At 40.5% G+C, this 72,089-nt stretch overlaps 1 long non-coding RNA gene across 1 annotated transcript; it reads left to right on the top strand.

Moving 5' to 3' along the window:
• Positions 1-25,601: 25,601 nt before the first annotated feature.
• LOC140632142 (uncharacterized) lies at positions 25,602-39,537 on the top strand. The gene is made up of 3 exons (XR_012029671.1): positions 25,602-25,722; positions 35,304-35,483; positions 39,386-39,537. It is a non-coding gene; the product is annotated as an uncharacterized lncRNA (long non-coding RNA).
• The last annotated feature ends 32,552 nt before the right edge of the window (positions 39,538-72,089 follow it).

Below are 72,089 nucleotides of genomic sequence, written 5' to 3'. Positions count from 1 at the left end.
TGTATACAATGCACCTATGAGCCAGCATTCTAGCCAGAAAATTTGTCTTTTTCTCCTAGGTAGTATCTTTGAAAAACCAGAACCCAAAGGACTGTTTTGACTTCTATACTCAGAGTTCATTACTATGCACCTCAGCAGGGTATGAGAACAAGAAGATAAAAAAGTATCTTTGGGGTCAGCTGACCAGTAGTTAGGAAGCAGAGACATGAACACAAGATGGATGGCCAGGCTGTTCTCAGAGTGGCACCTGAGTGAGAAAATGCACAGGCCTGATTCCAGGTTCCCTGTGGCACTGAGACCCTTACACTAACTGTTGCAGAGTATCTGCAACACTTCATGGGCCACTCTAATGAGCCAACCACAAAGGCATGTTAGCAGATAAATAACAGTCCTCTTCAGAACTTTCTCTTAGGGATGACTGGGTGGCTCAGGGCGAGATCCTGGAGTTCCCGGATCAAGTCCCACATCGGGCTCCCTGCATGGAGCCTGGTCCTCCCTCTGCCTGTGTCTCTGCCTCTCTCTCTCTCTCCCTCTCTCTCTCCCTCGCTCTCTCTCTCTCTCCCTGTGTGTGTTTGTGTCTCTCATGAATAAATAAATAAAATCTTAAAGAAAAATAAGAACTCTCTCTTAAAGTCACCAGTGCTTCCATTTCCAGTGTCAGCTTTATACAGAAATCTTAACCTTACAGAGAAGGTTCAGGGGAAGTCAACATCGGTCCTTAACTCCTGTGTCTAGGGTACTTGGAATTAACTCTGAACGCATGAGTTTCACTAATATAAAAAGGGATTTAAAACTTTATGCTGAAGTCAATGAGCAGGTAAAGAAGGTTTGTGCACACGGGCATGACATAATCAGACCTGTGCTTTAGAAACAGCTCTGGTAGTGGCTTTCTTGAGAGAATGCCAAATGGTTAAAGTTCATTCTCTTGAAACACTCTTATTTCCTGAGTTTCTCATATCCCTGTGTTTAATTAAGTGCCCCATTGAAAGTACAAGCTGTCTGGTCAGCAGTTTTAGTCTTCTATATAGCATCTGGTTTTATCAGCTGCCCCTATGTAGGCCTGGAATAACCACACAGTCCTACATGACGGGGCCACATACAGTCCCCAAGGAAATAAAAGCTCACGTCAAGACTCTATGACTACATACTGAATTCCCAGGCTTCTGGAGACTTCCCTACCATGTGCCTCTTTTTATTTCCAAAGGAAAGAGCTTGCACCTGTTTTCCTACATTAGCATCAGTCCTCCCAGTAATAGACTTAGAAAGAGGCTCTCACAGCAAATAACGGTCTCCATGTGTGACAAGGAGGGGAAATGTGGTCAGGAAACATATTGCACTTCCAGGGGTTTACCATCAACAATCACAAGGGTGAAAATGAGCTGAAAAAATTTGAAAGAGCCTGTCATTGATATTTCAATGCATGAGTTTTGGTAGATACAAATTCAACAGCTTGCTTGTGAAAACCCCTATCTAGAGGGATATCTCTCTTCGCCATCAAAATAACTAAGAAAAGAAGAATCAAAAAAGAAGAAAGTAAAGAGACAAGGGGGGAAATGAAGCAATTTTCTGATTCTCTATTATGCACCAGATCCTGGGATGGGCACTTTCTCATATGTAATTTACTTATTCCCTACAATAGCCCAGTGAAGTCAATATTCATACCTTACCAATTTTAGATAAATGTGATCATATTAATCAAAATTGAAGAAGCTGAACAGGTTCTGTTGGAATTATGCCTTAGTGTAGTTCTTACTTTAAAATAATCCAGAAAGGTAAAATTCCATTTTCCCTTTTTAGGTCTCATAGAGAAAAAACCCTCTTTGCCTTATTTTTTTTCCTCTTTGCCTTATACTAGTCCAAATGGTATACTCCTTCTATTTAGAAGTTCTTTCTGTTGTCCACCTCAAAATATAATCCACTTAATGGTATTGTTCTGAAAACTAATCCTGAGCCATCTTCTCTTGAACAAGGCAAGGCTCCTCACTCCAGCAGCAGCTCTTCAGCCCCATCAGGCTCTCTGGGGATACAATCTTCTCCACCTCCCATATCTGTCTACCTTTTCTTCCCAGTAAGATGTGTGTTTTGATCTAAGGAGTAGGGACGAAGCAACCAAAGCTGAAGAATGAAACACAGAAGGCTTTCTGATACACCATGCCCTGCCTCACAACACACACACACACACACACACACACACACACACACACACAATTCAGGCATTACCTCCTACTCTCCCTACACATAAACCCTGACTTCAACTGCATTGAGTGCCCTGACAGCACCTCTTCTCATGATGCTCCTGCCAGCTTCACTTTTCCCCCTGCCATCACAACAGCTCACACATGACCTCCCCTGGAAGCCCCCGACCCTAATTCTCCAGGATAGTCGCACACAGTATACTCAGATTGTGTTCTTTCACTGCATTTTTGTCCCTTTGTTCAGTAATTATTTATGTCCATGCTCATGGACAATGAGCTACTAGAGGACAGGATACTTATCATATTTGTCTCCAAATCTTGGGGTGACAGCACTCATGAATATCCTCTCAGTGTCTGAGGGAATGGATGAAAAAAGCCATTGGTAACTCCAGAGAAAAGTATAGGATTATGTACGTGAAACCACATTCCAGAGTCCAGTGCTTTTGGACATTCTCAGAGGAAGGCTTGCAGTTGGTGACCTGGCTGTTGCTAAGGGAACTTCTAGCTCTCTATTATTATTCTCTGGGTAGCAATGGAAAATGGACATAAAATCCATTTTGTGGAACAGCAAACATCAATAGGGACCTTGAGGGTCTGGTACCTCAGACCCATGACATAAATCTGACATTTTACACAACAGTGTCACTGTCACAAACACCCAAGCTGCCCACTTCTGAAACTCACTTTCTATTCCAAATTATTCTCCACAATGAAGGACCTGTAGGTTTGAATTCTAATAAATGGTCCTAAACAGAGAGTGGCCAGTGAGACTTAAAGCACTTAATTTAAGAAGAAATGATGGAGAATTACCCTTTAGACTAATGGCCCTCTAACAACCATGAGAAGGAAGGGTAGTCAGTGCAAGCTGAACAAAGCAGGTGACCAGTAAGTGCTCGTTGTCCTTCTCTGGGCCCCAAGAATTTCTGGATAGTAGAACCCAAACCTGGCTGTTCTAAGGGTGTCAATGCAGTTACCTGAGTGACAGCAAAAGGCATTTTATGGAATCGTAGGAGTTCCAGAAATCTCCAGTGTACTTTCTGGAGAGGAGTGTTTTCATTTCAGAGTAAGTGATCCAATTATTAGAAGAAATGAGACATCAAGGTCATTCACCTTATGGTTTCTGGCTGGTTTTGCCATGAGCACTTCTACAGATAGAAGCAAACTCTTGTTAGAAAGACAAGAATCCCCCCCCCCAAAAGCTGCCCTGTGTGAAGTTTTGATGGGCACTGACATCAGCATTTGAGGTCATTCGGTTGCTCCGAAGTCCTGTGCTTGCCTGTGTGTGTGCTGACTGCGCTCTGACAAGACCATTAGGAAGGGAATGGAGCTAGCTTGGCTTGTTTCTCAGCGTGTATTGTGCCAGGTGTTCCATGTGTTTTTTCCTCACCCAGTGACCCACAGTGTGGAAATACAAGCCCCCAAACCATGTGCACGTTCCCTCTGGCCATTCCACTGGGTCCAGCTCAAAAGTATTTCCCTTCCTTGTGAGCACTCTAAAGGTCTGTTCGTGGTTCTTGTTTTGCAGAGGAAACCACCCTCTGCTCTGGACTTCTCTGTGTGATGACATGCTGACCTGCTCCTGCCCAGGCCTGAGAACTAGACAAAGACCTCTGTGGTCATTCCTAGATCTTTGTAGCCCTGCTGTCTGCCCCTAATGGTGAGAAAGTCCTGTAGGAGGAGATACTTGTGTGGCCACCATCCTAGACTATCCCAGGAGCCAACATTCATCATACTAAAACTTAGATGAATGGTGTCCCTCACTATCTGCAGGGCTGCCATGACAGTTCCATGTTTGGGTCTCAGGGCACATGGTGATGCCTGGTATTTGGACACCACAGAGCAATAGATGTTCTTGTTCCTTCTGAAATATATTCTCCCTTAATTGTGAATAAGAATCAGGAACCAAGGCTCAGTAAAGACAACTCTCCCAGACCAAGGTCTCCCTCTAAAAAGCTCTCGTCTTCATGTACCCATGCACTTTAGAACTATGTCTTCAACCCAATCAATGTTTCCTTATTGACATGTCATGTCACATCACGTCATGTCGTGTCTATACACAGATGAGGAGGAAGGCAGGATGGAGTCCTGGGAGAGGCACATGGATGGATCTCGGGAATCATCAACCCTGTGGATGTTATACAAAGTAATTCACCTCTCATAAGCACATTTGGACATTATAGCTTGTCACTCTTTGGGAGTTTATAGGGTTTACTAGTTGATTTTGTCCTCAGGAGTTAGGAAGCCCCAACTATTTTTTTTAATCTTTCTTTTACTACATTTGAATTATTCTTTTCCCATTTCCTGTGTCCCTCTGTAGGCTTTCTATTTATCTATGTGCAAACACAGCTGCTGGCCCAAATTATCACACAAAAGAAACATTTCATTTCTCATTCTGGGAGCATTAATGGCAATAGCGTGTATGCTTATCTTGTCTGTGTCCCAAGAACATGAGATGCCTCCAACAAGGCAAGTTTTCTTTTTAAATAAAGCAACCTCACACTTGTCATATTCCTCCCTGAAAAAACACTTTATCTTCCCAAGCTCATGTGCCCTCATCCTGTGGAAGACATTTGCAGCTGAGAGAAGAAGCCCACAGCAGGGCCAGCCACTTGAGTCCATGCTTCACACTGGTCCCTTTGTCACCTTTAGTGATTTACAGCCATTCTCTGAACACAAGAAGTGTCTTAAATGGGAAGGCAAAGACTTTACCAAATTTCCTGAGAAATGTGCACAGAAAACTCTCCTATAATAAATTTCCCAATCCAGGGCATAAAACAGTAATATCTATAGGTGGTTTTCTTTTTTCAATATTTTCTATGGTCTAATTTTGTGTGCAGGGTCTGTTAGAGGATAGAGTGGCTATGGGCTACCAGTAAATATCTTTCCCTGTTAGTACAGCAAAACCCACAAGTGATTAGTTATGTAAAATTGGTTGATTATGCAAAAAATAACTAGCTCAACTGTAATATTGCTGTATACTTTTGGGTTCGCATAAATATTTTCAGTTGTTGATCTTCACAACAACCCTATCAGGTTGACAGGGAGTGGGAAGTTAGTATTACATTATGTAAGCAAAGACATCTACAAAGAGGTGAAAGCTATGTCATATGCTAGTAGCTAAGAAAGTTCAGACCTTGTAGAGTTTTCTTAAATAAACTTACAGTGCTTATTCCATGATAGGACACTGTGTCTCAAATTTAAGAGTATACAAATTCAACATTAATGGACCTACAATCATACTTTGACAAGAAGTCTCAATTTAGTCTGTAGGTTTCAAATATAAGAAGGTAGAATTTTCAAAGGGTCTTGGGTGGTATAAGTTTGGGATAGTTATATAGTCTTAACAAACATCAGATTCCTATAAGATCTGTCTTTCTTTGAAGTCATGAATAATCAAAGTAGTTATAAAAGCGAATCTATATTCTCCTCTGTATATCTCAAAAGAGCACAAAGAGGGATCCAGGTAATATTTCACAGCAGTTCCTCTGATGACAATAGGGACCTCTATCTCAGAAATCCCTGAATCCACAGCTACTCTATAGCAGCATCTGAGTAAGGCTCTAACACCCTTCCTTGAACTCAAGGGATGGCTATTTACTTCCCTCTGTTACCACCATTTCTTGTTGTGTTTACTGACATAAACTTTCTGGCTAAATACTTCTGACTTCTTTCCTAAAATCAACCCAAAGGCAACATACAAATAAAAGGAATGAGAATAATAAAGAAGAGAATTTTGCATTCTTTCTGGTGGCCCGTGCATTTATCCTACAGACACAGGTACATCACAGGGACACAAAAACAAGAAAAAAAAATCCTTGCATGTAAATCAAAACATTCCACTTCTTCTTCTTAGCCACTAAGAGTCCTCAGTTTCCTCTTATATAGTTCATGAAATCATCTAATTCAAACAATGCTAGATTGTAGTAGGAAAGAACTGCTTATTGAAACTAAAGTCATTTCATGGTTAATCATTTCATGTTTCATGGGACCTTATCCTTTCTCTATTCTAATACAAACAGCAGCCCTGGTCTGTCCTCAGCACCCAGGAACTTCAGTTCCCTTGTCTTTCTCACCCTCTCAATACCTCTGCTAATGAGTAGAATAAAAACTTCACTGCAAGAGCCAAGACTCTGCTGCCCTGTTGGAGAGACAGGAATGAAGCAAATTTCTGTGTATTGATAGACTTTAGGCTTCTGTGCAAATCCAGATGGAGAGGGGACTTGAGGGCTCAGAGAGGGACAAAGAGTTACTATTCTTAGCAATTTGCAGAAAAGAAAATTGAAATGTCCAAGAAACATACAAAAGATGCCAATTCTCACTGGTAATTAGAGAAATTGTAATTTGAGCCACATGCCATATTATTCCACAACAGCAAATCAGCAAAAATTTAAAAATATGATAATTCCAAGTAATGATGAAGGTGTAGAGACATAGAGACACAGACTACACTCTGGTTGGGAGTGTGACCAGGTGCCACCACTTTAGAAACTATTAAGAAGTATTTAATAAAATTGAAAATGTAGATACCACACCACCTAACAACCCATCCAGCATTCATATTCTACAGATCATCTTAAAATGGTGTCACAAGGAGCTGTATATAAAAATGTTCACAGCATAATAGATAAGTAAATTATAACATATTCACATAATGAAATACCATATAGTTCTGAAAGTCAATGGACAGATCTAGAAAAATCAACATGAATAAATGTCTTAAAAACAGAGTCTGGGTGTCCATCGACAGATGAATGGATAGAGAAGCTGTGGTCTATGTATACAATGGAATGTTACTCAGCCATTAGAAATGACGAATACCCACCATTTGCTTCGATGTGGATGGAACTGGAGGGTATTATGCTGAGTGAAATAAGTCAATCGGAGAAGGATAAACATTATATGGTCTCATTCATTTGGGGAATATAAAAAATAGTGAATAAAGGGGAAAGGAGAAAAAATGAGTGGGAAATATCAGAAAAGGAAACAGAACATGAAAGTCTCCTAACTCTGGGAAATGAACTAGGGGTGGTGGAAGGGGAAGTGGGTGGGGGGTGGGGGTGACTGGGTGACAGGCACTGAGGTGGGCACTTGACAGGATGAGCACTGGGTATTATTCTATATGTTGGCAAATTGAACACCAATAAAAAATAAATTTATTTTAAAAATTAAAAACAGAGTGTTGAGGAAAAAAAGGCAACTTGTAAAAGAATATATATTCAGTATAATGCAATCCACATAATGTTGAAAAACATGAAAATGAATACCACATTTTCTTTATGGATACTTAGGTGGGTAGTAATAGCATAAAGAAATGAGTATGATAACAGCAAATATATACGGGGCACATCGTGGAAGGAGGACCTCCAAACATTGCAACTGATGAGGAGTATACAGGGGGCCTCAACTAATTTTCTGCTTCTTGGATACACAGCACATAGGTGTTTATTATATTTTCCCCTATGTTTTTATATGGATAAAGTTTCTCATGATTTACTATTTTAAAAATCTCAGTGCCTTGACTGTATGTGGGATCTTACCACATTCACCACAGCTTGACTCCTATCACTCAGTAAGGTTCTGGAACTTGGGATGATGCCCCTGCCATGGGTAGGAGAGAGGTTGGAATGGTCACCACCAGAGGACGGCAGGTGAAAAGTTTGTTAAGATGGATGTGTTCCATTGGTGTGCCAAACAGAAAGTCAGCAGGTCCTCTTCGAATGAGGTCATGAGTGGAAAAGGAAAAGAAGATAGGACAAGACGGGACATTATGAGCGTGGTTTAAGCTTAGTTGAAAGCTCTGAAAAGCTCTCTGAAAGCTTAGTTGCACCTCTCATCAAAGGGGAATTCATTCTGGCCTGGAAACTAGTTTTCTGCACAGATGTTTGGTTTTAATGCACCACTTAGGCTGCAACAAGGGAGGCCACACCTAGAAAGCACAGCGGGATCCTCTTGGCTAATGGGTCCTACTCCCCACGTTAGGGGACCACAGAGCAGGAAGGGCTGTGACACTAGTTTCCAAGTCACAATTTAGCAATGCTTATTTCTCCACCACTACCTTTGGCAAAGAGAACTGCAAATTCCCTTTCTGCGGCCTTAGTGGCCCAGAAACAAGGGTACATGTGGGCCCGGGACCAGAGTCTCTTGTTTTTTTGTTTTGTTTTGTTTTGTTTTAAAGATTTTATTTATTTATTTATTCATGAGAGACACACAGAGAGAGGCAGAGACACAGGCAGAGGGAGAAGCAGACTCCCTGCAGGGAGCCCGATGATCCTGGGGCCTCCAGGATCACGCCCTGAGCCGAAGGCAGATGCTCGATTGCTGAGCCCCCCAGGCCTCCCAAGAGTCTCTTGTTTTAAACAAGCTATTCTTCTGCCAACTATGAGGTCCTCATCCAGAAATGAGCTACTAGATCTATAATTCAAGCAAAAACTAGATGAAGAAAAAATTGCGCAGTGGATCATGCCAGTGGAATAGGGTGAAGACAGAGAGGTGGGGAAAGGTTGGGGAATCCACAGAGTACAAGACACCCATCTGGCTAGTGAAACACACGCAAAAGAAAAGTGTGATCATCAAGTGGTACAAGTGGAAAGGAGGGCAACAGATCAGGGGAGGACAAGACAAGGAATCCACATTTTGACTTATGGACAGTGGCAAGTGCGGGATACTTAGCTGTGATTAAAAGGCACTATGATGAGATCATATGGCATTTGTTTTTCTCTGTCATTTAGTATAAGACCCTCTCGGTCCATCCATGTTGTTACAAATGGCAAGATCTCATTTCTTTTATGGCTGAGTAATATTCCTCTGTGTGTGTGTGTGTGTGTGTGTGTGTGTGTGTGTGTGTGTGTGACATCTTCTTTATCCATTCATCTATCAAGGCATATACCTGGGTTGCTTCTTCCCCATCTTGGCTACTGTGGGTAAAGCTGCAGCTAACATACGGGTGCACATATCTCTCCTATTTAGCGTAAAAAAAAAAAACAAAACAAATGAACAAACAAAAACAGACTCTTAAATACAGAGAACAAACTGATGGCTGTCAGAGAGGAGGTAGGGGGATGGGTGAAATAAATAAAGGGGATTAAGAGATACAAACTGTCAATTATAAAATAAATAAGTCATGGGGACGAAAAATACAGCATAGGGAATATAGTCTATAATTTGGTAATAACATTGTAGGGTGGCAGATGGTGACCACACTTACCATGATGAGCGTTGAGTAATGCGTGGAACTGTTGAGTCAATATGTTGTCCACCTGAAACAAATATAACACTGTATGTCAATTTAAAAATAAAAATAAAGCAAAAATAAGAAAGCACTCCAATGAGCCAGAACTTAGCTCCTCCTATGCTACATCTTTTGCTGTGTTTTCCAATGCAATTCATTTTCCTTACTTTGCCTTAACATACCTCATTAAACATCAGCATGGAACAAGTGAGCAGGGCCCAGGAATCTGCAGGGACAGAGTCACTTAACCCCCAGTGAGCAGGTCAAGGAACCAGCTATCAGGGTAGAAAACAGCCACTTCCCTACAGAGGAAAACATCCATCTCCTCAGCCAACGAGTTGGGTAAGCTTTGGGCAAATGACTTCCAACCACAGGCGGTTGTTGATCTGAAATGAAATGAGCCACCAAATCACTGGGGCTTTTCTGATTCTGGCTAATTGGCTAAACTCTCTTTAAAGGCTTTGGAAGACGCCAAGTGAAGAAGCGAGCTGCTGAGAGTTAACCCCTGCTTCACCAAGCCCCACTGCAGTATCCTAGCGAGGCGGACCATTCCCTTTCCTAGGATGACCGAGAAATCCAAGAGAAAACAATGACACAATAAATGTCTTCTAAATATTTATCTGAAGACCTAGTATAAATATTCTCAAGGAGACATTGAAAACCTTCTCATCTTCAGTTTAAAATGAAAAATAAGGTGCTTATTCATTTGAATGCTGAGGAAAGATAGAGAAATCTTCAAATTCTTAACCCCCAGCTTGATAGGACTGGTTTCCCATGGAAAGCCTCTGGCGTTGAACCTCCTTAGTCAAAGACCTTGACACAGGAGAGTAGAGGGTTTGGCACAGACTGCATAGGTGTGCAGCACGGTCTGCTGTGCTCCAATGCCAGAATCCTGGACACATAACCTCCATGTGACTCAGTTTCCTCATCTGCAAAATGGGAAAGTAAGAATCCCGAACTCCTTAGGACTGAAGCAAGTGTCTCCAAACCAACCCCATGATCCAGATCATCGGCGATCTGTAGGTGAGCGCTCAAGGTGAAGACGAGTGGGTTCCATCTCACACCATAAAACAAGCAATTTGATAAACCTAACAGCAGATCTAGCTGCCCTCCCCCCGCCCCCAAGTCCTTCTTTGGCTGTGAGGGTTTGCAGCTCCAGTGACTGCAAGTCCCAAACCTGCAGACCTAAATCCTATGCAGCTCGGGCCTCATGCTACAGTCTTCCCCATTCTTCCGCAATCCGTTCTTACTGTGAGAAACGAAATTCCATCCCAGCCCCACAGTCCCGAGAGTCTACACCCGTGGCTTCCATTAACCTCCACAGAAGTAAAGGGAAATTAAAATAACACATTCTTTGTCTTGTTATTTTCCTACTAGGAAGCTGTTAGAATTTGGACGTTGCCCAGATGCCTCATTTAATGTTTTACTTTCAACCACCTGTCGCCTATTTATTTTTAAGCACTTACTGTTTACCATTATTTGATCTTTGGTAAATTAGCTTGTTTTGCAAGCTCCCATCATCATTATCTCATTTCCTTCGTGATTTAATATTTTTACCTGTCACAATACCTTACTATGCTATTGGTTTTTAAAATATTGTTTTATTTTTCTTATGCATGCTTCCTTTTCTTCTCCTCTGGTGAGAGTGTTGATTGTAACCTGAATCAGAACTTCTAGAATTAGCAGAGAAGCAGGCATTGATTTTTGCTGTTGTTTCAGTTTTATTTGAAAAGTGTTCCCCTGGGCACCTGAGTGGCTCAGTCGGGTAAGCATCTGCCTTCGGCTCAGGTCATGATCTTGGGGTCCTGGGCTCAAATCCCATATCACGCTCCCCACTCAGTGGGGAGTCTGCTTGTTTCTCTGCCTCTCTCCCTTTGCTTTCTCTCTCTCTCTCTCTCTCTCTGAGACTCTCTCAGATAAATAAAATCTTTAAAACAAAAGTGTTCTCCCTTATATGCATTTTGTACTTGTTTGTATTTTGGAATAACTGCAACACAGAAGAAAGCGTCTAGATCGAATTTGTCCTCCTTTATCATCAGTGCGAGAAGCAAACAACTAGCATATGTGTAATGCAAATCTGGGATTTGGGGAACCTGCTCTTTTTCACTTAACTTTAACAATCAATAAAAAAATGTGGGGCACGTGAGGGGGCTCCACGTGGTTGAGCATCTGTCCTTGGCTCAAGGCGTGACCCCAGGGTCCTGGGATCGAGTTCCTCATCGGGCTCCCTGCATGGAGCCTGCTTCTTCCTTTGCCTGTGTCTCTGCCTCTCTCTCCCTGTGTCTCTCATGAATAAATAAATAAATATAATCTTAAAAAGATGTAATTTTGGATTATTTTTCTTTTATATTTTCCTTTTAAAATTTTATCTAATTGTTCCCTTTTATGCCATTTCATAAGTTCAGTACTTTTCATATATTTCCTTAGCATACTCTATGTTGATCTAGCCTTTTCTTTAAATTTTTCTAGTAATTTTTCATATTTAAAAATTTTTCTATTTAAGTAAATTTAATTTTCTTTTGTGTAAATATGCACTGTATTCTTTGAGTAAAACATTTCCCTTTTATTTGTTTTAGCTTATCTTAACTCTTTAATCTTTTAAATCTCATAATCCTCAGAGTTCCTCTCTTGTTTTGTCTTATTTGCTCTTATCCTATTTTGAATTTTAATATATTCTAATTATACATCTGCCTTTACTTGTTATTTCTATGTTATACGTTTCTGCACTTAGGTCATTTTATCCATTTGTATAGCAGTAACTTAAAAGAGATTTAATATTCCTACATACATAAAATATTGAATGCTCAAAAGTATTAGTTCTCCACTCATTCTCTCTAGCCATTTTAGATCTGTGTTACTGTAACTACTTTTTATTTTAAACCTATCAACACATGTATTATTTAACTGTAGTTTTATCACCTTATTTTGTATCATATTCTATATTTATATGGGTTTATACTTAAGAATATCCAAATCCAAATAAGACCTATTGACATATGCAAATATGTCAAATTTTATGAAGAATAAAACGTGGGCTATCAGCTCTGCTCAGATAAACCCTGTTGACAAATATTCACACAGTATGAATATTAGAACACAGTTCAGAAAACTAGAGAATAAAAATTAAAACTATCTTGTGTCCATTTACATCCCTTTTGCAAGAGCTCAACACACTATCCCCTAAAACCATTATTAATAGTAGCTTCCTATCACAGCAGATGTTTATTTGCACAAATGTAGCCATAAAAACAAAGAGAAAATTTCTTACTTGAATTTAATAGGAAAAAATATGCTAATGTGAAATCAAAAGGCTTGCCAAACTTCAAATATTTCTTCACTAAAAGAATATTACTTTATAAAAGCTTCCTTTTTAGTTTAAGAAATAATATTATGAAAAAAAAAAACAAAGAAGCTGAAGTCATTTGTTGATAACATGTTTAAGTTTGAGACAGTAGTGTTTGTGCCCTTTCTATGAAAGATAAGGAAATTAGGTCCCCTAATTTTTCCCCAAGGTCCTCCCAAGTTCCATGCATTACATTATTAATCTTATTTTGTAATTATTTATAACATTACTTCTCTTTTTTTGTTCCCACTTTATCGAGATATAATTCAAATAAAAATTGTATATAAGGTATACAGTGTGATGCTTCGATATCCATACACATTGTGAAATATCAGCACAAACAAATTAACATTTCCATCACTTCAAAGTCACCTTTGTATGTGTGATGAGAGTATTTAGGTCCTACACTCTTCTTACTGCTTGCTCTCCAGGAGCATTCCCACACACAGCTGGCTCTGGACTTCTATTGTCTTTGAGTCAATGCCCCACAGTCATTTTGATTCATCTAATAATTCATTAATGCCCAAGCTTTTGTCTTGATTTCTTTCTTTATTTTTTTAAAGATTTATTTATTTGAGAGAGAGAGAGAGAGCGCACAAGCAAGGGGGAGAGGCAGAGGTAGAGGAAAAGAGAGAGAATGCAAGCAGATTCCCTGCTGTCAAGCATAGTGTCGGACACGGGGCTCAATACCAGAACCCTGACATCATGACCTGCGCTGAAATCCAGACCCAGATGCTTAATGGACTGAACCACCCAGATTCCCTTGATTTCTTTCTTTGAAAATTATCTCTAAGTTTTTTTTACAAAAGATTTTCTTTTCCACTCATCTTTAATTTCTTAGCTGATTAACATTTCAAAAGAGCAGAATGTGGATAGGTCTAGGAACACTCCATGTTCTTGGAAAAGCTGGTCAGTTTTTCTGGTTGTTTTCCTCTATTCCTACAATATGAGACAATAAATGAGTATCTCAGTCATCATTGCCTGGGAGGCAAAACATAACTATGATAGTGAAGTGTTTTCCCCAGGACAACCACATGTCATAGGTTAAATCAACTTCTAGAGTGTTAGCATAATTTCCCAGAAGTCTCTTAAATGTCCGTGTCTCCTCAATTCCTTTGTTTTGTTATAGGAGTCAAGGAGAACTAGCTAGTCTTAGGGTCATCTCGCAAAGAACATTGAGAGTAATGATAGGGACACATCCTAAGGATCATTCTCATCAACAAACCATAACTCTCCTTAGGCAAAGCCTGCTTGCTTAGAATACCACATAACCCTAGGAATTAAACACCAACCTCACCCCTGACGCAGGGTCTCAATGTCACACTAAGCACTACCTGTTTATAAGAATGACAGATTTTTAAGGACAGATTCTTGGGTTCCATTTGCCCACATTCCAAAGGGAGAACTTGATCCCATTCTGGGTCACAGTGAAGCCCTTTAAAATAAGTGTGACAGCAAAAAAATAAAACAAAATCTCCTCTGGTCAATATTTGTTTAATTCGCTTCTCCTACATACAAAGTATTACACTACATACTTGAATGTTATATGTAACCACTAAATAATAAAATTATGTTATTACAATTATATATACTGCTGCAATAGATTCGACATACTAAAAATTAACTGCTTGATATTAGTCTGGGGTTTCAGTGGATGCTTTCTCTTAGACAGTATTGATTTGAAAGCTGAAAAATAAGGCATTGTTAGCAAAGGGTATGGGGATAGTGGAGGCACGTATAGAGGAAGCACTTAGACACAAAGTCCAAGTCACAGATAACTTTGGCCCTCTCAAATACTTGATTGTTAGAGGATCACAGCAAAAAAAAAAAGATTAATTAATTAATTAATTTAGAAGGACTTGGAATAATTCTAGGGAGATAAATGAATAGATTCTCTGGGCTCAGTCACTTATGTTAATAATCTTGCATTGCAAACTTGGAGGACCAGAAAGACACCAAAAGGCCACAAGTGTGGGGCTGACCTGATAGGGAACACCATACCATGCTGCCTGGAACTGAGAGCCTGGAGTGGAAGGGGCAGGAGTAGCCATGGAAACTGTGGTAGGGACACCTAACGCAGGACAAGAGACGATGGTGGCTGGGAGTAAAGGACAGATGAAAAGCAGTGGAGTGATTTGAAGACTGACGTATGGAATCACCAAGATTGGGGACTGACATCCATGAGGACTGAGATGTTAAGACTGATGGTTTCCTGTTGGAATCACCAGAGAAACTAGATGAACAATTAGGTAGATAATTCATTGAGAAGGAGGAAATTCAGCACCAGGAAGGAAATCATCTGTTGGGTTGTGAACTTCCATGCTGGTTAACCACAGATTAATGTCAATCTCATTATCTAAACATCCCACTCATTTCATCTAGTAGACCTTTGGGACTGTTCACTACCATCTGAATCTTCTTTCTCAAATTCCAGGTGATTTTCGGGGTGTAATTAAAACTAAAAACGTAGATTTAGAGATAATTAGTACAGCTTAAGTTCAAGATTCTTAGTAGTAGCAGAGAGGCATATTTAGCTCAGAGTTACACTCCCAGGGAAAAAAATACCCTCCGCTCTTAAAGTAGTAAACTTCTCACCCATAAATCCTGGGATCAAATACTTTAAATCAAAGAAATCTTTTGATCATATTCATTCCATTCATTCCATCACTGCTATTTATTTGTTTGTTTATATTTCAGCTTTATTGAGGTATAACTAACAAGTAAAAATGTAAGCTAAAGTACACTGTGGTGATTTGATGTATATACACAGTCTGAAAAGATTCCTTCCATCTAATTAATTTACGCATCTATATCATCTTACGTATTTATCTTTTTTGTTTTTTGTTGAGAATGTTCTATCTTAGCAGATTTCAATTACACAATATAGTGTTATCAACCATAGTTACCATGTCTTACATTAGAACCTTAGACTTTATTCATCTTATAGTTGAAAGTTTGTACCCTTTTACCAACCTCTTCCGATTATCCCCACCACCCAGTTCCTGGCAATCACCATGAGTTTGCCTCTTATATCTTATCTTGTTTTATTTCATTTTTTTTAATTTATGATAGTCACACAGAGAGAGAGAAAGAGGCAGAGACACATTTTCATTTATGTCTTCTTTGGAAAAATGTGTATTTAGTTCCCCTGCTTGTTTTTTTTTTTTAATTTTGTAAATTTATTTTTTATTGGTGTTCAATTTGCCAACATATAGAATCAGATTGGGGGTTTTGGGTTTGTTTTTTGCTTTTTTTATTAGTTTGCTATTAAGTCACACAAGTCCTTTATATAATTTGGACATTAACTCCTTAACATATATATATATAGTTATATATATAACTATATATATATATGGATGTTCAGACATGCAAAAGAATAAAATTGGATCACTTACACCTTATACAAAAAAAAAAAAACACACCTCAAAATGGATTAAACACTTAACTGTGAGACCTGAAACCAGAAAACTTCTGGAAGAAAACATTATGAAGTAAGCTCCGTAACTTTGGTCTTGGCAATGATCTTTTGGATTTGACAGCAAAAGCGAAGGCAACAAAAGCAAAAATAAACAAGTGAGACTACATCAAACTAACAAGTTTCTGCATTAACAATGGAAACCAGCAACAAAATGAAAAGGCACACTACAGAATGGGAGAAAGCCTTTGCAAATCATATATCTGAAAAGGAGTTAACTTCCACTGTCATTTTAAAGGCTTTCATAATTTAAATTGCTCTAATCTTGGCAAAAGTATTTATTTTTAATTACTTTTAATATATGCTGCACTGCAAAAAGATTCAAAGGTATATATTTTTCTGACGGGAGCCTTCTAACTCTCTCAAACCACGTATCTGTCAAGTTGTGGGATATGTTCTCAACTATTTTTTTTTTTTTTTAGAAAGTGACATTTCTCCATACAATATTGCACATGGGAAGCTGCCAAATATCAAATAAAGAGATTTTGCTATTGCTCACTTTGATGCCATTTAACTCCCTGATCTTTGTAAAGAGTACGTAAGACTCTCTGTAGCCTTTGCTGACCTCTCAGTGGTTATTCATGAACAGGGAGAAGGCAGGGGCAAAAAGTCATACATTCAAGACACTTAAGCTGTTGTCAGGTCAATGAAGGATAAGTAAAATTTTTCCGGGGTGACTGTGGGATTGCAGAGGTGTATTGCTTTAAGAAGACTAATTTATACCATAAATTGGATTAGCACATGCTCAAATTATCAAAATCCAGGTGCGACTCTGTTTCCGTAGAAGTGGTTTGTGTTTCCTAAGATAAAGCATGTTAGCTCAGGCTACCCTAACAAAATACTATAAGTACTTAAAACTATAGAAATTATATTTCTGGCAATTCTGGAGGCTGCAAGTCCAAGATCAGTGTGCCAGTATGGTCAGGTTCTGGTGAGGGTTCTCCCCCTGGCTTGTAGATAGCCACCTTCTTGCTGTGTTCTCACATGGCCATGTGATGTGTGCACATGGAGAGATATTGAGAAAGAGATTTTTCTCTTGCTCTTCTTATAAGGCCACCAATCCTATTGGATTAGAATCGCACCCTATGACCTCACTTAACCCCTAAAAGCCCTATCTCCAAATACAGCCATATTGGGTAGTTAAGACTTTAACATATGAATTTTGGGGACACAAACACACTTAAGGTCATAGGTAATATACAAGGTAATATAATGAAAGGAATTCACATGATGGTGTGAACATCTATAATTATTCAGTATCTTCATGTTCCTTAATGGGGACAACAGATATGGATACTATCCAGTAAGTGGTGTGTTTAATTTGAACGCTAACTACTAAATATTGTTTCTCATAATCATATCATTCCTTAAATGCATTTCTCTGAATTCTTACTAAATCTGAAATTATTTCTTATTGGCAGTAATGACAATGCAAATGAGATATGCAAATAATCATACAATTATAAGCTTTTTGGCTCTCTTATGTTTTTCTACCTGTAATATGTTGGATGTTGAGGGCAACATAAGAATATGGTTACTTTTTTTCAGCATTTTAAAGCTGTCTTCCTGGTTTTGCTTCAAAAGGGGAGAAAGAGGGTTTAAATTTTCCAAAAATTTTGGGTGGGAAATCCCACATAACTTTATCATCGTGGTTCACTCTTCTGTCCTAAAGCAAAACTTCTATACAACTATAGCTCTTTCAAAACCAGTATTATAGATGTGCATGCATATAGTAGAAATTATCATGCTCTATTATCACTTCCATTGGATTCAATAAATTTTATAAATGTTAGGTCCACATTAAGAACTGACCGATTCCGATATGGAGTGTTGTGACCCTCCAAAATTTGCTTTGAGGTGGATGGACCTGGAGGGTATTATGCTGAGTGAAATAAGTCAATCAGAGAAGGACAAACATTATATGGTCTCATTCATTTGGGGAATATAAATAATAGTGAAAGGTATAAAGGGGAAAGGAGAAAAAATTAGTGGGAAATAATCAGAAAGGGAGACAGAACATGGAAGACTCCTAACTCTAGGAAACGAACTAGGGGTGGTGGAAGGGGAGGAGGGCGGGGGGTGGGGGTGACTGAGTGACAGGCACTGAGGGGGGCACTTGATGGGATGAGCACTGGGTGTTATTCTGTATGTTGGCAAATTGAACACCAATAAAAAATAAATTTATTTTTTAAAAAATAGACAACCACCTTTGATTACTAAGGTGGTTGTTTAAAGTAGAAATAAGAGAAAATTACTACTAGCTAGAAACCCTACATAGGGTAAGGATAGAGTGGTAGTTGTATAAAGGTACATATTGAGTCTTTCTCAAAGAATTGTACTATTTCTTTTGCTGCTAAACAATCTACTCTCAGAAAATCATGGATGGAATCGATGTCCCGAGTTGATATTCCTACAGAAACACTTTTTTTCAGGTGGGAAAACTAATGCCTTGACAGTGACAACTTCATCTCTGTCCTAATTCAATTTCAAGTCTAACTTAGAAGTGACTTAAACCTTGTATTTTTGAAGAATGTTTGCTTGTGATTTATCCTTTCCACATCAGAAAAATCTTACCTTTGAGGTCACAAAATATTCTATGCATGCCCCCACCAAAGTGCTTCTCTTTATTGGTTTAACTGCCTGATACCTCCTGCCAGATAATAATGTCTTTGATGATAAGCACTGTATCTTATTGTTCTTTGCTATGGTGATAGGAGTCAAGACATTAAGATAGTTCCTGGATTAGTCCCAAAATAGCTGATTTTCTGAAGTTATATAGTGGAGTTCAAAACTCGTGTGCATTTTATGGCTTGAACCCAAGGTCAAAGGAGATAGAGATGTAAGGGATTGAGTTCTCAATTGAGACAAGGGTTTAACACTAGCTAACCCAGCACCCTGGATAGTGCCATGGGGTGGCTCTCACAATATTTGAAATAAATTTTTATCTATAAAAAATCCCACAATAAATGATCTTCTAAAGTTCCATGGTTGACAAGCATATTCTCATGGCTCTTTGGATCTGTCCTCACCACTCTCCCCACCACCCTACCTTACCAGCTTTTAGTGACATCTTCATCAGACATGAAGGTCAGGTCTTCATGACCACTCCATTAGGATATCCACACCCTTGAAAGGGTACAACTAGATGACAGGATGGTCTTTTGCCTTTCGCAGGATGTTGCTACAACCTTTGGGGTTTCTAAACTGATTGAAGGAAATGACCCCAATTTTTTCTCATTTCAAAAGTTCTACTGTCTTTATAGATACTCCTCCTAGTTCCTTTCTGCTTTATTTCTGATAAATCATAACTGAGACATAGTAAATACATCATTAGGTAAGCAACTTGAGCTGAAAATTGGCTATATTTTAAAAATGCTGATGTATGGGATTTGGAGGTCTTACCTTACCTGACATATGGCAAAAGAAAATTAAAGAAAATAGTCACAGCAGATCCCTTCCTCCACACTTCAGTGCTTTGTTAAATAAGAATAAGCCTATTTAATTAATATTGATTTAACACTGACTGTCCTTGAGATATATTACCCTTTGACACATTTTTACCTTCAAAACTGCCAAAATTGCAAAATGTTTAATAACAAAATTCAAATCCATTTTTAAGCTCAGAGTTATTGTGGTTTGTTATCACCAATTCCCAGCTACTCAAGGAAGGAGGTACGTGCCTTAGCAAGTGGCAATGTCTTTATTTATGACCTCCAGTTATTAGTTAGGTTTGCCAGACATTTCTCAAAACATGGCCCAGGTCATCCAGGAGTAGGACTCTAAAGCAGGATAAAAGATTCTGCTATATTTGGCTTATGATCCTGGCATTTGTTAGAACATGACAACCTCACTTTGATAGAAATATTAGGTAGTTATTTCTTTATAAATAAAGAACACAAAGGAGGCATTTGTTTACCAGCTAGAAGAAGAGGGAACGTTTATTATTCTTGACACCTTCTTTCTGGTCATTTGAGTAATGGGTAAATAACCAGAAGCCCTTATTTACCTAAGGTAAGACTTTTTTATTTGAAAATTTGCTTATTCAACTCTACTCTTTCATTTCACCCAAATTTCCGAGTAAGCCTTGGGTAATGGTCCTTTCTAGTAAAACCCTGTCCCCCTGTGAGGAGAGATGTATACATCTTTAGATCTGGGAAGTTCCTCTGAGATCCCCTCCTCATTTTCAGTTTTAGAATAGCAGGTCAATGATTCGACATATAAGTTATATCTTAAGTAACCATCACCTTCCTTTGTGTCACGGGGCAAATCAAAGACCTAATAATACTGACCCAAACCCCCACAATGAGTGAATGACAAGTAAGAAGGTCAAATATCCATTGAATTTTTCAAGTAGACGCTGCTGCAGAAGGAGACTGAAAGCACTCATTTTAGCCCTCACCACCATGGAAGTCATTCTCCCTTGGAAGTCCTCTGCCCAGATCTGAGGAAAAGCACTTGCAGCATGCTCAGAGACTCACTTCCTGGAGCAACGTGCAGCCAAAAGTAAGAGCCCTAGAAGTGAACATCTCAGCCACATTCTCTTCAAATCTTCTACTTTTATTTCTGGTAATGATGGAGTGGATTTGTAAATAATTGCAGAAAACAGAAAAGTCTGGGAATAGGGCAAAGCCAATGCTCCACTTAGCTTAAAGGAAAATGTGTGGTCACTCAGATTGGTAGGATATTCTCAGTAGGGTTTAGGCTAAATGGTTGGGCACGAAAAGGGGTCAGGACAAAATCAGCTGACAGGATAAAATGATTCTGAGTTGAAGTACAGAAGTCAAGACTGGTAAAAATGAAAAGGCCATCTCTGGAGCAACTTTGACTAAAAGGATCACAGACAGTTCCCCTAATTAGTATTTCTGTGAGAATAGGAGTTTGTAGCAACCACTGCCTTATTTTCCTTTCTGATAGTTTATTCTTCTGCTCTGCTTTGTTTCTAGGGTAAGCACGCCCCCTTCTCTTGGTCACGACCCTGTTCTCCCTCTAGTCTTAACATCCGGGGCTACAACTTATTTCCACACTACCATGAAGTAAATTGTCACAAGAATCATTGGTTTTGTTGCATTGGGGACAGAGAAATAATGTTAAGTATGCCTCTTTCTGAAAACCAGTACATTACTCTAGCACCTGAAAACAGTCATAATTGTCCTAAGATGTTCCCATTTCCCACTTCGATCTCTGTGTAACAGCTTGTCTGCTCGGTACCTCCCTCTAGGAACATAGGGAGCCACACCTCTGAAGACTTTTTCCAATGCAGAGATCACAAGGGAGGCATTAATGGAGTCTCTCACATGTTCACTGCCATCGTCTTCAGTCATGAAAAGGTAATTCCATATGTGGGTATATCTTCTAGAAATCCCTTGGGTAAATGCCCTATCAGTTATGAAAGCTCTGACTCTCACCATTATCATTCCAATAAAAGAAGGAAAAAAAATATGTTTTGGAAAAAATAAAAATAATAAGTCATGCTGTTAACTATCATTTTCAAGTAAATCACCTCAAGATATGGGTGCTCCTTTTTTTCCAGAAGGTGTTTGATATTATTTCTACAAACATAACATGTCATGCTTTCAAAATTAACATTTGAAATGTCTGCTTAAAGGTGTGCTAACACCTTGTTTAATATCTCTATAAAAGAACAGAAAGAAGGAGCTACACCTTGAATCTGCCTCAAGTGAATCTTGGAGTTTTGATTTTACAGCTTTGCTGCCAATCATTTCTGCTCCAGAGGAAACTAGTAAAGGAGTTGGAAAAATCCCAGTTGAAATTTTCAATGGTTATAGTCAAATTTCCCATTTTGACTCTTCCTAAAAAATAAATATTTGAAATGAAAGAACATTGCAAGTATAGGGAAAACTGAAACTGATGTGGGAGTTAGTGGAAATGTTAGTAATATCAGTTGGATTGGAAAGTACAAAGACAATCATATGAGCTCTTAACTAAATGCTAATTTCTTGCTCTCTTAAGTCTACCTCATTTTTCATTGCATACAAAGAAAACTTTGACCAACACTAAAAACTGGAGCCATCCTGATTTTGGCAAATACCTAGAACAAGGAATAAATTCTAGGCCCTGAAAGAACCATGGCGTTGGAGTTCTGGAATGCAAAGATGAGCTTCATGTTGTCGCCAACCCTGTCCCCCCACCAGCCATTTGCCAACCTGCAAATATCTAAGCCTTCTGGGACTTTTCACATACAAATTGTCATACTTTCCCCTGATGTAACACAAAAATAATGGTCCAGTAAGAGACACATATGCAGGAACAATGCTCAGACGAGCTCAAGCATCTCCTGAGTGTTCTGTTAGCCATCCCTGTGTTCAGATTGATTTATGGGCCTCAGGCCCATCATTTCCCCACCATTAGCCATCATTAGACCATTATGGCTCCCCACAGTCCCTCAGCTTACTGCTTCCAGGGAGGAGGTGCAATCTTGCCCAGCTGTGTTGAGCTCGTTTTCACTACCACTAATTTTCTGACAGAAACTATGAGTAATGTCACATTTCATACTGTTCCAATAAAAACATTTGCTCCTTGGCAGGGCTAGTAAAGAGCTTGATGGAGAAACTATAGAGAGTCCCCAAGGGGGCAAAAGGTGACTGAGGGACTTTGTCATGAGAAAAATTGAGTACCTGACTAGGCTGACACAGTGGATCAAAACAAAGAAAAAAGGAATGAGGTAATCAGGTCATGACCCAAAGACTTTTAGACATTTATTCATTTACCCAACAATATATTTTGAGCACCTACAATGTGCCAGACACTGTGCAAATAAAATTGTCATGTCTGTTGGACACAACCCCTTGGAGCCAGAAGGTCTGGGATCTGCTCCATATTTCCACTTTATGGAGCTGCGCAACCTAATAAAAATTGCTTAACTTTGTGAAATCCCTGGCTTCTAATCTTCTAATCTACATAATAATCATTTATTACATAATATGTCCATGTAATAACCTATATAATATAATCTACATAATCTACATGATAAATCTACATCTTAATTTATTGATAGAAATTCTTGTAGGATGTCATTATAATTGGGGGCATTTAGAAAAACATTATGTGTGTGTGTGTGTGTGTGTGTACAGAGAGAGAGAGAATGGACTCTTAAGAGGAGGACATTTTCCTAACTACACACTCATCTATCCACTGTAGTAGAAAGACAAGTCCTCACAGCATTCAGCCAACAAGTAAGTGTCATCTCCACATTGCCATGTTCATGAACCAAACACAAAAGTCAACTGAACAAAACACTGGGCAGAGTGATGGAAGCATCCAGTTCTCTAGGACATAATTTTAAGTATTATGCTCAGTGGATACTGAGACATCAGGAAATGTGCCTGAAGCATAGCCTCCAGAAGGCAGCACTGTCAATGAGCGCCAATGAGTCTCTCAGACCATCCCATCGGTTTCTACTTACAGTCACTGAGAAATCTGAATATACTGATGCTTCACTGAAGTAACATTCCTCCTCTCTGCATTCGCCTCCAATATGTTGTTACTGCTGTTTTGAGGCCTCAGACTCATTTATGTGCAAAATGCGGGAACCTCAGATAAAGTAACCACGGTGCTTATTTAGTATATTCCATACAGGTTGTCCCACATGCCTTCATAGACCCCATTAGTTGTGTCTCAAGGTGGAAATGTGATCTCAAGGTGGAAATGGGATGCCTAGAACTCCAATTCCCCAATCCTCAAATGGCCACCATGAAGTAATCTACTCTTGGCAACGACCAAGAATAAACACCATGCAATGCCATCTGTAGCCACTGACCAGGGCTCCATTTCCAAGTGCCCAAGCTGTTCTCCCATCATGGTTCTAGAACTGCATGACCTTCATTGCCCCTCCAGTTCAGGTCTTGGCTAAAAACTTGTCCAAGGAGCTTGCTTAATGCTCCCCTTTCCTTGAACCCCACTCTGGTTATTTCTTGATGTTGGTTGTGGGTTCCTCTTAAGAGGGAGGCATTCTCAGACCTATTTCTTAGGATACAAGAATATCCTTGTTAAAGAATAAATAGAAAAACATTTGCAGAATGAGTTGATCCAAAAATTAAGAGAGGAATAGTGTAGTCTCTCCAGCCCAGTTGTCCCAGCCATTTTCCACCAAAGCCCCTCTGTGGGCTCAAGAACTCTATCCTGCTCCTGAGAGCATGTTAGGACTCTCTTAAGAGTAAAGGATGGGGGGGCACTTGGGTGGCTCCATGGTTGAGCATCTGCCTTTGGCTCAGGTTGTGATCCCGGGGTCTTGGGATCGAGTCCCACATGGGGCTCCCTGCAGGGAGCCTGCTTCTCCCTCTGCCTGTGTCTCTGCCTGTCTGTGTGTCTCTCGTGAACAAGTAAATAAGATCTTTAAAAAAAAGAAAGAATGAAGGATAAAATAAAATGAAGAACGAAGGGTAAAATGGGTGAAGGTGGTCAAATACATGAACTTCCAGGTGTAAAATAAATAAGTCCTAGGGACATAAGGTACAGTGTGGTGACTATAGTTAACAATACTTTATTGTATATTGGAAAGTTGCTAGAGAATAGATGGTCACAGTTCTCATCACAAGAAAAAAAAATTTTGTAACTCTGTGTGGGGATGGATGTTAACTAAACTTACTGAGGTAATCATTTTGCAATATAAACATATATCAAATTACCATGTTTTACACCTAAAACTAATACGATGTTATATGCCAGCTATATCTCAATTTTTTTAAAAAAAAGAACAAAGGTTGGAAGTGATATTTTGTTTCCCCTTAAAATTTCCTACTAATATTATCTATCTACCTGTGTATCATCAGCCTCACTCTTGCAAAGGAGCAGACTAATGATCCTTTCTCCCCAGGGGATAATTAAAATTTAAAACGGAGACAATTTAGATGGCTTTGGAACACTCCATGTAGGGCAGGACAGTCTTTGAGTAGCGTTTTCAGTAACAGGCCCCCCTGTGGGGCCGTCACAGCTGGTTTGGCTCACAGGGTCCATCTCAACTTGTGAGGGCAAGCGAAGCCAACGTAGAATTACTTACATCGTACCTTGTTCTGCCCAATATTTCTGCCACGCTGCCTTGTACTTCCAATACACACCCACTTGTTTTCCTCACAAGATTTCACGTTTTTCAAAAATCTTTTGAGAAATGGCCCGAATTTGCAGAGCTCTTGCTTGATCATGGTTTGCAGTTATTAACTTCTTCCCATGGTTAAGCACTGCATACTCACCCTGACCTCTCCAGCCCTCCCACTAGCACCTCACTCCCCCCAGATCTGCCCGCTTCCTTCCACTTCTCCAGGCCCACCGGGACCTTAGCAGCACAGAACCAAGGGTGCCAGTGTTTCCTAGGAACCAGTAGATGTGGATTCTCAACATTCTGGATTCCATGACCTCATCATGCCAGTCTGATGTTCTTCATGGTCATAATATTCACTGAGAGAGAGTGCTTATGAAAGAAATGATCACTTTAAACCTCCACTTTATGCCCATCTCCCACACGTAGGTGAGGATCGAAGAATAAGCTAATTATTATCTAGTCAGGAATGAAACCCCATAGACAAAGAACAAAGCTTTGGTTAGCCAATAGACTGCCATTTGGCAACATGACTCATGGCAATGCTTCTCCAACTTTTAGTTTGCACAAGAATTATCTGGGGAGGGGTGCCTGGGTGGCCCAGTGGGTTGAGCATACGACTCTTGATTTTGGCTCAGGTCATGATCAAAGGATCATGAGATCAAGCCCCATGTTAGGCTCCACACTGAGCATGAAGCCTGCTTGGGATTCTCTCTCTCTCTCTCTCCCCCTCTCTCTGTCCCTCCCCTGCTCTCTAGAAATAAAAAAAAAGAAAGAATTATCTGGGGATTTTGTTACAAGTGATGAGTCTCTACTCTCAGAATCTCAGAGACTTGTTGGTCCCTCAAATATGGGTATATCAGGAGTATCTGATGGAGGTAGTCTGTGGACCAACCTGGCAAAATACCAGACTTTACTGATACTGGTTTTGTATTCTTTTCTACTGTCTTTAGCTGGTATTGGTATCAGGGTAATATTAGCTTCATAAAATATATGGGGAAGTTTTCTTTCTTTTTCTATTTTATGGAAGAGAGTATGTAGCACTGGTGTTAACTATCTTTCAAATATTTATTAAAATTTGCCAGCAAGACATCTGTCACTACTTATTTCTTTTAGGGGAACTTTAAAAGTAAACATTCAATTTCCTTGGGGTGCCTGGTTGGCTCAGTGGGTTAAGCATCCAACTCTTGGTTTTGACTTGGGTCATAATCTCGTAGTGGTGGGATCAAGCCCTGCATCACGTGTCAGGCTCCACACTGAGGGTGGAGTCTGCTTCAGATTCCTCTCCCTCCCCCTCTGCTTCTCCCCTCCTCCCTGCTTGTTTGTGCTCGTCTCTCTCTCTCTCTTTCAAATAAAATCTTTTAAAAAGTTCGGTTCTCTTAATAGATACAAAGTCATTCAAATTTCTATTTCATATTGGGTGAAGTATGGATGTTTGTGTTTTTCTAAGAATTGGTCCCTTTCATTTAAGTCATCACATTTATGTGTGTGAACTGTTCATGGTATACCCATATACATTAGTTTTCCATGGCTGTGACAAATTACCACAAACTCAGTTGCTCAAAACAACAGATATTTACATTTTCATATTTCTGGAGTAAATTAATTCAGCATCAATTTCACCAGACCAAAATAAATTGACAACTGTGCCATGCTCTCTCTCTCTGACAGTTCTAGGGAAGAATCCATGTCTTCTTCTAGCTTCAGATGACATTATCTGACTTGTGGCCCTATCACTCCCTCTCTGCCTCTGTGTTCGTCTTGTCTACTCCTCTTCTCGGTGTATCCAATCTCCCTCTGCTTCCTTCTTTTAAAAGTACATGGAATGGCAGTTAGGGCCCATCTGGATAATCCAACATAATGTCTCCATCTCAGTCATTAATTTAACACATCTGCAAAGAACTTTTGCCCAAATAAGGTAATATTTACAGGTTCTAGGGATGAGGACATGGTATTTTTCAGGCTACCATTCAGCCCACCACAGTTTATTGTCCTTTTGATGCCTGCATGGTCTGTAATAATATCCCTTGTTTCATCACTAATATTGGTAATCTGGGTCCTCTCTCTCTTAATCTCTCGATCTTTTTCTCGATCTCTCAATCTCTCTCGCTGTCTTTGTCAGTCTTAGAGATGTTTGTCAATCTTACTCAGTTTTTCAAAGAACCACCTTTGTTTTACTGATTTTTCTCTACTGTTTCAATTTCTTTGATTTATCCCTTTATACTACTTTTCCTTCTTATTACTTGCTTTAGGTTTATTTTTCTACTCTTCTTCTAAGTTCTTGAGATGGGAATTTCAATTATTAATTAGAAATTTCCTATTTCGGGATCCCTGGGTGGCTGAGCGGTTTAGCACCTGCCTTTGGCCCAGGGCGTGATCCTGCATCCCAGGATCGATTCCTGCATCAGGCTCCCTGCCTTGAGCCTGCTTTTCCCTCTGCCTATGTCTCTGCCTCTCTCTGTGTGTCTCTCATGAATAAATAAATAAAATCTTTAAAAAAAATAAAGAAATTTCCTATTTTCTTATATGTGCATCCGTTGCTATAAATGTCCCTCTCATTATTGCTTTGTCTGTGTTTTGCAAGTTCTGTACTTTTGTTTTCATAGCTCAATGTACTTTTTTATATTCTTTGAGACTTCCTCTTTGATCCATTGAATATTTAAAAGTATGTTGTTTAGTTACTAAGTACTTGGAAACATTCCCTTTATCTTTCTAATATTGATTTCTAGTTTGATTCTATTGTGCTTGAGGAGCACACTCCGGGTGATTTCAATTCTTTTCAATTTGTTGAGGTTGATTTGATGACCAATGATATGTCCTACCTTGGTATGTATTTTGGGAACACTTGAAAAAATGTATAGTTGGTTATTGTTGGGTGTAGTGTTCAATTAACGTCGATTAGATTCTATTGTTAACAGTGTGGTTGAGTTCTTCTAAGCCCTTGTTGATTTTCCATTTTATCAGTTGTTGAGAGAAGGGTATTGAAGTCTCCAACTATAATCATGCATTTGTTTATCTCTCCTTCCAGTTCTACTCTGCTTCAAAAAATTTGCAGTTCTATAGTTTGGTGCATAATATTTAAGACTATCATATCTCTTTGTATATTGACACATCATTTTATTTATTTATTTGTTTTTGCAGTTTTATTTGAGAATCAGCAATTAGTTCTCATTCACAGTAACTATATGTAAACTTTTGAAAGTGGTGAAAGGTACATAGGTAACCAATGTACAGAGCTTGTTTAGTGAATCTTTATCCTCAGTGCTTTTTCCCAATGAACACATAGATACAGTATGGAACATTCCTTATTCCTTTGGCCTAGACAGCTTTGTTCAGCCTCGTGTCAATGCATGCATCTGGAGTTCCCATCTCCTTCATGGCAACTTTCCAGATCTCTTTGAGAGCCCAGTGAGGTACACTTCTTGAAACTCACTCCATGGATATGCCTGTGAATATTGATAGTGTGTCCTCTGGTTTCTACCCATTGATGGCAAAATGGCCCTTCTTCTCACCATGCTTCTTTGTGGGAGCCATTTTGCCAGTTGGAAAGGAAAAGAGTGCATCATTTTATAATGCCCTTCACTGTCTTTGGCAATTTTCTTTGCTTTGAACTCTACTCTATCTGGTATAATATAGCCACTCTTGCTTTCTTGTAATTTATGTTTGTATGATATATCCTTTCCATCCTCTTATTTTCAACCTGCCTATATCACTATATTTAAAGTGAGTTTCTTGTAGACAGCATATGGTTGAGTCATGTTTTAATCTGCTGTACTTTCTTAAAAATTATATTTTAATTGGCATACTCAAATAATTTGCATTTAATGTAATAATTGAGTTGTTGGGACTTAAGTTGGCTTTTTACTTTTTGTTTTATGTTTTTTCTCTCTTTTCTTTTTTGTTTTCTTCTGTGGTCACTTGAACAGTTTTAGAATTCTATTTTGCTTTGTCTTTAGTGTGTTTGAGTATATATCTTATTTAGTTTCTTTTAGTGATATTCCAAGTAATACTAATTTACTAATATTACTCTATTACATGTATATGTGTATGTGTCTATTTATATACATATATATATACATTTGGGTCAGTGGCTATTTAACCAAAGTTCTAACTGTTCAATCTCCTTCTTAGGTTGCCTCCTGACATGTTGGCTCAATGGATTTTATCATTGGAGTTTGCATCTAGGTTGTGATAGTCCTCCCACCCACTCCCTCACACATGCCATCGAACAACTCTTCACCCAGGATTGCACACATCTCTCCCCTTGATGTTCCACTTCTTTGAAAGTACAATTTGACACACATTTTAATCTTAGTTCCTTCATGAATCAGATTCCACCAAATTTAACATTTTCAGAGGAACTGGTCCCACTCCCCAGTGAAATGAAAGTCTCCTTATTTTGAGGTTGTAGTAACCTTGCCCTCTCCTTAGGAGTCCCTTTACCTCTTTGCTTCTGCATTTGTCTCTGATTTATCCATCTCCAAGGAACTACAAGTAAGCCACAATTGCATATACATTAACTTGGGTAACCCTGAAGCAGAAATAGAACCAAAATGCATGACTAATTCTGGTGAGTCAATAAATGGAAAGCCAGGTAGGAAGGAGAGTGGGAGAATGTGATAGCTGGTGGCTTAGAGGGAAAAGAGGCTTTAGGTGACATATGGAGAATTCTAGAAAAGTGACTGAGTGAGCAGAGGGATTGTTTCAAATCATATTAGAGGTCATTTCATTTCTAAACTGATACATTTTCACAACTTAACTATTCATCCTGATGGGCATAAACAATATTTGGAAAGGCAAATTTCAGAGAACTGTGATTTAATTGTTTGTCAGATTAGGCCAGTCTCCAAAATGTCATTTGCTGCTCTATCCTGCCAACCAGAGCTAGTTTCATACTCAAAGGACTTTAATATCAAGGCCTAGGAAGATTGGCACCTCCCAAGATCTGAAGTGGCTCAAAGGGGATTTTCTCCCGGACACATGAACTTCATTAGGTAGCCAGCCTCTCTGTAGTTCTCAAATACAGATACCACGTGGGGTATTTGTCTTTCTGCTTCCTCTAGCCTCAGCCTCAGTGAAAATCAAACAGATAAATAAATAAAGGTTTGAGTAGAATTTCAACAGCATTTCCAGAGAAATCTTACAGAGTTTGATACTGGCTGTGTTTTTTATATAGCCTCCCCCCCCCTCCTATTTAGTTTCCAGATAATCTTAGATTTAAGTGTTGGTCTAGGGACTTAACACCACCTCTGCTCTTTGTATATAAATCGCGGCCACAAGATCCCTCACCCTTCTATTCCTCCTTCCTTGTAATGAGCTAAGAATGGAAAGCAGATGCAATTTTGAGACTCTTTCATGCTGTGACACATCAGCTGAAAATGACATGCAGAAAAAAGCTGTGTTCTAATCATAATAAACGTGTTACAGAAGGAAGATGAAGCTACAGTCTCATATATTCCCTGTGAAGTGTACTATATAACTTTTCTCTATGATTATTAGCCTTCATTTTAATGTTTCTCTTTCATTAGCTCTCCTGGGCAAAGAAAGCAGGAACACTTAAAGCCAAGTTAATGCAACATGTTTAAGCAATATTACCAGGAGCCAGTGTCCTGAGGATATTGATCGAGTCATCACCACCAAGTATTCCTCTGGCACTGAAGCAGCGGATTTGACTTTGGGCATTTACAAGAAGCATTTCAAATGTGACCCCTTCCACCTAATAAGTTAGAGTCCAAGAGTTACTGTACTGGCATGATATTATAATAAAATAGAGTAAAAACAAGCATGTTACATATAAATAAAAGGGAGAGAGAGAGAAAGACAAAGAAAAAGGCTGAACTTAGGTAGAATATATTCAAGTAACAAACATATTGATAGTAGGCTCAATAAAGTCTTGCAGAGTATGCAAAATACAGGCCATACTGATACTTAAGTAGTGAAGGCTTGAGCTGAATTTGCAGACCTAAAAACAGGTAAGTTTTCATGCTTATCTTGACCAGTTCAGCAAGAATCCATGGAAGAGTTATTATTTCAGGAAATATTTGCAAGTATTGGAATAGCATGGAGAATGTGTTTGGGATAAGTTGCCAAGTCAGAGGAGCATTACAGAAATTCGTTTATGAGATGTCAAAGGGTCGGGCTGAACTGTGGTTTAAGAGACATATGGGATTAGGTGGAAATCTAACTATGGATCATAAAGGTACAGGACTCAGTGGATATCCAGACAACATGGATAAAATTTTTTGAAAACAAACAGGTTACTTTATCTCAAAGGAAGCTTTTGAGATGTAGCTCATCTAGCTCATGCCATTTAGAATGCCTAAGTCTGTCTGTTTCCAGAGCCTATCCTTCACAGAATGAAGGCACAGGAAGCTCAGTCTCTGGTGCACTGAGTTATTCGTGATCTGATAAGCCTACCTGGAATTGATTAGAAGACCAGGATCAGGATCTAGGACTCCCTAAATCTAGGGAGTAAGCATTTTGGTATCATTCAAGTCAATCATGGCCAGTTCAGAATCTTTTAGAAGCACAATGGTGAAGACAAAGGACTCTGAGTCTGAAGTCTAGATTCTAATCTCATCTCTGTGATGACCAGATATGTGTCCTTGAACAAATTCCACGTATACATCTCAATATCTGAACCTAGGAAATGTGGAGTTTGTTCTACACTAGCATTTTGTAAACAGCCTTCCAAAAACTATCTGTTCTGTGGCTTGTGATAGATGACACTCAATGATAAGCACAACAATTCCTTCTTCCATTCCATGTGCTCTTTTGAATTGCATCTGTTTTTCCATTAAGAGTGGATATTAGTTTATATGTGCCTTGAGTCTTGCCTGGCCCTGTGACTTGCTTTGTTTAATATTATACAGCAGATATGATGTTGTTTGACCTTAAGTCTAGGCCTTTAGAACCCTTGTAGTTTCTGTTGTTTGTTCTGTTGAAAAATTGCCTTGAACCTACCTTGTAAGGAAGCCTTTAGGGGGATGGAAAACCATGTGGAGGGGAAGTAAGGCACTCCATTAGCACCAACTGCCAGGTTGTCTTGTACCTGCCAACACAGAAATCCACAGAACTGTGAGAAATAACCCATCATTTTAATTAAGCCACTGATTTGGGGGGCACTCATTATACAGCAATAGATAACTGAAATGGTATTCAATAGAAATGTGATTTTTTACTATCAAATAAGTTTGAGTGAAGATCAACTGAACAATGTAAATAGGTTTCTCAAAGTGGAATGTCAGAATTTTGAATATGCTAACATTGATTTAAAATGCCAAATTGTGAGAGAGATTTGTATACCATGTCTGCCAGACTTATTTAATCATAGAATATTGCTTTTCCTAGAATACTGTTTAATCACTTGTGAATCAGTTTGAGAACGCTGATGTAGTTGAGTTCCAAAGGCCTTGCCAGCACTAGCATTCAAAAAAAAAAAAAAAAAAAACTCACAAAATCTGCAAATGAGGCAAGGAGTGTTTTGGTCACTATTTCTTCTTGATTATCTAGATGACAAGCAAACTCATTCTCTAGTTGGTTGCTACCAAATTTCATTATTCACTTCCACTGAAACCATTTTTTAATCAATTAACAGAAGAAAGCAGTATTGGAATTATTAATGAGCAATTAAATAGAGATTAAAGAGCTATTAACCTGCAGCTTGGTGGTGGAGACTCGGCTGTCAGGTGGTGTGGGAGCCTGATGGATGTAGACCCATGAGAGACTGTCACAATGATGAAACAAGCAAAGAACAGGCTAATAGATTTATCTATTTCTTCTTGGCAGATTGTAATAGGATATGAAATTGTCCTGCTGATATAGGGATCTATAGAAAGCTCTTTATAAAAAGAATGTGATTAGAACAAGACAAACCGTACTCTATATACTCCATATGCTCACAGACTAGTCACATGATCAAAGTGTGTGCACGTGATGCTTGTGTGGGCATACTTGTGACAGCAAGCATGGGTGAAGGTGCTTGAAAGGATTGTCTTTCATACTGATTAAATGCGGCTTCTGTATGTGTATTTATGATTATCAGAGTGTTCCTGACTTAGTCTATGTATATTTGTGTGGATGTCTGTCTATGTATTTTCCTCTGTATTCATGTGGTTTTATCTGTGGAGGCAAGCATGCATGTACACACATGTGGTTGGGCAGGTTGTGACTGATAATGATCCACGGTTCTCTGTGTACCTAGAGGACATAATACAAGGCGACAGGAACAAACCAGAGGGAAAGAAATGGGACCATCATGGTACAGCGATCTGTTGAGCCAGTACACTGCTTAAATGCCTCCACTGAGGGGAAGCTTTACCTTTGTCTGGGGGCTAGTGAATTGGTTCCCTGTCATGGCCATCATGTTGGGGAAGATCATAAAGACAGCAAATAGAAATGGACCCATAAAGAAATGCAAGCCTGGGAATCCGATCAGCAAATTCAATCATCTCCAGGCTCTAACTGGTCCAATATCTCCTTTGAGATAGGAAGTTAAGAACTATAAATAAAGCTTTTTTATGGCTTAAATGGAAAGGGAAATTCCTCAATTTTCTCCCTACTTAATATCTGCCCCAGGCAAATTATTACTCATTTGGGTTTTTTTGATAAATGAATCCAATCCAAACTCATTTGGGTTCCTATCATTCAGTAATTTCTAAACTCTGGAATTTATAAAGTGGCATGGAGGCTCTCACTCTTAACTCACTTGTGGCATTTACTGAGTAGTGTCAAACCCTCCATTTGCATTTTCCATGCATTGCCTTATTTAATCTTCATAATACCTGAATTAGCAGTATTATTATGCCCATTACAAAGGGGGGCAAGTAGGGTATGGAGAAGTTTAAAACTGGGCCATGGCCACACATCTGTGCAGATTTCAACTCACAGCTATAGTGAATTGACCCCCAAATCTATGCTTATGATAACTGCACTATACTGGTTCTTTTAAAGGAAAAACTACCCAAGCTCTTTACCCATCCTCTCTGAATCATTGGGGTCAGAACATGAGCATGGAAGAACTTTAGTTTGGTTCCCTGGGGCTGGTGAAAAATCTTCTGACTTTGTTCCATCATTCCTGTTCCCTTAGTGTATTTTGAGCAAAACTATAGGAACTTAATACACACACCTGAAAGCAAGGAGATGTGGTCTTCTGGACTGAATGATTCCTTGAACTCTCTTTCAAGTCCATCTACCAGAGAAGGAGGGCATATCTTGTTCCAGGAACAAGGATTAGTCACTCTGGGAAAGAGTGACTGGGAGCAGGTCACTAGGTTCTATGACCCTAAGTAGGTAGGACCCTCTGGTAGCTAGGACAATAGGTCATGACAATAACAATGACTCCATTTTAACCAAAAAAAAATCTGAAATATTCCTTCTGGGTCAATAGTGACCATGACTTTTGAAGGGGCAAAGATCAGCTGCTATGATCTGAGGAACTTGGCACAAGTACAACCACATTTATCTGAGAACCTTTACCTTGTCTAATGGACAGGGAAGTAGGCTAACAAGGCTCCAAGAACACCAAGGGATCATTAAAAATCTATTTCTGCAGTTTTGAGCCCTAAAGAATTAGACCTTGATTGCTCTCTTCCTTTTGATTATAGAAGGTGATGAGGGGCACCTGGCTGGCTCAGTTGGTAGAGCATGTGACTCTTGAACTCAGGGTTGAGAGTTCAAGCTTCAAGTGTGATGTACGTAGAGTTCACTTAAAATAAAACTTTAAAAGTCTAAGAAAAAAAAGAGAAAGTGATGAGATAATAAAATTAGCACAAGCCTGTATTCCCAAGTTCCCAGGCTTCTTTCATATGAAATTGACAACTTGTAGCCAAATGGGGGAAGTGTGTTATTGAGGTAACTTTCAAAAGAGAAAAGAAAGGTGCCAGAGTGTATCAAACACCTGTTTCATGCCAGTTACTATGATACCATCTCCACAGGTTACCTTATTTAATACTCATAATAGCTTTAGGTGGTAGATATGATCATCTCTATTTTAATTTTTTTTTAAGTAGGCTCTACATGCAGCATGGAGCCAAACCCAGGGCTTGAACTCACAACCCTGAGATGAAGACCTGAGCTGGTACCAAGAGTTGGATGCTTAGCTGACTGAGCCACCTAGGCATACCTCATCATCTCTATTTTATAATTGAAGCTCCAAGGCATTAAGAAAACTTCCCAGTCTCTTGCAGTTGGTAAGAGGCAAAACTTGACCCTAACATCAGTATATTCTTCCTTTATCCCCACTGAACATCTGCCTAATTAAGGTCAGTGTGAATGTTCACATGAATGGTTTATAAGAGGGGACCTCCCTCAAACACACACACGCCTACTACATCACTACCAAGGGGGAGCTTTGAAATTGAAAGAAGATAAATGAGTGAGAAAAATTAGAGAGGAAGACAAACCATGAGAGACCCCTAACTCTGAGAAACACACAAAGGGATGCAGAAGGGGAAGTGAGTAGGGGGATGTGGTAACTGGGTGACGGGCACTGAAGTGGGCACTTGATGGGATGAGCACTGGGTGTTATGCTATATGTTGGCAAATTGAATTTAAATTAAAAAATGTAAAAAAAAATGGCATAATCAGGAACATAGATTTAGTCAAACAGGCTGGTCCAGGGGGTAGGAATTTTTGTGGAAAAAGTGAAATGATCCAAAACAGAACCAGACTGCAGAAAATCTTCCTTTTTTAAAATTTTTTTTCTTTCTTTCTTTTTTTTTTTTTTTTTGTAAAGGGAGGGTCTTATCTGCGGCATCTGGTTAATAAGTTGAGACTCCATACTACATTCAGCCTTCAGCCTTTGTCTTGGTATAATCAAGGGGGAGCTAGGAAGGAGCTTCAGAAAAAGAATGTCTATGCAGCAAGACCCTGAAGCATGCCTTCAAATGTAGATCTTGGACTGAGACAACAGCTATCCTGTTTATCCACATGAGGGCCAATCAAGTCATGAAAGTAGGAGCCACGGGGTATTGGGAATTAGAGCTCCTGCTGGAAATCAAGAGTGTCTCTGGCATTTCCCTGTACATACATCCTGCCCCCCGCAGTGGGGGAAGTGTCAGGACAGTGATTAAGTATTCAGACATTTAGATCCTGGCATTCTCTCACCACGGATTTATAATCCTGCTTTCCATGGGAGGCAATTGAGGGTTCTAAGAGATAAGTCACGCGAAAGCAGTAAGTGATTGCACCAGCATTGCACCTCGTCTGAATCTAAAGTCCATTATGTTGCTGGCCCCGCCCACCCCGTGTCGGCCCAGGAAGCTGCTTGAGAAGGTCTGGCAATAGGCTGCCGTTCCTACTCCATGACACGAACTGAATTATTATGTTCAGGGCCGACGCCACGTTTGCACACAGAATGCAAAATTAAGTCTCGTCTGCCCTCCAGCAGCTCCTAATCTAGTGGGGAAGACTCACTAGAGTAAAAAGCAAACCATAAGAAGGGGCATAACAAAGGCTATTGTAGAGATTTATGAATATGAAAGACATTAAGTTTATACTCTCCTGGGAAGCATAAAAGAACGTTTTATGGTGAAAGGTGGTCTCTGAAGGAAGGGCAGTTCCAAGACAGGCACCAGGGAGGACCTTTCAAGAAGTGAGAATAACATGAACAATGGCTGGAGGTGGATGCCTGAAGGATCCACTCAGGAGTAAGCAAGCTTGGGGGAGGGGGGGTGTCACTGCAGCAGAGCTGAGCTGAGGCAAGAAAAATAGCTTTGACTTTGAAATCAATATTAGCTGATAATAGAGAAGTTTACATTCCAAGTCGTCTTGGGAGTGTATGCCTTGCTTTGGACTCTATGATTTGCATAATAGGGAGATACAGGAGCTCCCAGAAAAGGGAGCTTTAGGAACCTCCCAGGTGTCCACACAAAGAGTAGATGGAGCAGGTGGAGAAGCAGAGCCTGAGAGTTCAGGCTGAAGCATTCACTTCCTCGAGGGGGAGAATGCTGCTCATTATCTTGCTCTAATCTTCATGTTTTTCTGCCGCTTTGTGAGACCCAAGCCCAAAGCCCCAGTGTGTCCCTTTTACAGGCAGTGGTCCACAGCTGGGGGGTAGTGATTTTGCCAAATATCCAGATTAAATATTTAGGGCAGGATTATTGGAGAAGGAATCAAAGTTTAAAATCTAGAGCAGTGCAAAGAAATCTCTATGTATTCCAAGTCAGGGTGAGGAATCAACAGACAGCTCCTAAGGTAAGAGCTATAGCAAAGCAGGGGGTGCTGATTCTCTCCTCCCTCAGAATCTAAAGAGAGTCTTGATCATAGAATTCATCCTGCAGAAAGGAAACCCAACCGTTGGGACCGTGGCCAACTGGGGACATAATCTGAAAAGGGGCTCTGAGATCTGCCTCACTTTGGTGCAGGTCTCTGCACTGAGGGGTACTCGTAGTCTACCGTAGCCTGTTCAATGTCACAATAACAATTTTGAGTTCCAGATCTAACTGGTTCTAGTTAGTTCCTAGGTGGGCCTGGTTGTCTGCTCAGAGACTCCTCCCACTAGGAGGTGGGCCTGGAATGGGTCTTCTGTGGACCCCAGCAAACCTTTTCCATCTGTTTTTGAGTCCCCTGCCTATGGAATCCCTTGAACCCTTTGCTTTAATTTAGTCATGCATTCACTTCTACAAGGGATCAGCCTATGTACCAGCCTTTCTCCCACATGTGTGCAAACGTGGCATCGGCCCTGAACATAATAATTCAGTTCATGTCATGGAGTAACTACAAAGGTAACCTATAATTTCTCCAAGTTTCCAGAGAGCTGGTTAGGGTTTAGAGTAGATAAGCTTTCTCAGTGTTTTGCACAAGGAAGCTCTGAGGCCTTATGCTTGTCCTTCCACTGTACTTGGGGAGCCATACTGGTCTTGCCCAAATAACCTCAGCTCTCCCTCTGACTCCATTCCTCTTCTCTGTGTGAGTATTAGCAAGATATTTTAACTTCATCCTTATTCCTGTGAAATGCAGCTAAGATTACTCTTGTGCATGACCCCATGGCCTTTGGGGGGTGAAATTACCTGAGGCCTGGTGTGCAGATGAAGATAGGGACAGATAACAAGTAATACTAAGGGGAGTACACACATTGTATTCTTCTCCATCTGCCTGAATTAATTATTAATAAGGCAAACAATGAATGTTTGAGCTTCCTCCTAAAATATTTTGACTAACAATTCCATGAGTGGGAAGGTTTTAACCAGGCTGTCTCCAAAATAGTAAGTAAAGAAAACAAAGTGAAACATGCTAATTTTGGAGAAAATTAAATCACAACATGGCTGATATCAAGCAATTTGGTAAAATATTAAAGTGTGAGGAGAGGAGAAAATAGATTCTCAAACTTGTCATATGAGAATCTTACTCTACTACCCTAGGATTTAGCCCCATTTAGCAATCTGAGGTATGAGACCAAACCCTGTAGAATAAGCAGTGTTTCATCAACACCTTCACAGAGCAAGACCAAATAACTCCAAAACCAGAAGGTTCTGAACACACTGGGTCTCAGCCTTACTTTCTCCACCATTCAGCTGACCTGCACTGAATTTCCTCATTCCAAAAAGTCCTCAGATTCATCAGCGGTCCTATTTCTTCTTTTACACTCATTCCAGTCTTTCCCTTTGGCCTCATTGCACAAGGAACAAGGCGCAGCCTTTTCTTTACTCCAAGCCCGAAGCTTAGAGAATCTGAGGACCCCTGAGGGTTCTGACTGCTGGAGGGAGCACACTCCTTTTGATGCTCATGATTCCTCTCCTTGAGGTTGAAGGGCTTTGCTTATGCTACATGGCACTCAAGGCATTCCATGCTCTTCCTAAGCAAAGCAGGATCTTGTCCCCTAAAGCTTTTTTGTTCTATGTTTGAAGGTTTCAGTTAATACATCTATATAGATGCCAAGATGCTGGCTTTATGGTTAATCTTTTGTCCCCAGCTTTTCTATGAGAATTGAAATACTAAAATGCAAACTCTTAAAGCAGTATATATGATAATACTATACAACTGTAAGCTTCCTCTCCCTAAACAAACGTTGTGTTTCCATGCACTCTCTGAGACTAGCACACTGGCAAGCAACAGGTATGTGACCCAATTGTCCCCACGCTCCACCCAACAGATGGCTAACCACCAGAAATGAGCATGAAGGCATCCTGGACCAGCTAATCTTCTGCCTCCTAAGAAAACCCAACAAACATCAGGGGAACCCAATGCAGAACAACAGAAATTCTCATTCATAGATATGTCATCAATAATAAACACATTATTTTAAGCCACTAAGTGCGTGGTGGTTTGCTCTATGGTAACAAGTAACCAATACACTAAAATCTGTGGTCATCTCATCTCTTCTCCTGCATCTTTGTCTGCCCTGGTTAATGAGAGAATTCATGAGTGTGTTAACTCCAGCCTGCTAGAGTCTGGGGGAGCAGCTCAGCAAGTTCAGAGATAACAGCTTTACAGCACAGATGGTACTACAACACACATTTGTTTTTGTTTTTTGTTTTTCAGTCACTCTCTCTGCCTCCAAATACTTGCTGAGGTTGTCATGAATACCACACAATCTCCTTGTCAATTTTCTGAATAAATGTGATCATTTATAATGGTCTTTTTCATCTATAATTTTAGCTCAGGAAACGTAATAGTCAGGCTGGACAAGAATAATCAGAACGGCTACTTGGAGGACATGGAGATGTTCCGAAAATGGGTTAGACTTAGTTAGATTTTGAAAGGAAATTTCCTGTCCAGGGAAGGAAGAATCGGGCAAGGAAAGGCATTGATTGATTCACCCAACATGATTGAGCAGCTACTCAGGGTCAAGTCCTATTCTAAGGAATATAGATAAATCAGTGAACAGAACAGACAAAAGTCCTACAGGGGACAGGAAGGGAGTAAATAAGTAAAATATTGTCAGATGGTGATAAGAGCTGGAGAAAAATAAAAATAAGGATTTCTAGGGTTTGAAGAGTGGGTCACAATTTTAAATAGGGTGGTTAGAGAAGGCCTCACTCAGATGACATTTGATTTATGTCCTAAAGGAGACAAGATTGTACGTTTTGCAGGTATACAGGGAAATAGCATCCCAGCCAGAGGAAAGAGCAAGTGCACGGGTCCTGAGGAATGAGCACATCTGGGGTTTTCAGGGAAAAGTTAAAGAAGTGAGTGCAGCTGAAAAAGGCAGATCAGAGGTAGTGGGGTGGAAGGCAGTAAAAGGTGAGGTTCAAGAGGAAATGGGAGGAGGGCTTTGAGCAAAGGATGACATGATGTGAGCTAAGTCTCAGAATAACCACACTGGCTGCTGTGTTGAGCATAGACCATTGGGGATCAATGGTGGATGCTGAGAGCCCCATCAGGAGATCATCAGCATAATCAAAAAGAGAAGTGATGGTGGCCTATGCCACAATGGTAGCTTTAGAGGTGACCCAGAATATAGCATGGGAAACTAAGGTAAAATTTGAAGGTAATGCTCTAAGAATTTGCTGATATATTGGATGTGCTCTGTGACAAAAACAGTGAGTGAGAATGGGTCTTTTGTGTCTTCATTTGCCATTTATAAGAAAGGACAATCATGTTTGGATGAAAAAATGAGGAATTTGGTTTAGGACAGGAAAACCTAACTCTTGTGAAGCAGTCTGGTCATCACGATTTGGTCAATGTGCCTGGAAAATGTGTCATAGGCATGAAAGCAGGGGGATGAAGGTCAAGCGGGTTTGGATCAAGACCACAGAAAGTTCCTAAAGGTCTTAAATAGGAGAGTCCAGAGTTTGAATACCTTCCTGACTCTAGGAATGGGGACATAGACGACCAGTAAAATCCTTGGAAACCAGTTGTCCACTAGCAGACCTTAGGGTATGGTGTTAGAGGGACCAGATTATAAAAATAAGAAGCTACCCACTCAAATGCCTACAGCAGCCAGGTAGGAAATGCACATGAGTAAAGCAGGATATAAGAAAAGCAAAAGCACAAGCTCTCTGGTAAATGCAACCCACTGTCCATCTCCATGACCCAGAAACAACAGTTCAGGTGGTAATTGAGATTGTAACCAAAGGAAGCTACAATCTACTTTTTTTTTTTAAATGGCTGCTAGAAATCTTGATTTTTATATGAGCTCTCTGGATTTGTATAGTTTGGCAAGCGATTTATGTAACACAAACACATATACTCTGGGCAAAACAAAAACACAGATACTGTGGTTAAAACAAAACCTAACTTGAGGAAGATGCAGCCCATGGCCTGCTTGTTCTAACTTCTGACACAGATGTTGTATAGTCCCTGCTTTTCAGGAAACCTGATTCAAACTTCCAGTCCTGGAGCCACACCCCCAGGGCATCCTGCTTTTCCTTACTGTTCCTTGTCCATTAGTCATCCTCAGAAGATAAACTATGGCCCATTCCTGGGTCCAGGTCCTTGTAACTCTGACAAGATGATATGGTCTGGGGTCCAATGATATAACTGGATACTTCTTTTCCTTTCCTATCATGATTAGAGCTCATGGCAACAAGGTTGGTAGTCTTCCTATAGACCCTCTGCCCACACTATTGTCAAGCACTGTATTTTTCTGTTGCAAGGCCTCTTTTGCATGCAAAAGAGTCCATGGCTAGAAGTCCAGGGGATTCTGAACCTCTGGGAACAACCCAGAGCCAGTGACAAAGGGAGTTGATACGTATATATGTCAGTGTCATTGGTTTTTGGGTGGGACAACCTGGGGCCCATTCTACACCATTCCCAGAGGTCCCAGCTAGACTGAGCCCCAACTACCAATAGTAGTAACCTACTTACTAACACATCCTACACTGAGGTCCTGCCCTACCTAATCTCATTTTTTCAATCCCTTACTAGTGTATCCTGGCACAAATACACTCAAGACCTTGTCCCGGGTCCCAGGACAAAGCATCACACAATTCCCTTCAGTGACTGGCCAGGGCATGAGTGTGAGTAGGATGAGTACCAACATTTGTAAGCTCCTCATCTGGGGCCGGATCCTTAAGCATACGGGGACTCTGTGACAAACAAGCTGATTTTTGCCCTTTCCAAGCCTGGTTTTATTGACAAATGCATACAACTCTGCTTGAAACAAAATGTTTTTTAACTCTGTTGTAAACAAGCTAATCCTCAAACAGAGCACTCCCTCTGCTTCCTCTCCCCTCAACCCCTGCACAATTTGTTCAGGATCCTTGGTTGACCTTTTAATTGTATTTCAGCGGTGGATGGAGAGAAAAAAAAATAAAAGCCTCACATCTGCATTCATACGAGCAAATGGCTGCAGCTTAGGATAAAGTCTGTGATAAAAACAGGGACAGGGCTCTAGCAGCTGCCTAGATAAGCCAGAGACCTTTCAAGCCCAGTAGACGCCCAACCTCCACTCCCCAAGCATGAAGCTTTTAGGGAATCCCTTTGGCTGGCCTAACTGGGTGTTACTTGCATCTGTTCATCCAACTTAAGAAAGAGAAAGAAACCAGAGAAAGACAGCTGAGATAAGCAATGGGCTTGGCACAGCCTCTGCCCTGATTTCTGGGGCCTTGGGGTGGCTCCCTACAGAACTGCATTTCTCCTTCATCCTTGCCTTTCTTTCTTATTTTTTCTCTGGCATAAATGTTGAATTTTTCATAATATGGTAGGTACAGTCAAAATAGAGCTGGACAATAAAGCTTGTGATGGCAAAGAATGTGTCCTCAGAGCACAAGGTCTGCACACGGTAGGCATTTGATCACTAAGTGTGGAATTAAGTAAGTAAGCAAATAAATACATTCCAGAGAAGGAGTTTCAGTCCAAAAAGAAATTATATACTTATAATGGCAAAACAAACTGTTGTCATCATGTCAACTGTTAATAGATTTAAACAAACAACATGCACACACATGCATGTGTGCATACACACACACATCACACACACACACACACACACACACACCCCAGTTCCAGCAACTTTCCAGATTCTGAAGGAAGGTGCAGGCAATATGTTTTCAGTTTTACAGGGATATTGTTGCTCTGCATCCCTTTTTTAACTGATTTGCCACAGTCATAAACAAGCTACCAGCACTTAAAACCCATGTTAAAACCATTTTCTTATTTGCTAACTTGTTAAGCTCTCTCTCGCTTCTGATTTGCTGGCTCAGGGATGGCTCAAGCCCTCTTTCACTCAGTTTTCTCACCTATAAAAATAGTTATAATACCCGCCTAAGAGGTTCTTATAAGAGGGTTAAGTGAATTATTTCAGGAAAAATACAGAGAACAGTATGTGGCACATAGTAAACTCTTAAAACCGTTAGCTACTGAGTTTATCCGACTCCTGAACAATGGTAGCGTGAACAAGATGACAGGAACCTTTGTCCGCTCTAAATCCCATCAACCTCTTTACACCTTCCCAAGAATGTCATTTCTCAGTAGTAGGTGTGAGTAAAACTTCTTTACACCTTTCAGAGAATCCAAACTAATAAGCATCTCTCCTCCTCTCACTGGCCTACCTCCACTTGACCAGCACCGCCTTGCCAATTCCTGCCTCAGAAATCAACTCCCTAAGAGTAAGACTAAGACAAATGCTGGCCCCGGTGGCAGCCTTCTTTGCTGTCCCTCGTGGGTCACACAGGCCCCAACCCTCATGCCCATAGCACTGGGAGCACTGGGAGCAACTGCTCTGAGCACCACCCTCTCAGACAGAAACAAAGAAACCTAAAGACAGAGAAAGAGAAACTTAATCAGATGTGTTAGCAAGGCACCTTAGCCTCAGAAGGTCCCCACAGGGCAGCCTCCAACCTCCAAACCTTGGCCTGGGAGGGTGGTCCTCTGTGAAGGAAGAGATCCATGAACAAATAGATGCAAGGAAGGAGGCTCAAGCCCTAGGACTCCCTAATATCGATCCTTGAGGATGCATAGCCTTAGCCCCAGTGCACTTGGCTGTATTCCAGCCTGCAAATAAGGCTCAACAGGCCAGCAGGTTCAACACAAGCCAAAGGAGCTCACTCAGCCCCTCATAGAAGATACGATATTCTAGTTCTGGCTTTGAGGCAACATATAGATGGACGGGAAATGGAGAGAAGGAATGGAGAGCTTTCTAACTCTATGACTTACCTTTTGTGACCCGATTATCCATTGGGCTGTGCTCTAAGTGAAGCTTCACTTAGAGTTCAGAACCAGTCAAGGGGTGTGAAAAGCAATCTTATCTCTCCTACATTCCACCATGACTTTCTTGTGATAATTCTCCTAGAGAGACAGAGAGAATGGAGGGGGTGGGGAATCACAGGGAGAAAGACAAGACAGAGACAGAGAAACCTAAAGACAGAGAAAGAGATGTGTTAGAAGGCAGCTTGCCAAATTAAACATAGAATTAGCGACTTTGGAATTCATGCATTTAAATTTTAAATATAAACAAAAATCCAAACAGAACAAAACTCGATTAAAATTAATTCCAAAGGGAAGTTTTGGCATTAGACTCTAGGACTAATTATTAGGAGGACCTGGGAGCATAGCTGCCTATGATACCGTTTGGAACAAAGCTGTGATGGACAAACCCTCACTGCTCTCCGTGTGTTCCTTCCTGGGGCTGCCGAGACCACGCCACAAGCTGGGTGCCTCATCAACAGCAGGGCGTCCAGGCCAGGTTCTGAAGCTGGAAATCCCAGCGCAAAGGGTCAGCACAGTTGATTCTTTCTAAGGGCCATGAGGGAGAATCTGTTGTCCGCCTGCCTCTCTCCTTGCTTCTGGTGCTTTGCTGGCGAGCTTTGGTATTTCTTGGCTTCTGTCGCACCACCACGGTCTGCCTCCACCTTCACAGGCATCACTCCATGTGCACATCTGTCTCTGTGTCCAAATTCCCCCCTCTTATGAGGACCCACCTTCGTGACCTCATCTCAGCCTGATCATCTGCAATCACCCTCTATCCAAGTTCAATCCTATTCACAGGTCCTGAGGGTTAGGACTTCAACATCTTCAACATCCTTTTGGTGGACACAGTTCAACCCATGAGAAGCTGGAGGCCTCCATTCCTCACACAAACAACTTCCTCAAGTGAGTATGACCTTATTTCCTTTAGTTTTATCTCATTTAGTTCAGAAACATTTCATTCCAATAGGAATTCATTTAATTGGATATTGCCCATTGTGCAGAATTCTGTGATAATTTTTTTTTTTTTCAGAACAGAGTAGTCCAGTCCACAGGTCAATTTAGGAACTTAGAAACTTTCTGTGGTACCATCTATACTAGTTTGGTGGCTTAAAACAACATAAATGTATTCTCTTAAGAGTTCTGAAGACCAGAAGGGTCAAAATGGGTTTCACTGGGCTGAAATCAAGATATTGGCAGGGCTACATGCCCTCCAGAGCTTCTAGGGTAGAGTCTGTCTCCTTGCCTTTCGCAGCTTCTAGGGGGGCGCCTGCATTCCTTGGCTGACCTTCTTCTATCTGCAAGATGCATTGCTTCAGTCCCCACCTTCCATCATCCCATTGCCTCTTCTTCTGTAGTAAGTAATTATATGTCCACTTCTGCTTCCGTTTCATAAGGACACTTGGAATTACATTCGGGGCACACCCAGATAATCCAGGACAATCTTCTCATCCAAAAAGCCTTAATTTAATCATATCTCTAAAGTCCTTTTGCCAAATAAGATATCCACCACAGTTTCCAGGGATAAGGATCTAAATATAATTGGGGAATATTCTTCAGCTTACCCCATCCACCGCCCTAGATCAGCTCATCCTAGTCCACCTCATTTTCACAACCATAAACCTTACCCATAAAAGAACATTAGTTTTCCTAGAAATTTCCTGACACTTCCAGTTTTCTTCTCAGATGCAGTTTCCTCTACTCAGCATCGTATCAAAGCAGAGCCTGATTTCCAGCACAGTGACGCCCCCCCTCCCACCCCCATCAGAGCATGGAGAGATCTGGACTGTAAGAATATGTGTAACTGTTATTAACCTTCAATTCTGCAGACACACTGTAATATCTCATGCATTATCATTTTCATAAAATCTGCACCACATGTCTTCCGCAGGATGCTAGGAATGCAGCAGAATCTTTCTGGCAAATCAAATAATTTCAAGTATTATAAATTAGGACTGTTTAGTACCTCTTCTTTTAAATTTATTGACTAATAATTTTAAGCCATTTTTTTGCGTGAACCCAGAGCATGCTCCTGTCAAAACGAATACCAGGATAAATGTGCCACATTTGCCACTTGTAGAGATAAGACTATTGTTCAGAAAATACTCTCTCTTTCTCTCCCCATCCCAGCCTCTGTGGGGAAGTCTCCTTTCTACCAGTTGATGTTGAACTTAACCATGCTGCCTGTTTTCATTATGGATGTGGACAGAAATGACAGTTTATCAGTTCTGAGTTTAAGCCTGTCAATGCTCGCTGCAAACTCCTGAGTATGTGGTTGTACCGCATTTTATAGCAATAGCAGGCAAACACTGTTTGTTTTAATCACTATAAACCAAGAGTAGCTTCAAAAAGCAATTGCCCTTGATATTTGAATTTTAAATAATGTATGGATAAGAAATATAACCTCAAAACATTCACTTTAATTTCAATCAGCATATTTATTATTCCTCAAATTATGTTTATTTCTTTATTAATATGAGTTATTCTTAAGCTATCCAGTAAACAGCAGGACATGAAATTATATATACAGTATGATCTCAATTATGTAAAAAAAAAAAACACAGAAAAAAATGATAGTGAATTATTTGGGAGTAAAGTTTATTTATTATCTGAGTGCTCTGTTGTTCACTAAATATGACTTATACCATAGAACTTATATATTTACTATGTATTATTCTATTCATATTTGTGATGTAGCTGAAATACATATTAACAATTTTTGTTCTTGAGGAAAAGAATCCAGAAATTCAATTTGGAAACTGAACCATGGATAAGATGATGGGGAACAAAGAGGTATGCGTCCATGATGGATATTAGTTTTGAATGGGTATCTGAGGTTAAGTTTTCATGTCTTTCTCTGTGATGTGTTAGTTGGGAACATGGTGTTTTTATTGTTTTAAATCAAGTGTTATTTTTTTTTTTCTTTCTCAGCTGAAAGATGATGGTGTGTGATACATTTTCAAATAATAGAAATAAGAGTTTCAGAGCTCTTGTCCTCACAAGCTGTACTATGACTTGGCTTCTATTTTTAAATAACTGATTCTTCGACATTTATTATATTACTACTACAGAAAGTAAAAGAGCTGATTTTTCAATCATGATTAATTATATGAGTTTTCCCTTTTCTTACGTAGAAGCAGGGAGTAGGAGCAGCCCAGGTGGCTCAGTGGTTTAGCACTGCCTTCAGCCAGGGTATGATCTTGGAGACACCGGATCGAGTCCCACGTGGGGCTCCCTGCATGGAGCCTGCTACTCCCTCTGCCTGTGTCTCTGCCTCTCTCTCTCTCTCTCTCTCTCTCTCTGTGTGTGTCTCTCATGAATAAATATATAAAATCTGAAAAAAAATAGAAGAAGGGAGTAAAAATCCACACTTATTTATACAGGGAAGATCAAGGCTCTAAGGTTGTCATGGCATGAATTTTTAAATTTAGAAAAGAAGGGCTTATATTTTCTGAATTTTTAGGAGCAGAGGACCACTAAGAGAGTAGGGAGATAAATTGTTTCAAGCCACAGCCTTCTAAAATTATCTTGGAAAATAATAATTTTCATGTATCAGAGCAGTAGGTACTCATTCAGCAAGACTGAGTTGTACCACACAATGTTTTAAACAGGGAAGACCAGAGGTAAACAAGAAATTAGAGTCCCTGACCTTGGAAAGCTTAATTTTTTAGTGATTTAGCTGTTTGACATTTTGAAAGATGAGAAGATGAGGGGAATTCTGATTCTAATGTAGCTAAAGTTGTTGTTGTTGTTGTTTTCCATTAAAAAGAAAAAAAAAAAAAAACACAAAGCCACAGCCAAAATATTTGAAAGCCATTTGAAAGTAAAAAATTTTTAAGTATGGACAATCATTTAGTTAAGATACAAATTTTCTGACATTTTATTAAAACTGTAGATTCCTAGGTATCTTATGCTTTGGGTGCAACTGCATAAGATACCTAGGAATAAACCTAATCAAAGAGGTAAAGGATCTATACCCTAAAAACTACAGAACACTTCTGAAAGAAATTGAGGAAGACACAAAGAGATGGAAAAACATTCCATACTCATGGATTGGAAGAATTAATATTGTGAAAATGTCAATGTTACCCAGGGCAACTTACACATTCAATGTAATCCCTATCAAAATACTATGGACTTTCTTCAGAGAGTTGGAACAAATAATCTCCAGATTTGTGTGGAATCATAAAAGACCCTGAATAGCCAGGGGAATATTGAAAAAGAAAACCAGAGTCGGGTGCATCACAATGCCGGATTTCAAGTTGTACTACAAAGCTGTGATCAAGACAGTGTGGTATTGGCACAAACACAGACACATAGATCAATGGATCAGAATAGAGAACCCAAAAATGGGCCCTCAACTCTATGGTCAACTAATATTGGACAAAGCAGGAAAGACTATCCACTGGAAAAAGCAGTCTCTTCAATAAATTGTGCTGGGAAAATTGGACATCCACATGCAGAAGAATGAAACTGGACCACCCTCTTACACCAGACACAAAGATAAACTCAAAACGGATGAAAGATCTAAATATGAGACAAGAATCCATCAAAATCCTAGAGGAGAACACAGGCAACACCTTTTTTGAACTTGGCCACAGCAACTTCTTGCAAGATACATCCATGAAGGCAAGGGAAATAAAAGTGAAAATGAATTATTGGGACTTCATCAAGATAAAAAGCTTCTGCACAGCAAAAGAAACACTCAACAAAACTCAAAGACAATCTACAGAATGGGAGAAGATATTTGCAAATGACACATCAGATAAAGGGCTAGTTTCCAAGATCTATAAAGAACTTATTAAACTCAACAGCAAAGAAACAAACAATCCAATCATGAAATGGGCAAAAGACATGAACAGAAATCTCACAGAGGAAGACATAGACATGGCCAACAAGCACACGAGAAAATGCTCCGCATCACTGGCCATCAGGGAAATACAAATCAAAACCACAATGAGATCCCACCTCTCACCAGTGAGAATGGGGAAAATTAACAACAAATGTTGGAGAGGATGTGGAGACAGGGGAACCCTCGGGCACTGTTGGTGGGAATGTGAACTGGAGCAGCCACTCTGGAAAACTGTGGAGGTTCCCCAAAGAGTTAAAAATAGATCTGCCCTCCGACCCAGCAGTTGCACTGCTGGGGATTTACTCCAAAGATACAGATGCAGTGAAACACGGGGACACCTGCACCCCGATGTTTATAGTAGCAATGTCCACAATAGCCACACTGTGGAAGGAGCCTCCGTGTCCATCGAAAGATGAATGGATAAAGTGTATACAATGGAATATTCCTCAGCCATTAGAAATGACAAATACCCACCATTTGCTTCCACGTGGATGGACCTGGAGGGTATTATGCTGAGTGAAATAAGTCAGTCGGAGAAGGACAAACATTATATGGTCTATTCATTCAGGGAATATAAAAAATATTGAAAGGAATTATCAGGGAAAGGAGAGAAAACGAGTGGGAAAAATTAGCGAGGGTGACGGGACATGAGAGACTCTTTTAACTCTGGGAAACAGAACAAGGGGTAGTGGAAGGGGAGGTGGGCGGGGAGATGGAGTGACTGGGTGATGGGCCCTGAGGGGGGTACTTGACGGGATGAGCACTGGGTGTTATATGTTGGTAAATCGAACTTCAATGAAAAATAAATAAAAATAAAAAACTGTAGATTCCTAGGTCCCACCTGGGTCAACTAAATCAGAATCTCAGGGAGAGAGGCCAGGAATCTTCATTCTTAAGGCGCTCGTCAATGGGCGGAACATCACACCAATGTCTGAGAATGTTCACATGGGAAATTTGGAAGGCATTCAGCTAAAAGGTTAAATCTAAATTTACAAATTGCAGATTGATTTTGGTGGATCTTAAAACAATCAATGTTTAAAGTTAATATTCCTTTTAGTTTCGGGAAAGGAAAATGTTCAGGAACTATAGGAGAACAAACCCGCCCAACCCCCTGACAGGAAAGTAAGAGGACACATTCCTCCAAGGAAGAATTCAATATTGTAAAAAATGCAACTCTGCCCTGATTAACCTGCATCTTTAATGTATTTCTAGTCCAATCACAATATACTTTGCATTCCTTTTGTATGCACTTTGAATTTCCCAAAGCTATCCCATATCTTGCACCCTTAATCTCTAAACTTCTACCTTTCTCTCTTGTTCTGAATTCTAGGATAATTAGGCAGCTGGCTGAAATGTGCGCTTGGGCTCCCTCATCACCAGAGGACAATCCCAACACTTCAGAGCTTACAACAAGAAAGGATTATTTTTTTCTCATCATGTTACTTGGGCATCGAAGTTAGGCTGAGACCCCATATTATCTTTGGGAAGGGACCAGGGCTGAAGGAACAGCCCCATCAAGGACGACATCTCCATCTTGAGAAGGAGGGTCAGAGAGGATGGACGGTGACCCACATTATGCTCTGGAAGCTCAGGTTCGAAAGTGACAATTCCACTCACATTTCACTCCCCAAAGCAAATCAGATGTCCAAGCCTGATGACAGGGGTGAAGTATAACCTAGTGTGCAGGAAATACCATCCTCAGGGGGCCCCACAGAAAAGCAAAGAGGTGTTTTTGGTAGAACCGTAGTAACATATCAGACTTGTAGCTATCTGATTTAGTTTTTGTTCATTTTCCTTTGTTATGCAACACCTACTACCTCTGCTGAAATTGTAGTTTAATTTAATGATTTTTTTTTCATCTACAGGATATTATTTTCTTGTTCTCAGATTTTTTATAGTGCTTAGACCTTTAAAACTTTCTAATAAAGCTATTTTTTTATTTCTATTTTCTCAGAGGTTACTCATTGCAGAAACTCATGGTCAATGTGATCTATTGACAGCTTAAATAGATTCATTCAGAAAACATTTATGCCATGTTTTAATTGATTCATTCTTTGACCTGTATTAGTGGAGGTGAGGTAGAATCCTTCTCCTTATGGCTTAGTGGGCTCTTTCCACCTACTCTCCCCTCCCCCAACCTAAAGAATCCCTCTACCGTAATATACCCAATTTATTATTGAAGTTCTTACATATTTTTGGCATGTTAAGTACTACACTTTTTGTATTTCATCAACTGTTTAGATTTTTCCCTGTTACATTGATAGGGTCATTTCAGCAGGACATTGGAAGTGCTCTGGAGAAAGACAAAATGTGAGCTGTGGTCATAGTATTGACGTCATCTTAGAGAATCAATGAAATGACCATTCAATCCAATAAGCCAAAAAATAAAAAGTCCTCAAAATGAAACAAAAGACTTAGGAGGAGGAAACATTACAGTTGATAGATAAATTGGTTTTTAATTTGACAAGACCAACAAAGTGTATCAAATCAAACAAGTGCTAAGCAAGGAAAAATAAAAGGAAACAGAAATACACTTATTTTAGAAGAATAAAACAGATATATTCGCAGATATGGAGAAAAAATTAATTCTGTGCTATGTAAAATATTTAATGACATTTTTAAAAATTTAGAAAACATTTCAATTTCTTAAACTAGCATAATGACCCTGATAGCAAAATTTGTCAAATAAAGCACTAAGAAATAATCTACAGGCCAATCTTTCCACTCAATTTAGAGACATGTAAAGAGATTAGAGACATGTAAAATGATTAAAATTGTAGGCTTGGGAGATAAATAGACTTATAGCTAAATACTTGTTGTATTTTAAAGAAGTACTTGGACACTTAATTATTCTATATCTTTTCTGTAAAGTGGGATTGTAATACCTATCTTAAAAATAACTGTGAGGGTTGCACACTTTAAATATTTTCGAATTTTTATTATACCCTCAATAAACCTGAAAAAAATTAAAGAAAAGAAAAACCATTAGGATTAAGACATGATGTAAATAAGTTTAAAAATATTCTATGCAAAAAAAAAATATTCTATGCATTCAGTTTACAGCTGCTAATGCCTGCTAATGCATGGTGATGATACTGATAGTTGTTGTAGAATTGCTGAGACACCAAAAATAAAATACAGGAAACTAAGTCCTGGCATATGTTATAAAATAAATTCAAAGAAGTCCTACATAGTTTATTCTGGGATATAAGAAGAGTACAACATTAGAAATATATTTATTTAATTCACCACCTTATAGGTAAAAGCAGAAAAAAATGCATGAACATCTCATTCATGCTAGAAAGCATTTGATAAATTTCAACATTCACTTCTAATTTTAAAAAATCTAGAAAAATTCAGAATAGAAAACTACTTATTTAGTATGATTTTAAAAATAGCTATCTGAAATCAATAGAAAATATTGCCCATACCTTGAAGCATTATCATTAAAATCAGAAAATAAGGAAATCTGGCATCACTGTAATTAATTTTTATTTTTCTAGAACTTCTAAATAATGCCATAAAGAAAAAAATGTACTAATAAATTGAAAGGGTCAAAATCATCATGGTTTTCCTTTTTTTTATAATAAATTTATTTTTTATTGGTGTTCAATTTGCATCATGATTTTCCAATATGACTGCTTATCTAGAAGAAACTGAAAATATCAAACTGAGAGGTATTAGAATGGATAAGGATATTATATTAGTACATATTTAGAAATAGTCACAAAGATACATGTTCAAGAGACTTGTTATAAAATTTAGCAAGTAGCAAAACAAGATATCCAACCTAAAAGCCTACTAATAAAGGACTGGCTAAATAAAATACAGCCATACCATTAATGCTAGCAGGCCGTAAAAATAATGGTGCAGAGCTAATTTTGTCAAAAAATATACTTGCTTTTTCAGAATTTCCAGATGATTTTGCAATAATATATTACTTTTAGAATGAGAAAACCAGAACTTAGCTATTTATTTTTTACTAATTCTGGCAAAAACATAAGAAAGCATACCATCTCATTAAAGGGTAAATTTGTTAAAGCATTCTGAGGGCAGCTTCATCTACATTTATTAAAAGTCTTAAAAAATGTCCACACTTAAATGGATAATTGCACCCCTAAGAAATTTTCTTAAGGAAACAATAAAAGGATATTTAAAAATGCCCATCAGAGATGTTGAGCATTCACTGGGTGAAAAGTTGGCCATCTTGAGCCTCGCTCACTTGCCCTGAGCTCTTAGGTGCTATGTGGGCAGCGTGCATGGCTAGGCAGGTGCAGTGCCCCGGAGGGTGAGAGCTGGCCTGCTTCTGTGGAGTCGGATGCTGCCTGTCCTGTCACCACCAGCCCTCTAGGAGTACAGGGCCTGGGGGATTACGAGTGTTCCTGTCTGCCAAACAGACTCTTGTTCACACAGGATGCATTACAGGGCAGGGGTGCTGGCAAGGGGGCAGTCTCAGGCTCACAGAGTCACTAGGAGAAGGATGGCCTGTGGGTGCTCTGCTGTGCACCATCCCTTGCCTATCCTCACCTTTCAGCAAAGGAGGACAGGTGGTCCCTGGGGACACTCTGCAAAGTAGAGTAGTGGTACTGGCAACACAGGGACACTCAGATGGCCCTTCTCCCTTGTTACAGTCACCCACGTTGGAGGAAGGGGCAATTACTCTACAAGTATATAAACAGATTTGTCTTTATTTTACTTATTCTACGAATCTTGGAACTTTAATTTACAATTATTTACAGTCTTTGTTTTCCATAGAGAGTGAGGGGTGCCAATCACTCGGAGGTGGGAGGGGCCAGTGTAAAATGACAGCAAGACACTCAATGAAGGTGGAAGGCAGGATCGAGGGGGTGGCATATGATTATGACTTGAGATCTTACTCTGCTGCACAACCATCACTTTATCTTCACAAAAACCCTAGATAGACAGTAGATGGTTTTCTTTTCGTACAAACCATATATAGACAGTGCAAGCTTCATTTTCATTTTGTAGACCAGGGAAATGAGGCTTAAGGAAGTCAAGACACTTGTCTGGAGTCACACACTCAATAAGGAATAGTTCCTGGATTTCAAATTCAGGCTGTCAATCTCAGAGCTCATGATTTTTTTTTAAAGAATTAATTTATTCATTTATTTAGAGAGAGAGAGGGACAGCAGGAGAAGAGAGACGGAACCCGGAGTGGATTCCTAATGCTGAGCTCTAGGCACAAGCCAGGCTCGATCTCATGACCTGGAGATCACCACTCAACCTGAAATCAAGAGTGGGTCACTCAACCGACTGAGCCACCCAGGTGCCCCTCAGAGCCCATGAATTTACCCTTAACCCATACTGAAAGAACATAAAGATCAACATATAGGTTATTGGAAATACAGATTGTAAATAAATTTTTTTTAGATTATTAAATCTCACCTAGCCATTACAGATGACTGCTTGGAAGATAATTGCATAAGGATATGTCATAATAAATAAAATTAAAAATTAGATCAATATTTTTATACATAAATTGCAATATATGTGCACTGAAAAAATACTGGAAACATACTGTGAAAAAATACTAGTGGGGTTATAGGTAATTTTTATTTTCTTTCCTCTAGATTTTTAAATTTCTGCAATACAAATTAATATTTATATAACTGGAAGCCAGTAATAATAGAACTACCCACGTTACTTAGGTGCTAGCTACTGTAAAAATGTCCATGCAAGGCAGGGTAGAGAATTCAGCCTGCACGTTGGAGCATGATTTGTCAAATGGCAAGTAGCTGAGCTGTAGGCATGCTCTCCGAATGACTGTCAGTGAGATCTGAAAGGAACCTTCCAGACCACTCCATTCAGTCCCTGCATTTTGCAGATGAGGAAACAGGGAAATTTAGGAGAAGAAAGTCAGAGAAGAAAATCTTTGACCCAATAAATCACCCTTTTAACAGAACCAAGAATGGACATTAATTCCTTAAAAGGTCTTCTATCTTTTGCCCTCTGAAAAAAAATCAATGCCTTATAAAAATGTGATCTTTAGCCTCTGCCCTGAGTGCAAAATTTAACTAGTGCAGAAGAAACTGGTGTTTTGCAGCATTCACCTTCTCTTCAAAAGCTAGAGATTAAAAAAAAAAACAAATGCTCTCCCACCCCCTCCATCAATACTGTGCTGTTCTTGCTTCCATGAGCTGAGAAGAAAAAGACTCCTCAGAGGACATTTTATTTCTTTCATGCATGTGTGTGCATGTATGTGTGTTATTCCTGATTATGAAAACGTTAGATATCCATTATAGAAAATGTGGAAAATGCTGAAAATGATACAGAAAATCCTAGTCATGTATTTGTATTGTCACTCCAAAACAATGATAGCTCTAGATAATTCCAGATTTCTCTCTTCTCTCCCCTTTTCTCTTCTAATAGTTTTGTTGTGTTTTGTTTTACTCGGGTGTTAGCCCACTGAAAAAGGAGCCAGTCCCTAATACATCTGCCCAGTCCGACTGCTCTGGTTGTTGCCCTGCACACCCAGGCAAGATCTTGTAGAAACTGAGGTGATATCACTTGTTCAAAAACATCCACTTCCCCAACCACACCTGCAATAGACGTGAGAATTTCCACCCCTGGGGTGCAGCTCCCCAGGTGACTTGCTTTAACCAACAAGGGGTTAGCAGATGAGCTGCAAAAAAGAACTGGAAAGGGGCTTGCTGGGGACAGATTGGTCTTCTCCCACAGGAACAGGGAAACAGACGTCCCCCAGCAGAACCACACCCGGGAGAAAGAGTCAATGATTGTGGCTTTAAGCCACTGAGCACTGGTCTTCAAGGACACACACAGAAAGGTACCTCCAGACAGAGTGCCCACATAGATGCTGACCAGTGCTGATGGGCAACTTCATGTCAGGAAGAAGACGCTCTTCTCTTAACGTCGCCTTGACTTTTCTTGAGTGGGTAGCACTCATCTCAGTAGACGTGCCCCCTGCTAGGGTGGACTCAGGGCTGTTTTCTTCCACCAGTCATATTTCTGTTTTCCCAGGGTACCATGGTGGTCCAGGAAAGTTTAATTCTTCACAGTAGTAACTTCCTTTAACTTGACTTTCCCCGAGTCATTTATCCCTTCTAGACAGTTTATAATGCATCTTCATCTGGTTACTCCACTTTGATTTATTACTGTCTCATGTGTCCGTTTAAAGGAGTGCACCTGAATTCCGACAGACAAGATTGATGTGAAGGAAGAGTGGTGGCAGAGTCTGTGAGGCCTGAAGGAAAAGGAGTCCCACGAATGGACATGGTGGAGAGGAAAGCAGGAGAGCCCCCAGGGCCCGTGGGAGGGAAGAGGAAGTCAGACAGCCACGGCCTTAGCCGTGCGTGTCCCATCCGAGGAGCCAGGCTCAGGGCGGACTCTCAGCCTGTGCATGGACACTTGGTGTTTGTTTTTTAAACCTTCCAGACTGTATCCCCATTTCTTTGGGTTTATGGACCCCAACCCCTTTTTGGAAATAATTCCCCTTTTCTCTTGTATTTAATCTTGGCAGGACTGAACCAACAGCATCCAGCCTCCTCTAGCCAAGTGTTGAGTCTGTGATCCAAGCTTTACAGTTGGACACTCCCTCTTAAGACTTTGAATATTTCCCACAGTGACCCCAAGAAAGAAAACTCTCAGAGATGATTCACCTTGAGGTACTGGGGCATTGTTCAATAATTTCCACTTCCTAGACTTTGGAAGCTGTGTACGCCCTTGGCCTTCCAAAGAACTAATGAAAAGCTTTCCCCCTTCGACTCAGAATATTCAAATTAGTTCTCTGGTTTTTCTCATTAGTCTTCCAGTTTCTGGTGTTTCCCATTTAACCAACATAGCACAGATTTGCAAAAGGCTCGGGCTGATACTTGAGCTGGAATGATCCTATTGCATTTTGCTTTTTTTTTTTTTTTCAATTTCCATCATGAAAAAAAATTATCTTGTGTTTTTATGATCGTATAATATATTCTTGTCATAAACATTGTGAATAATTCATAATACGTTAAAACGAAAATGAAATCTTTTGAAATCCCACCTGACATCACGAATACCACTAAAGTGCTTCGGCCACCTCTTCACGTGTCTCTTCATACAGCTCTGTGTAATTCACCGTGAATGGGATCATGTGCTATTTCTATGGTTAATAACATCTGAAGACAGTCTTTTTGTTTATTTTTGCTTACCTTTCGTTTTCCTGCCATCTACCACTGCCAATATAACCCAATTGATAGCTTTCATAACTTTCCCTCTATTTAGATAATCATGTACATATATATTATATATACCACTGCCTACAGATAGTTTTTCTGTTGTTTTAGAAAATGGGATCACATTACTGTACTCTGCTTTTCTCACTTCACCCTTCAGAGTTGAAATCTATCCAAGTTAAGTTATTTCCACAGTCAGTGAGCATTCAATTTTGTGAACAAGTCAACATTTATTCAACCATTCCCATACTGATAGACACTTTTTTCTCTACTTTTTGTTTGGTCACTAGATTAATGAGCAATATATGTCTCTTTGAAAATTAGAAGAAAATGGTAAAATTTTTCGTCATTTATAAAATCATTTTAATATTAGAAGAAAAGGATAAAAATTGTTTCTGCTGATAATATGTTTGTATGCCTGGAAAATCCAGAACACTTTAGCAAAAAGAATGAAATTCATGAGTAGTTGATCAGGTGACTGAGTACAAACCAAGTATACAGTCAATAGTGTCTTTATAAACTAGACATATATGGAGGAAAAGTAATCAATTTAAAGTAGCAACTAGATAAAATAGGTTTCTTAGGGAAAAATTGACAATAAAAAGCATTATATCTATAATACAAAACTATTATATAATAAAGGATGTAAGTATTATAGGAATAAATGAAACACTGTATATTTTTTGGATGTAATATTTAATTTGATAAAAGCATGGTTATCCCATAATTAATATAAAATAAGTAATAACTATATTTAATTCAATTCCAATTAAAACTCTAATTTTTTGGTTGTTGTTCTTTTGAAACAAGGTAAAATGATATTCTAGATGACAGGGGGAAAAGGCTAATAGTATTCAAGATGTATATAAGGAGGACTAATGAGAAGGACCCTGCTTCAAAGATGTCAGAAGGCATTATAAAGTTGATGTACACAAAGAAAGACACCAACATATGTTCCCTAATTCTCTCGCTAAAAAATGTGTACACTATATACAAAACAAACATGAGAAAGTCAGGGAAAAGAAGCCAGATGGATTAGGGACCTTATTCGAAGAATAATACAGTGGAGTTCTCTGCATTCCCTTTTTGCTTCATATACCCCAGATTTAAAGTTGAAGGAGCCTGAAATTCCCAGAAATTCCAACAAACCCAGACAACCCCCACCAAGACTGCTTTTTCTAGCCAAAGGAGTGGGAAAGGGGAAGACTGGCAAAGAAAGAAGGTATTAGGCAACTACTGCTCTATTCCCACCAAACACTATAGAAAAAAACCCAACCCTCACCAAGGAATGCAGAGAGGCTAGATTTCCAAACTTGCCAGGCTATACAGGAGATGCCCCCATTCCCCCATGACCACTGCCATCATGGTTATTAGAAAACACTAAGTAGGAAGCTTGCAGTGACCCCCTCAATCCCACCTACGGTGTCAGTGGAGATTTTGTGGGAAGCCTGGTCTTACACCCCTCAACTGGCAGTAAAGAAACATCTCTCCCACTTCCCACTGGGAGGCCAAGTGGAGCATCAGGACTCCTACCACTGCTGAGTATAATGAGGCCACTGCCTGGGATGTCAGTGGGGGATGTCCAGGGAACATTCAGGAGGCATTCCTACTCTCTCAGCCAGGATGAAATGATCCAAGGCCTAGTGAGGAGCTGGAACTCCAGCCTCACATGGCAGTCATGTAGCATCCCACCACCTTCACTTGGGTGCTCACAGAGTCTGTGTGGAAGACCTACCCTAACCTGGCAGCAACTACACAATGCATTCCCTTCCCCTGCTGGTACAATGTCAGACAAACCCAACCTAAAACAAGGAGTTTAACTAAAGTGAAGAGTCTCAACATAATACCCAAATGTCCAGGTTTCAACTGAAAATCACTTGTCATATCAAGAACCAGGAAAATCCTGAAGTAAATGAAAAAGGCAATCAACACCAAGATGGCAGAGATACTAAAATTATACAAAGATCATAAAACGACCATCATAAAATGATTCAAATAAAATGCTTCAGTGAGGGATGCTTGGATGGCTTATTCAGTTGAGCATCTGCCTCTTGATTTCAGCTCAGGTCATGATCTCGGATCAAGCCCACTATCTGGCTCTACACTCAGTACAGAGTCTGCTTGAGGATTCTTTCTCTCCCTCTTCCCCTCCCCTATTCATGCTCTCTCTCTCTCTCTCTCACTCAAATAAATAATTTAAAAATAAAATAAAATACTCCAGTGAGCAATTATGAATAAGCTTCAGAGAAAATGAAGGAAACAGAAAGTCTTAGAGAAGAAATAGAAGCTATAAAGAATCACCTAGCAGACATTTGGAACAGAAAAATATATTAACTGAAATTAAAAACTCAATGGATGGTCTCAACAGAAGAATGAAGGGAATAAGGCAACAACTGGTGAACTGCAATGGAAGATAGAACAATAAAGCTTACCCAGTCTGAACAACAGAGATAAAATTGACTGAAATAAAAAATAAGCAGAACTGCAGGGACCTGTGGGACTATAGCAAAAGATCTAACATTCCTGTTATAATCCCTGAAGGAAAGAGGAGGGCAGTTCTGAAAAAAAAAAAAAATACTAGAAAAAAATAATGGTCAAAAAACTCCTAAATTTGATAAAACACATGAAACTACAGATTCAGGAGGCTGAGAAAACCCCAGAGAGAAGAAATTCAAAAATCCACAGCAAGGCACATCATAATCAAACTTCTGAAAACTGAAGATGACGTAAACAACTTGAAAACAGCAGTTACCTATAGGAAAATCAGCTCCAATGACAGTGGATTTATCATCAGAAACTATGGAGGCTACAGAAAATGGCACACCTTTTCAAGTACAGAAAGAAAGGAACAGTCACAAAATCCCATACCCACTGAAAATATCTTTCTGGGATGAAGAGAAAATCATGACATTCACCAATGAAGGAAAACTAACAGAATTTGTCGCCAGCAGACCTACACAGGAAAATGGCTAAAGGAATTCTTTGAAGAGAAAGGAAACGATAAAATAAGGAATATTATAGATCAAGGAGAAAAAAAGAATGTGGTAAGCAGAAAATACAGGTAAATACACGATGTTTGACCATCGAAGCAAAAATCATTACACTCTCTGATGTGGCTCTAAATGTCAATAGAAGAAATGTTTAAGACAATTATATTATAAAGGAGGGAAGAATAAAACGTCATAAGAAGAGGTAAAATGTTTTGATCTTATTCCAGTTGGTAAAACGATGAAATAAGTAGACTATGATATATGGAGAGATAGATAGAGATAGTCATACCTAGAGTGACTGCTGAAGGAGATATACAAAGGGATATACTCAAAAAATTCTATAAATGAAAATGGAATGCTAAAATCTGTTAATGATATCCACAAGAAGTCCACCACATGAAAGGTTGTGCAGCATCATTAGCTGTTAGAGAAATGCAACATTAAACTCCGGGTATGTCATTAGATACTATCAGAATGACTAAAATAGAAAATGGTCGACAGCACCAAATTCTGGTGAGGATATGGAAAAACTGGACCACTCGTGGTGGGAATGTAAAATGGTACAGACACTCTGGAATGCAGTTTGGCAATTTAAAAAAATAAATCAAGAAGTGGTGACTACGCAAACAATCACTCTCCTGGACATGTATCCCAAAGAAAATGAAAACCCGAAGAAAACAAAAGCCTGTACATAAATGTCTATGGCAGCTTTATTCATCAGAGCCCCAAACTGGAAACCACTCTATCCCCTCAAAGAGTGATTTGTGAAACTGTGGTATATCCGCAGCACTGACGCTACCCAGCAACAAAAGTGAATGAACCATTGTTACACAAGAACCTGGGTGAGTCTCCAGGGAATGGGGCTGAATTAAAACACAATCCCCAAAGGCTTTATACTGTAGGATTCCACCTGTGTGACAAGCTCAAGACAGCACAGTTACACAAATGGAGGACGATGACTGGTGGCTGCGATTAAAGAGGCGGTTGGCTTGAGAGGCAGTGGGTGTGGCTATCAAAGAACCACAGGGACCGCCCGGGTGGCCCAGTCGGTTGAGCATCTGGTACTTGGTTTTGGCTCAGGTCATGATCTCAGGGTCCCGAGAGTGATCCCTGCATCGTGCTCTGTGCTCAGTGTGGAGTCTGCTTGAGACTCTCTCTCCCTCTCCCTCTTCCCCTCCTGCTCGTTCTCTCCCCCACCCCCAAATAAATCTTTAAAAACCCAACAACTTAAAAGGCTATGTGGATTTATGATCTTCCCCTATAAATTTTCCTGCTCTCTAGGATTGACAAGGCCCTATGAGACCATGATGATCCCAGGGGCTTGAATGCAGAGGAGGGCGATTTCCCTAATCAAGGGGGTGCAGGATAGACAAACCAACACCTCTCCTCCCTAGTCCCTTTCGCTCATACTCCCCTCCTCACTGGGTGCCGTCAGACCTTTTCAGGTTTGTTTCTTGTACTGTCCATGTGATAGGAAGTCCATGGTGCCACACTGTCATTTGAATTTGCATTTTCCTGATTACTAGTAAAGCTGGCTTTTTTCAAATGTGTATCAGCCATTTGTAGTTCTTTGGCTTGACTAACCTGTTCATCTTTTACCTTCTGTTCTGTCAAGGTCTACTTTTTTTACTGATTGGTAAGAAGCTCGTTGTATATTAGAAAGGTCAATCCTGTGCATATTTGTGTGGCAAATATTTTATTTAAAACAATTAACTTGTTTGCAGTAATTTTTTTGTCCAAATGGTTTAAATTAGAAATAGTCAAATGTGTAGATGTTTATCCTTGCAGCTTCTGACGAATTCTGGGTCTAGATCAAGAAAGCTTTGCCCACCACCAAATTATTAAAATATTTTATAGATTTCTTTTTATTCTTTGTAGATTTTTATTTAGTTCTTTATACATATAATTAAATAACCTTTGAGGTTATTCAAATAGATTAAGAAAATTATTTGGTCTTCAAAAATGGCCTAATCTCATTTATTTTAGAATAGTCCATCATTGTTCACTGATTAAAATGCCATGATTTTCCAAAACCAATATCTCATATATCTAAGTGTCTTCTGTTTTGTCAGTTTATCTTTGTGTTGCTGGGCCAGTACTGTTTACGTCTTGTAGCTCTCAGGGTCATTATAATTTGGACAACAGCTGAACACATCCTGTGTTTTACATCTTCCGGGCATTTGCTTCTGTTTTTCCACTTCCCTATGCTGTTAAAAGCTCTGTGTCCAAATCCTCCCCATCTTTAACGTGCAAATAAAATGCTGCCTTCCTGAGAAAACAGTTCCAGAGCCCAGGGTCAGTGTAAGGTACAGTTGGGTTGAATCCTTGCTCCCCAAGTGAATTAAGAAAATCATTTTACTTTTTTTGGGGGGGGGTGATTTGCTTTTGTTTTGTTTTTATTTTACTTTCATGGAATAGGAAACATAAAAACACCTACATCATACTGATTGCAAAAGTCAATTGATCGAATACATTTAAAGTGCTTTGCACAATGCACGGCACATGGTAAGTACTCAACAAATACGGACTCCTCAATATTACCACTACTATTACTCACAGCAGTATTATTTCCTCAGTTATCATTAATCTCTCCATACTTCTGTTCCCATAATACTTAGTGCTTCGATTTGTACACTAATTATATTCTGCTTAAAGGTATTTTGCTTTTTGAAATTGTCTTCCTCTCACAGTAGACTTTAAGCCTTGTCTTTGCCTAAAGACAGATTAAGTTCTTAGCACCTGGCACAGGTCTTAATATAAACAGTAGCTTAATAAATGGTAAAGTAAACTACATTGATCGTATGGTTAGGTAATGACTATTTTATCCATCTTGGGAAAATATGCTTAGCGATTATCATAAATATAATTCATTTCCTCTCGAGGCCACTGTTCTGAGCACAACTCTGTTGTCTAGGTGCCTGATTAAAGCCAGGCTGTAACTGAGGAGGGGTAGGGCAGTGAGAGGAAGGGTTAGGGACATAAACAGAATCAGAATTGTGTTCTCTGAGGGAAGCTCCAACTCTTCATAGAAGAAATGCCTTCCTCAGAGGAAACGGGTGTGAGGGGCAGACAATATCCTTGTTGTCCCCAAACTTTACAACAGAAAGAGGGCATGCTGCCTGCTGAAGAATGGGCTGGGGACTTTGAGAGACAAAACAGGAGCTGGGCTCCATTGTAGGGCAGTCCCAAGGCCGGTCTGATCTCAGGTCACCTCTGAATCCAGGCTCATGAGGCTACAGCTCAATGAAGGAAAGAGATGCAGCAGGAACAGGAGATAAGACCAGGAGGAGGAGGAAAGGAACAGATGGTGATATGGAATGACAGACAGAGGGAGGGCAACAATCGGACCAGGAAGGGGTCAAACCCTGGTATCCTCTCGGCTCAGACTCTTCGCATTAGCCCAGAGTACTCACCCTCTACTCTGCCAAGCTAAGTTGTGGTTATGAGATGACACAAAACAATGCCTGCTGTCTTCCTCAGACTCACATCTGCCTTTTGGGGTGTTCCCTTTGATTCCAGCTGCCACCAAAAGCCTAGGCAGAGCAAAAAATAATTGTGTCCCATTTACAACACTGATTGGCTCAAACCAGCATCTTTTCCTTTTCCTTTTTTTTTTTTTTTTTTTTTTTTGGTTTTAAATTTCCGCTTGCATTTAGTGAGCAGCAACTTCGACTTGATGTGGTCCTGGGGTCTGGGAGGATTCCAAGCTGATGCAAAAAGCGTTTGGTGGCTCCCAGACTGAGTAGCATGAGGGTGGCCGGGAGGTATTACAGAAAACTTTAAAAAAACCTAAAAGTTATTTTAAAATATTGATATATTTAATTACTATGTATTTAATAGAAGTTATATGATTATTATAGTCAATAGATAAAGGACAGAATGGAAAGCTACTTACAACCAGGTATGTGATAAAGGGTTAATACCTATAATGTGATAAAACTTCTCTCAAATTTACAACAGAAAGACAAATATCCAATAGAAACATAAATAAAAGACAAGAAGGAGAAGGAATGCATGGGTGGCTCAGTTGGTTAAGAGCCTGACTCTTGGTTTCAGCTCATGTCTCGATCTCATGGGTCAAGAGATCAAGTCCTGCATGGGGCTCCCTGCTCAGTGGGGAGTCTGCTTGCCCTCTCTCTCTCTCCCTCTGCCCCTCCCCCCATGCTCACTCTCTTTCTCTCTCTCTAAAATAAATAAATCTTAAAAAAAGAAAAATATGAAGAAGAAATTCACAAAAGAGAAAATGCAAACATCAACAACCATATCAAGTCTATGTGACCACTGTAGGCATAAAGGAAAGACAGGTTAAAGTAACAACCATTCATCCAGGCTTGAGCAATCACAGGCCAAGTGTGGGGGAAGTTGGCTTCTTTATCAGGAGAAGGTTTCTTTTTTCCTAATATTTTATTTATTTATTCATGAGAGACACAGAGAGAGAGGCAGAGACACAGGCAGAGGGAGAAGCAGGCTCCATGCAGGGAGCTCTGTGTGGGGATTGATCCTGGGACCCCAAGATCACACCCTGAGCCACCCAGGTGTCCCTCTCAGGAGAGCTCTTTTAAAGGCTCTGAATTTCTGGTCTATTTGCTCCCTGCCTCAGTCAAGATCTGGCCAAGTATGTCCAACCCACTGAGATGAGCGGGGTGGGGGGTGATTAGCCTCCGGGTACTAGATGTAGGTGCTTTGCCCATCCCTCCCCACCACAGCACTGAGGTTCCACCTCACACTCTGTCCCAGCACGTCTGAAGCACAGGCTTGGGAGGGGAGTTGTATTTTTGGAGAAGCCTGGAGGAGGCAGTCAGGGTCATCTTGTAACCCAATATTATCCTCTTTCCCACATCCTAGCTTCCTAGCTTCATCTAATCATCTTAGCCTGGGGACAAGTTTTTCCAACCTTGCAAGGCTGCAGGTTATTTTACTCCCAGGTGTTTTGGATTGCAGGCTTCAGACAGAGTCTCTCATAATTCTTCCTACCTGAGCACTCTCTCTTTCTCCTCAGGCCAGAATCAAACCAGGCACTTCATTTTATTGTAGGGTCTTGTGGTAGCTGATGTCCAGACAGGTCTGGCAATAATCCGTTTCACCAGGTCTTGTCGCCCTTATGTGGGCCTCTACCCTAGAACCTGGGCTGTCCATCTGGTTCTCTCTTAACCTATAGTATGCAGTGCAAATGACGCTTCGAGACTTCCAAGGCTTCATTACAAGCAGCCTTTCAAGTTACACCTGGGCCTCTTTAAATGTTCTGAACATGGCCTCTTGAAAGCCAGAAGTCATGCTTTGAGAAGCAAAAGCCACATGAAGAAATCATATGAAGGCACTCTGGTCAAGAGGCCAGCTGAGCTCTCAGAAAGCAACCAGCATCAATCTTCAGCCCTTGAGTGAGCTGTCTGCATGTGCAACCCACTGAGCCTTCAGATGACCTTCAGACTGCAACTTGACAGAGCCTAAGCAAGAACCACTAGGCTGAGTCCAGACGACCCACAGCACCATGACAGATCATAATAAATATGTGTTTTAAGCCACTGAGCTTTGGAATGGGTTGTACATACACTGGACAACCAGAACAGACCTTATTCTAAAGGCTACAAGCGGCCATATTCAATTCAAGTTCCCCGGGGTTATAATCTTGAAAGACAAGAGATCCGAATCACAACAACAAACACATGACAATGCAACCAGTTAATTCATGGCTGCATCACAAGGTATGCTAATCCCACTTCCTGAAATACATGATTTCCCAATCAGGACCCTTTCTAATATAGCAGGTCGGTCAACTCTGTATCAGTGTGAACACTTCTGAGTCCTATTTCCTGGTACCAAAGTCTACATTTGGTCCTTCCAGTTGAGAGGAAGAGAAGACCCATTACAAAATGGCTGATGCAATAGAGAAACTTATTGGTTCACATAACTCAAAAAGGACAGACTCAGACATTTCTGGCTCCGTGAAGGATTTGATACTGGACTCACAAGATAGCCCCTCCGCCTCCTATGGATCCATTTCCTCTTCAATCTCTAGACTGGGCTCCCAGTAGCTTCAGACTTACCTTCATGTCTCCAGCAGTTACAGGTGTTAGGGACTAACCAATGTTATGCCAAGACTTAAATTCTGGCCCCTCCATTTACTAACTGTGTGACCTTCAGCAAGATGAAAGGAAACTTTGGCTTTAATTTCCCTTCTGTAACGTGGGGACAATCATGGCAGCTAGCCCATAGGATTGTTGTAAGTATCCAAGGAGCAAATATACATAAAGTACTTAAAACTATGTCCATCATTGATTAAGGCCCTTACAAGTGGTAGCGTTGTTGGTAGTGGTAGGGTTAGTGATGCAGCAGCAGCAGCAGCAGTAGTCTCTCCTACTATCCAAGCACAGCAGAGAAAAGAGAATCTGTGTTCTAGCATTCTTGGAGGTTCCTCGGCTCCCTTTGGGTTTTCTGAAGGCATTAAAGGCCCCACAGGTGAGATACACTGATTGACTCAAGATCCTCAGAGCCACACCTGAAGCCAGGGTGAGGTGAGTCCTGCAAGGGTGGGAAAGAGTTGCTCCGCCAGGAAGGGAAAAGAAGGTGATGGATTCCAGAGAGGCAACAGACATCCCCTAGTAAGAGAGACTGGTACTCGGGGCCCACTGCCATATTGCTGAGCCCACCTAGGGAATGCCTCATTATCTTCCCCCAAAGGCCATTCATGAAAAGGCTGAGCTCAATTGATCTGATTTGGCACAAGAGATTCTTCTGAGCATCTCATTGTGTGTTGATTGTGCTCTTGGCAGAGATGGGACACGGATGGAGCAGCAGGGGAGCCTGTCGCTCCACTTTCCTGCTTTCCTCTTACCCAGTCCTCCCCATATACCTGAACTTGGCCATGCCCCTGTAGACTGCAGGAGGGGACCCTGCCTTCTGAGGTTTCCGTTGGGACCACGCATATCCCCCGTGTAGATCCTTCCTCCTGCGGTGTGAAAGGAGAAGGTCTAAGTCCTAAATTTTCCAAGTGCCAGACTTCAGGTCTTTCCAACTCCAGAATCCATTCTGCTAGTGAGTCCAGGTGGATTTGTATTTTTCAGAGCAAAACTGGTTCAAGCAATCTGTAGCACATAAATCCCCTCCCTACGGTGTAAGGAGAAAACACCACACTACAAATGATACATGTTGTTTCTTGGTCTCAATAAAACATTTGTCTCTCTTGTACGTAATTAATTGTTAATTGAAAGTATGATGAATTATAGTTGCCTATAATTAATTTAGTCAGAGTCTTTGGTGAAATATGACTCTGAGCCTTTCTCCAGACTATTTTTGTTTCAGGAAAGCAGAAGCAGAATTGGATTCTGTGTGAATCCTTCTGTGGCCTGCTGTGTTCCAAACGTGACAGATTGGCCGGGTGGGTTGGGTGGGGGGCAAGGCATGATGGTAGCCTGAGAAAAGGATGGCCTCACTGGAGACGGCATCTGGTGTTTGGCTTATCCATCTCTCCTGCACAGGGGTGAGTGGCTCCTCAATTCCGAGGGATGAAGTCACCCACTTGGCCAAGCAGGTAGGCCCTGGGAGGGAGCAGGGAACTCACCTCAAGCCAAAGTCAGAAGTCCTCAGCTGGGTCATCTTGGGGCTAGAGAAAGAGGTGTCCCGTGAGCGCCGGTGCAATCTGATCTTGTCTGGATATCATGTTGGGACAAGAAGGTAGTTTGATCCAGAGTGTGGGTGACTGAAGGGGCTCCACCCTGGTCCGGAGGTGCAGAGGGCAGAGCAAATGCCCCTGATGACAAATGCCCCCACTGGCTGGGACTGACCGCTGAGGGCCTTTGGAAGGATAATGGCTTGGTGTTCCCAGAATATCCTGGCCAGACAGCTGTTTCCCTCTGCCGGGACTCCCTCGGGTGACAAGGGGTGCACCACCTCCCCCAGCAGCCTGCTTCACCCTCAGAATGTCCACACGGGGAGCAGGGCCAAGGAGCAGGGAGGAAATGGACTATTTTTCACCACAGCTTATCAATAGCAGTGTAATTAAAATGTCCTTTGATTTTCTAAGCTATCAATATCTTTTGTTCCTCCCCATGTCGCCTGCATGTTGATTAGTTCCTTGATTTTTGGAGTTTCTTGTATGATTGGTTCCATTATCCATCCATTGTCACGCACGTCCGTCTCTATCTGAGGCCCTTTCCAGGCCTTGTGTCCATCCCCTCATCAACACAGTTTCTCCCCACTCACAGCCAGCACTCTTGCCTCTACTTCCCCATCCTCTCCTTCTCTGCCTCTACTTCCCCATTCTCTCCTCCTCTGCCTCTACTTCCCCATCCTCTCCTCCTCTTCCTCTAATTCCCCATCCTCTCCTCTTCTACCCTCACCTCACTTCCCCTGCTCATGCGCTCTGTCCCCCTTCCCTCTTGTCATCCTCAGCCCCCTTCCTCCAGCTCTATTCCAGTAGCCCCTCCCCATCTCATAGCCTATCCCCCCTCCCCTCCCCTCCCCATCCCTCTACTCCTCTTCCTTATCCTCACATCTGCTTTCTATAGAAAACTCACCCCCCATCCAATTCCATCATATCCCTGCACCTGAAGTGATTTGACTCCTTCTCTGTCTACATAGAGACAGATACTCCACACTCCTGTTCCACCCAGAATTTTCTCTGCCTCAATGTCTAAAACTTGGGAACTGATTCTTGCCCTTTCATCAGGGCACCATGTAAGGAAACAAGTAGCATCTTTATGTCTGGGGATGGGGGAAAGCCTGAATGATCCCTGCCCTCTGGGGCCCATCTTTCCAGCGGACTCCTGGGACGTTCAGAAGCCAGAGAAGGGTGCATATGTCATCCTTCGGCATCATTACAGTCCTCAGAACAGCCCTGGATGATGAAGAACGAAGTAGAGGATCCATATTGGTAGAGAGTAACACTGAGGATCCTTTGTCTTATCTTATTTTGAAGAGAAATGCACTCTGTGCCTTTACTATCTTCCTAAGCAGAGAACCATTCCAAACATCAATAATCACAGTTCACATAAAGCACAAAAATTCTATTTCCACCAGGCAAAAGTCAGACGTGAAAGGGAGAGTACGAGTGAGAAAAAAATGAGGCAGGCAGCTTGAAATAAGGAGAAATGATAAACAGCCTTGAAGACTTCTGGCTGAAAATGATGGCTGAGAGCAGCTTCGTGTGCAGCGTCCTCCAACCTCTCACTGAAATAGAGATCAGAACTCGGGGAAGACGTGGAAACACAACACGGTAAACAAAGCCATGTGGACCAGTGCTAGGCCGAAGAGAATGGTCTCTAATGTTGCTGGAGATAAAGTGGACCTGGGAAGATCCTAAGGTGCTCATCAAAGGAAAACCCCACTTTCATGTTAGAAAAGAGAGGCCACCTTCAAAACCCTAGGAAGGAAATGAGCACCTTCTCTACTGTTTGTTGTTCCATTCAGAGACCTGAGTGCAACCGGAAAACTGGGAAACAAACCAAGTCTTTCCACAGAAAATGGTGCTCTGTAAAGTAGGCTGAGCACAGATCCAATTTCCCTTCACCCCGCCAGGTGTTTTTAAGACAGAGGCAAAAAATGCAAATTTGCAAGAAAACATTGAAGGAAACTGTAGCTACAAGACAGTGACGTTGCCAGTGTAATCTGGGAAATGTGGTACCCAAAGTGTTGTAAATAAAAATTGGGATTCAAAAGACACTATAATCAAAGCCTGCTGAAATCCTCGGCCTCATTGCCTCACCGTGCAAGGGACTGGGGGTGTGAGAAAGAAAGGGATCCCGGCGGTAGGAAAAGGAAATAGCTTGTAAAAATATTGACATAATCGCCCCAACCTCATTCCAGCTGTTGATGGAAGATGAGGATTTAGCGCCCCCCTCGACAACCCCGTGCAACCCACTCAGCCAGCTAGTGGACCCTTCTGTTCTAACCAAGCTGGCTGCCATGAGATGTCATGTGAAAAATACTCAGAGGATAATGAATTATATGGAAATGCTTTAATTCTCAGGCTTCGCTCCCACCTATCTCTTGTCAGCCTCTGCTCCTGGGAAGGTAACACTTGTCGGTTATGATATCCATCTCTGCAGCATGAGTGTCCCTCTGGCAGACCCTCTCCTATTCCTGGCATAGTGGAATGTGGGGGATTCGGCTCTGACTCGCGCCAGCTATGATGTGGGCTTTGGGGAACCGAGGGGCGTGGAACTGTACAACCTAGTAATGAGAAGAAGCATGAGAATAGCCATGCTCCACCGGCCCAGGCCCGCAGCTGAGGCCCCCGTTAGCTCAGAGTCAGTGCATGACTGCTCTGGCCTTAACCCCAACAGAAGTCGTGCCAAATTCTGTATGCAGTGAGGAAGAAGGGTTAAAATGGCCTGAAAATCAACAAGACTGTTGTAATATAAGGGCCATTATTTTTTAAAGGGCCTTACTGTTGAGATCCTGATTAAGTTCTATAACCCTGTCCCAGCAGCAGCCCTGAGGGAGATTGTACACGAGGAGCAATGATCATGTTAGCAAGTCATGAGACAGAAACCAAGCTCTCCCCGAGTCTAGGGGTAGGTGTCAGCTCCACAGCCAGGACAAGACCAGACGGCACCCGTGCAGAAATCATGTGGCACGCAGCAGGGATGAAGGGCCTAAGATCCTGCAGAAACCGAATGGCTCTTAAGGAGAATGACTTTCCACCAGGAAGCTGGACAGGATCCTTGAGAGGAAAAGAGCAGGGAATTTATGGAATGCTCCTTACTTACCACAGTATTTAGCGTTGGCCTAAGTCTTCATACTTCCTCCCCAAATGGTAGACCCACAGGAGTGAATTGCAGTGACTTTCTTCTGCAAACTCATGAGAGGAGCTCCAGCGCCCAGGCTCCTTGGAAGCAGGAATCCGTTTTGATCTTTTGGTCCAGAATCACAAAACCCCATCTCTGTCTGGTTGGATAGGTAAGAAAGTAGGGATGCAGGGATGTAGAAGGGGCCCACCTCGGGAGAGCTGTGCTTGGAACCCCAGCCTCAGTCGCCTCTGCTGCTCTATCCCTGTGCTTGAGAGCCTCCTATTTCAATGCCTGGTCACAGGAGTTCTATAACTGTCACCGGTGTCATGGAGGATAATCTGAGGTAATGGCTCTCAATCCCCATTGAATATTAGAATCACCTGGAGAGCCGTAAAAAAAAAAAAAAAAAAAAAAAAAAATCTCCAAACCAACTAAATCAGAATCTCTGTGGTAGGGACCCAGGTATCGTATTCCCATAAAGCTCCTAATGTGCAGCTGCTAGCTTTGAGGCACACTCTCCCGGGGCTCACCTCTCCTGCTCCACCTCCTCTGGGCCTCTCGCCTGTGCCATACTAATCTTTCTTAAGGCCACTCTTATCTAACAAAATGTCCATAAGAAGAAGCTTTTGCATTTGGGGTTCTAAGTGCTAGTTAACCTGCAGTCCCATCTTACTATCTCATTATTACTTCGCGATAACTGTCCCACATTATTGTTCCATGTTATTTTTCTAGGTTAACGCAGTCCATTCTATAATTCTATGCCATTATGAACTTAGCCAAAAAGTGGAGTCTGAATGAAAGATACACACACACATATACACACACACTGCATAGCCGTTCACTCTATTTTGCTCAATTTTCTTGGGAGAACAACTGAACCAAGAGTTACTAGTAAAATGTGGAAGTAAAGAAAGTTGGGCAATCTGAGAAAATTGGAGATATGACAAAATTAATTAGGAATGTGTAGGTT

This window comes from Canis lupus, chromosome 4 (assembly GCF_048164855.1).
Source record: "Canis lupus baileyi chromosome 4, mCanLup2.hap1, whole genome shotgun sequence".
Taxonomy (NCBI): domain Eukaryota; kingdom Metazoa; phylum Chordata; class Mammalia; order Carnivora; family Canidae; genus Canis; species Canis lupus.
The sequence above is the reverse complement of the archived record's forward strand: the minus strand, read 5'-3'. Positions and strand labels throughout refer to the sequence as shown.